Source organism: Sturnus vulgaris, unplaced genomic scaffold (genome assembly GCF_052056855.1).
Source record: "Sturnus vulgaris isolate bStuVul1 unplaced genomic scaffold, bStuVul1.hap1 Scaffold_194, whole genome shotgun sequence".
In the NCBI taxonomy this organism is placed as follows: Eukaryota; Metazoa; Chordata; class Aves; order Passeriformes; family Sturnidae; genus Sturnus; species Sturnus vulgaris.
The window spans coordinates 1,774,250-1,845,988 of NW_028276164.1; the positions used below are offsets into that span (position 1 = coordinate 1,774,250).

Consider the following 71,739-nt stretch of genomic DNA (forward strand, 5'->3'; position numbering starts at 1 on the left):
GGAACCGTGTGGACATTGGGACTTTGAGGGGACACGTGGGACTGTGGGGCCATTGTGACACTCAGGGGTCCCATGGAACCGTGGGGCCATGGTGGCACTCCAGTGTCTTGTGGAATCCAGAGGCCCCTGTGATTCTGCGGGGCCTCATGGGACCAAGAATCCTTTGTGATATTTTGGGGCTTCAGGGAAAGAAAGGGATCCTGTGACACTGTGGGGTCTCATGCAATCCAGAGGCCCCTATGGTTCTGCAGGGATTTTTGGAAACAAGGGGCCATTGTGATGCCTCAGGGCCTTATGGTGTCCAGAGATCATTGTGACATTGTGGGGTCTCCTGGAACGAAGGATCCATTTTGACTTTACAGGGCCTCATGGAGCCAAGGGTGACAACATGAGACCCCACAACAGAAGGGGGGGACCCTCTGTGCTGGGTTTGCACATTTGACATTTTGTGAGGAGTGAAGAAGCCAACCCCGGAAATGATTTTTTTGACAGGAGCTGCTAAGAGCTTCCTCCATGTCTGACAAAATCTAATCAGTGATTAGTGTTGAGAACTGACAACCTGTTAAACCACTGAAAAAGCTGTGCAGCCACAGCGGCCACACTGTTCTGGCTGGGCCCCTTAAAAATCCTGGCACAACCTCCCAGAATTCTCCACTGTAAACAGCTCTGGCCACCACAGCAGGGATCATATGATTATCTGCAGGCCTTGGAACAAGATATTATCTCTTTCACTGTACAGATGAGACTTGCAGACCTTCAATTCTCTCTCGAGTGAGACAACAGGACAGAGTGAAGACATGTAGAGGAACAACATGTGGACCCCAAGGTTAGAGAAGCAGAATTCAGGTCCCAGATGGGAGGGATTGAGGAGATGCCTCACTCTTGGGCTGAAATCCTCTTGTAAGTCTATGGGAAAGATAAAGTTGATATGTCAGACTCTATTTCCCTGTAACTTGTTGAAAAGCACATGAAGGATGAAATGTTTCAATTGTAGACATGAGCAAAAGCATCCATGCTGAACAAGCAGATATTGAAGTAGCTTGAACAGAGAGAGATGAGAGCGATGAAGACCCTTTATCCCAGGGAAGAAGAAGAGAAACTCTGTTCCCAGAGATGAAGATGATCTCAGAGACAGATGAAGAGAACCTTTGCTTCTGAACAGCTCATCCTTAAAAGTGTACCCCATTAGCCAAAGATTGAGCCCTCAAAAACAATTGTGGGGAAAGCTGTAGGTCGAGGGGAGAGACTTTTACAAAGTGATGAGATTTCCATTCTCCTGGGCAGCTGATGCACTGTGACTTTGAAGCCACGAGAGAATTGTCTCTTGTGGAGAAGTCTCCATAGCATGACAAAAGAGACTCCTCTCCCTAAGTGAACTGGGAAGACTATTTTAGAGATGGTAAACTGGCTGAATTGTTCCTGAACTCTGTCAGTAGGAAAGAAAAGAAGGTGTGGAGGGAGGAGAAGTGTTCTGAAGGTTTTATTCTGATTCTTATTATTCTTTTAGTTTTATTAATAAAGTTCTTTCTTTATACCCTTTAAGGTTTGAGCCTGCTTTGCCTTCCTCCTAATCCTATCTCACAGCAGGAAATGAGTAAATAATTCTAGTGGAAGATTTGGCCAGCACTAAACCTGTAGTAGCTAACAGCTGGCCTGGAGTTATAACTAATCCCAATTGTAATTTTATAATGTAAATAATTCTGTAACTACCGTAATGATATAACTTGAGCAGTCTGGGCTGTTGGGGAGCAGGTCTAGGCCATCTGGGACACGGGCAGCCATTGGCCAGTTAGCCAGGTGGCAACTAATTTAGCCAAGCAGAGCTAACTGTGCAGACTTCAAAGGCTATATAGGGAGAACAGCCCTCAATAAAAGTTGGTTTTTGTTGCACGAACAGGGAGGTTTTTGTCATCGCTTCTGTCTCAACTGCAATGAGTGGTGACCCCGATGTGATAGGCAATAGCCCGGCTGTGGGGATAGTGGTGGAGTTGGATCCCCAGTGGGGGAAGGTGACTGGGAAGAGCTGCCAGCAGTCGAGAGCTGTGGAGGTCCAGACCTTGTAAATAGAAGAACCTGCTGGGGCCCGTTGTAAATAGAAGATTCTTACAAAAAGAAGAAGCAGATGGAGATATAGGAATGTGATTTTCCAGAGAAGAAATAGAAGGGGATGAGAGCCATGGACTGGACACAGCTGCAAGAGCTGCAGCAGAGACACCATGGGCAACGCCCACCTGGGAAGTGGCTGGTCAAAATTGGATGTTTCTGCCATTCCTTCCCAGTCAGGCTCACCTCAGCCTCCAGCAGAGTCAATTCCTGCAATCCTCCCATCACCCTGGCAATGGAAACAGGATCTGTCCCCACGTGTCCCAATGGCATTAGGGTACACTGTGCACCAGGATCAACTAACACTCTATATTTCTGTGGCTCTGATGTGCCAGGACATCAGATCCACACCACTCAAAAGACCCAGTTTTCCTGTGCCTCTCCCTGGCTAGAGGCAAGGCCCCTCTAGCCCTGGTTATTATTTCCTTCCTGGGCATACATACGAGAGGTTCCGTCAAGCGGATCAGACAGATCATCCTCCCTTCTGTAATACCCAACACCTCGGTCATGGGAGGTTGAGGCTACCTTCACTTTAGTGGAGCTCTCTCAGTTAGTGTTTCCCTCCTTGAGTTGACACACCTGTGCTGCCAGGACAGAAGTGGGTTTCCCATCCCACCTTCTCATGTCTTCCCCATGGCCACGCAGAAAGAACTGCAGGCAGCTCATGGGGTGTATACTCTCTCTAGCTGGGGGATGTTGGGTTCTGACTTTGGGGCCTGTGACTTGCACAAGTGCCATATGGGAAACTGTTCCTCCTCACCTCTTCCCTCATCTCCTCTTGGAGGCTCTTAATCACAGCACAGACATGAGCCTGCATCAGGCCATTGATCATACTCTTGTAGTTCCTAAGCTTGTTGGTGACAGAATCCACTGTTTCTCGGCTGTTACCAGCATTAATTGTTGCAATGAAGGTGCTATATTTAAATGGCTCTAGGTTTGCCAGATCCCACAGCATCTGCCCTGTGCACCTGGCCTTGTCAGGGTCATTGTCATGCTGTCCATCCCTCCCAAAGAGCACCTCCAGCACTGCCACTTCTCTCAGCTCTTGGATCCCTTCCTCAAGGGTGCTCCAGCGCATTCTCTCTCTGTGGACAAACATCGCTCTTACACTCATTAAAAGTCGCTCCCAGAGGGAAAGGGATCTGAGTCCTGGGTCAAAGGTCCCAAATTCCTTGCCTCAGTACCATCCAGTTGCACACCTGCACCCATAGGGCCTCAGACCCAAAGTAACCAGGTTGTATAAGCCTCCCAACCTTCCCCTGTTCAGTTGTGTAGACTGTTAGTAGCAAGTTCTCAGATCTCGTTGTTCCTATTGCTTACTTTTCGCTGCAGGAATTATAGTATTGTTAATTGCTCTTTCCCATTGGATCTCTCCCTCAGACCCTGCCTTAATCCCTCCCTGCACCCCAGTGTATAAATATCCCTACCCTACCCTGGACCCTGCTTTTTTCCAGTTCATTCCCAGTACAGTGCACGCCTTCCTGTTTGTTGTTTTCACCTCATTAAAATTCTTTTTCCAAACAATTGGATCAAAACTGTCTCTCTCCATAAAAGTCGTTAGATCCATTTCCCGGGGAAACCATCGGTCAGACTGTACGGGCTTGGACCGGGGGGTTTCGAGCCGAGCAAAAACCCACGGTGCACAGAGAGAGCCGCGGAAAACCCGAGCAGCGAGGCTTCAAAACGCCCGCGGAATGAACAAGGAGCCTCTCCCCGCCCCGGCCCCGCACACATCCCCTCCCGGGCTGCCGGGGTTTAGATACAATAACCATTCTTTGGGCACAAAGCAGAGGATCATGGAATTACCATCACAAGAACTCACTGCAAGAGAATCGTGTATACAATAATCACATGTATTTATCTGTAAAAGCACGTACTTCACTGTGGATCTGATACCGAAATAATGAGAAAAAGGACTAATGTAGATATAGTAGTAGTCATGCTAAGGCTTAGAAAACTGCAGTTCTCAGACAGGCCCTGGGAACCAGCCCTGGGAATGAGCTGGGGACTGTGGAAACAATAATTAAAGATAATTAAAGAATTTAGTGGAGCATATAAGAACATCTAGAAACTTTCAGGATAAGGCTGAAGTATAATAATAAATAAAGGGTTCTGGTGATGGGAAAACATGCAAGGGGGAATTAAAGGGGGGTAGCCTATAGTTTTGAATAGACAAGCATGCAAAATTTATAACTTTTAGGAATGATATCTACAAGATTTATGTATCTGTATTGTCTTGAAGAATGTGTACCTCTGCACGTGGACTACTTTGTAAAAAGGTATAAAAAACTTGACGAAAAAGGGAACTGGGGGACCCTGACTTTGGACGCTAGTCCGCAGGTTCCCCGGGCCCTGAATAAAGCACTGCATAAACTGACACTCTGTTAGTTTGTGTTCTGTTTGGGGCATCGGGCAGCAAAGGGAAAGCTACTCTGAACGCCACTCCATGCAAACAGAAAATCCTGGATTTGGGAAAAACACTGGCTTAGGGCGTGCTTTGTTTTCCTCCTCCCTTTTGCCACCTCCTGCCTTTTTCTCTCTCTCTCTCAGTGAGCACTAATTTTTGCTGTACACTTTCCCTCAGATAATTGAACTGCTTACCATATCAAGTGTAACAGTTGTTCTCCACCCAAATTTAACACGAGCAGGTGCTACTTCTCTTTCAGGTTAAAATAAGAGCCTGAATGCAGTGATTTCAAAATGAATAAATTACCTTTCCCTCTTTCAGTCCAAAATGAGCTACTGCCACCTGCACTTGCCCTTCCCTTCCTCTCCTGAACCACCGAACAGCCCCACTGGGATGGCAGGAGCTGGGCCTGGGAACTGCTGCCTTTGGAGTTGCATCTCCTCCTCCCGTGGCCGCTGCTCAGAGCCCAGAAGTGCTCTGAGAACTTGAAGTTCTGGCAGCTGGGTTAGAGCCTACATGGGAGGAGGAGAAGGTTCACCAGAGCCCTTCTCCTGCCGTGCCAGCTCCAGGGCAAGGAGTGCAATGGAAGCCAGCCAATGTCCAAACCCCATCTGCTCTGCCAGTTCCTGTGGGAATGAGCTGCTGCAGAGGGGAAGATTTGGGTGGGAATGTGGTTCTCTAAGAAGGCCATAACTAAATGCTTGCATGGGGAGTTTGGCTTCTGGAGCAGTGGGGTAGGGCTGTTGTTGGTTCCTACCCCTCCATGCCATGATGATGTAAGGGGTGAGGGATGCCATGTGTGCTGTGCACTGGCAGTGATCCTCAAGAAATCCTTCTAATCCTCTCCTTCGAGCTAGTCAAGCTCAAGGGAAAGATGGGTCCAAAAAAAAAGTGTTCAGTTTTGTGCCCTCCTGCCCCTGTGGGGTGAGGGGCAGGAGGCAGAGATCCAGCTTGGTCTCTCTCTGACCTTTCCTTTGAGACAACACTGTCTGCTCCCACCACAAAGGCACAGAGGGTGCTCTTTGCCCCCACCAGTGGGAAGTGGCTCTGCTGACCCCACTAAGAGTGCTAGAAGATTAGTCTGTGAACGAAATAGTTGAATATTGCCTAGAGGGGGGTAGCAGGCAGTAGATGTGCCACCATTCTCTTTCCAGGAGCCCACTGGGAGTACTTGAACTATCGACGATGAGAGAGAGACGGGGACACTGAATGGTGATCAAAGTCCAATTTTTAATGAGCACTACATGTGCTTATATACCATTTACAGGAAGGCTGGCAATATTTTACTGCAATCACATAGACAAACCTTACATAGAAAACTCTCACATAGACAAACTTTACATTTGGACTTAGTAAAATCTTATTTCCCATAACCCAGACTTGATCCAGTCCTCTTGCAGTCAGGTCTCTGTTTGCTCTTGCCAGGCATCCTCGTTGTCAGGCTGCATTTGCTGATTAAATCTGCAGTACTATCAGGCTCATTTGCATTACCCATGTCCATATCTCCCCCGTTTCTTTTAACTAAAAATACACTCTTAAGCGATTTGTCTATTAAATTCTTAACACCCTGTAAAATACAAGGAATAACTACTACAATGCATAATATGATGCCTAATACATACAAACCTATTTGAACTAAATTCCTAACCCAGCCAGTGAGTCCCCAGTGCCCTAAGAGCCAGTTCAGCCAGTCGTACCCATTATCTACCCGAAGTTAATTCACACCTTCTTTCAGGGCTTGAATGCTGGCATAGATGGGCTGGGAGTGGTCAGAAAGGTTAAGGCAACACATCCCATCGAATTCCTCAGCCACAGCGGCGGCGGAGCTCGGAGGCGGCCCCAGCGCAGGTGGGAGCCGCGCTCGGTTGTGCGGGGGCTCGGGGCTCGCTGCGGGCCGAGGGGGCGGCAGGGGGCTCTGGCGGGTTGGTTGTGCCGGTGCCGGCCCGTGTTGGCGCTGGGCTGAGGGCGCTGCGGGAGCGGCTGCCCGCGGTCTCCTTCCCGCTGGGGCCTCGGCAGGAGCCGGTGCCGGAGCAGCGCTGGCTCGTCCCGGTTGCTGTGGGTGAGACAGAGGTGTCTGCCCTGTGCCCGGGGCTGTGCGGGAAAATTCCCGTGGCCAGAGGTTTGTGTGCCCGCAGGAGACAGAGGAGTCCTGTAAAAGTGACTTTATTGATGAACAAAGAGAGAGGCCATGCGGCATTTGCCATGCGGTCTCTAAAGCGCAGCCTCCTTTTTATCCTCATTTTCCCGTCTGCATCTCCCTCTCCCATTCCCCTCTGGCTGAGATACTTGGAAGGTTCAGACTTCCCGATCCACCTACTGCATGTCCCTCTTAATATGCACCCCTACTACGATATTAATCTTACTGCTTTAAATCCTTCCTTTTCTCATATTCTCAAGAATTGCCTTTACTAACTTTTAATTTCCATTGACTCAATTTTTTTTCCTGCATCCTCTTTGGTGCAAGGTGTCGTGCATGGTAAAAAGCTGAGAGTTGCTGCAGCACGTCAGAGGAGCAGCAGCATTCGTTTAAGCCGTGGTCTGCCAGAGAAACACGAAAATTTGTCCCATTCCCATCCTTTCTCCGGAATACGAGATATTTTCTTATTTCCTTTGTTATCTGTTTCACCACTTTTCGGTTATCATCTGTTTGCAAACAGCCGTTTGTGTCACTTAATTTTCCACAAACTCCTCCTTCTTCTGTAAGTAGATAATCTGATTCCATCCCATGGTGAAATGTCTCGTTCCTCATTTCAGCAGCTTGGTCAGCAGGAAGGTCAGGAGCTGGAGCTGTCTGCTTGGTTATTATTTCAAGGATACTTTTTAACCTAATTATGCCACTCAAATTATGGATGGGTTTTCTGTGTCCTGATATGAATTCGTTAGGGATCCCAGGGGCTGGTCCATGGTGTTGTAGCATTTGTTCTGGTGGCCGTTCATCTTTTTCCCTTTTTGGGGTGCTCCCTCCAGCCAGGTCTGCATCAATTGAACACTTTTATCTTATGAAATGATAAAATGTTTGGATTCTCAAGTGATTTCTCTGGACTAGCAAAAACACCTCATTGCTTTGGGGAGAGGGATGATCCCCCCCACACACACACTTTTTTTCATGAAATTTGCTCAATATTCTCCGTTTGCTGTTTCCCTTTGCAGCTTAACCAATTTCTGTTGCAGTCAGATATCCTCACTATGGGCTCTGCCTTTAGTTGTGCAAATTCCATCTGTGCAAGCAGGCAGAGCTGGGGGTGAGGGGCAGATGGACTCAGGGAAATTCCTCCCCCTGGCAAGAAGGCCCTGGGGCATTGTCCACACTTCTCCAGAGCAATGTTAATTTGCATTTCTAAAACTCCTCTCCTGGCTGCCTGGAACTAGGATTTTCTTCCAGAGCAGCCTTTAGGTGATTCACACGTCCACCCTCACAACCTGCTTTATTTTTCTTTATTATTTTTTTTAACGATTTTTTATTAACAGTTTATGCGTTAAAGCCTCACCATTTGTACTCTTCTAGGTTTGCAAAATGCAACTTAAAGGTGAGCTTCTAAAGATCCATTCCGAAATTCTGCCGTCATTAAGAGCCACCACAAATATATAGAAAAATATTCCAATGCAATCAAGTCTTTTCTGCCTCTTCTCCTAGGAGTAAAAATTGCTTGTCACACCCCTGGCCCAAACCTAACTGACAATCTAAAAGTAGGATTAATGTGAACAATTTTTCTCATGGTGTAATCTTGTCACTGAAACTGCAGGGACAATAAAAATCTCTCCAACAATATCTTTAGTGTTAGAGAGTTAAGGCATTACTTGATCCTGGTCAGGATGTGCAACAGAAGTAATTTCATCCACACATAGCCCGGGTGTGCAGAGAAAATCATTCCATGACATGTGAGTTTTACTAGATTTTCCCTTAACTTTTTACAGTCCGAACCCATTGAAATCCATTGGTTTTGTGTTCATTGCTTCCAGGTTGTGTAGTTCTTAGTGTTTGGTTTCCTATTGCACACGGATTTCTCCTCTTCTGATGTTAATTAGATCCACATTCCTGGATTTCCTTCTCAGTCTTTTCCAGACCAGGTGTCTCCATCTATGCCGGGGCAGTGTCTGGGGTGGGTGTTCCTTGATGTTTGCTGATGTTTCTTTGATGTTTTGTTGAATGTTGTTATCTTTCTGGGAATCTTTTGGGCTATTCCCAGTCTGTTGAGATGTTAAACTCATCTCTGTTGAGTGGTGCAACATCCCTTAAAAAAAACCTTTTAAAATTTCTTTCCTGAGAGAAAGGCAAGCCGAGCCTGACTAGTAAAATGAAATGTAAAAAAATTTAAATTTGGTATATTTTCCAGCAGTGGAATCGCAGGCAGCCCAGTGTGTGAGTGTAATTGAGAGGCAGAGTCCTGGGTGGATGCTGTGAACAGCAAAGTGCCAAGGCAGGCTCTGTGCCAGCCCAGCTTCCTGTGGCAGAGATTTCACAAGAGACAGGATTCTGGCCACAGACTGCTTGAAATACACATCCCTTATCTCCAGCCCGCACTAGGTGGAGAATTACCAGGGTAAGGAATTGCAAAGATCAATTCCAAGGGAGATAATTGAATATCTGCCCTGGCTCTGGCCAAAGGTTATAATGGCCGGATGCTTGGCCTTCAGCCAAGGGCACACACTGACTCAGAAAACACTTCCTAAATGCAGCAACATGTTGCATATTCATAGACCTTCATGCATTATTCACAATCATTCCCCTCCAACCTGTAAATCACTGTTTTTGCCTTCCCTGGGGTTCTGGTGTCCCATAATCCAGGAATGTGAAGAATTTCCTGATTTATCTTCTTTACCATTTTCCAAGTTTGTTACATGAACAAAAGATTTTTACGTTACACTCCAAGAAAAATATATTTATCACACAACTGTTTATAAGTTTTGTTAATTGCAGAACTAAAAGAAACTATATTCATACAGCAATGTTTTCCAGCATATAGGATTCATTTTAATATTTGCAAAGTCTCAATAATATAATGTACACTTATAACACACCTAGAATTCATTTTTCTTTTTCTCTGTCTGGAGGAGACATAGCTGGTGGTCCAGTCATTTTGTTGTTTTTCATTTTCTCAGGTTTTTTTCCTTTTCTCCTGTCCATACCACAATACTGAGGATATTTGGGTTTAAAAAGTCATAAAATGTTGTGGCTAGAGCAGAGAATCTTCAATCCAGGTCCTGCAATTTCCTATTAATCCTCAGAATTCTTGCACCTGCTTTTTAGTCCTGGATTACTTCTGAGATTCCCTGGTCCCTCTCTGGGTCAATACACCACAAACCCTCAGTCAAAATATGTCCCAAATATTTAACTCTTTTCTCCAAAATTTCCTCTTTTATTTCAAATACTCAAAGATGCTTTTTAGCCTGAACATTGAGTCATTTCACAGAGGCTTCTTCTGCCACTTCTTGTCCTCCTGATTGCAGCAAGTCATCCACATCCTGCATTAACCCAATCCCTGGGGGTGGGGTAAATTCCTGTGATATTTTCTGCAAGGCTTGTCCCAATAAGGCTGGTGCTTCCCTGCATCCCTGCAGAAGGACCGTCCATGTATTTTCCATTTTCCCTTCTATCTCTTATTCCCACTAAAAGGCAAATACTAGTTTTCCATACTGTGTACGTGGGCATCACCAGGAAGCATCTTTGCCATCAAGTACTGAATGGTGTCAGTGTGAGGAGGGCACCTGGTTCCAGATGGTGTAAGGATCTGAGACTGTTAGGTACCTGGGTTGGATAATCTCATTTATTTTCCTTAGGTCCTGCAGCATTCTATCGATTCCATCTGATATCTTGACCGGCAGGATAGGAGCATTACAGGGAGAGATCCCTGGCTTCAAAAGCCCTGCCTTTAGCAGGGACTCAATAAGAGGCTGAAAGCTCTGCCTTCCCTCTCTTGGAGCAGGGTACTGCTTTTAGACACCGCTTGTCCTGGTTGCTTCAAAGAGCTTTGGAGAGGCTCCATATCTCATTTTCCCTATTTTTCTGGAGCTGCCCAAACTTCTGAGTTCACATCAGCTTAGGCCTTGCCAAATATTTGACACAAAGGCAAAACAGAACTTGACTCTGTAACACCTTTTGCAATGTTAATTTGCATTCGAATTTAGCTATCAAATCTCTTCTCAGTACATTACAATCACAGTTAGGTGCAAATGAAAATTCTTGCATTTCAAACTCAGTCCCCTGGGTGCTGGAGCCCCCTTGGGCCCTGGGGTTCATCCCTCAGGGGCTGTAGAAACTCTGCCATGGCCTTTGCCTTCCCCTTGGCCTTTTCCTCCTCCCTTCTTGCATTCCCCTGCTGTGCCTTTGTGACCAAGTGCTCCAGGGGCTTCTTCTGCCCCTCCTGCAGCCCCCTCAGTGCCTGGGGGTGCTCATCCTCTGACAGCTGCTGAGCTTTCTGCTAAATCATTCCTTTCTGCAGTGACCCAAGGAAAATGCTTAAAAGCTCCTCTCGGTGCTTGCCCGTCCAATGCCCATTTCCCAGCTGTTCCTTCGTGCTGCTCCTTGTGCTGTGGCTGCCGTGGCCAGCCCGTATCCCAGAGCCGGTGCCTGTCCTGCCGCAGTGTCCAAACGCGGCCCCCCCGGCGGGCAGGGCCGGCAGCTCCACGGGGCCGGGCAGCGGCCGGGGCGTCCCGCAGCCTCCTGGGGGCCGGGGGCCACTGCCGGGCCTGCAATTGCCGGGGGGTGCTGGGCTCAGGCAGCGCCCGGCGCTGAGCCCCGGCTGCCCCACAGCCCCGGCCCGGCCCCGCAGCTCCCCACAGGCCCCCAGCCCGTGCTCCCGGTGCCGCCCCTCTGCGCCCGCTCCTGCCGCTGCCCAGCACAGAGAAACCCCCTGCAATCCTGACCTCCTTGTGTGCCTGTCCTGGCAACCGGGGATACAAAGGATCTGCAGCAGCTGGCAACTCTTGAGGATGAGAGCCTGCTGAAAAACATCCCCATCCTCAGTATTTTTCTCTTCCTCCTCTTTCCCTTCACCCTTTTTCTTCCCACATAGATTGCTCCTGCTGCTTCCTTGCTGAACCATATTCCTGCACACTCCCCTTCACCCAATCCCTTCCCAGCACACCAACACAATCCATTCCCTGTTGTCTAAATCCCTTCTGGACTTCCGTTATTGCCCTTCTGGGTGTCCATGTCCTTGATTACCTCTGGGAGAATGTGCAAACTTCATCAACATGCTCCCAAGGGACCCTTCAGAGATATTTTGAGATCATCATCCCTTCTGCCGAGAGCCCTTCCTGGCCTTCCCTTTCTACCCTCCATGGGTGCCCTGCCATGTTTAGTCCCCGCAGATGCCACTGTAGTCCCTGCTGAGATTTTCAGTGCTCTCTGGCTGCCGACTCTTCCCAGCCCCCCTGATCTGTCACTCGTCTGTCTCCTGGCCCCAGCGCCCCCCTGGAGGGGAATTTGGGGAGGTGGGAGGGGGGGAGCGCCAAGGCCGGGCCCCCCCGCGCTGTGGTGGCGGCAGCGGCTGCAGTGGGGAGCGAGTGCGGGCGGGAGCGGCCGAGAGCCCAGCGCTGCCCCAGCCCGAGCTGCTCCAGCTCCATCGCTGCCCCTGCGCTGGGATGCTGTGGGTTTGGGGGGAAGAGGGAGCCGGCAGTGGGTGCTGGGCCTGGGGGCAGCAGGAGAAGGGAAGGAGAAGTAGGCTTGAAGAACCAAGTGGTCAAATGATGCACGTGGGAGGAGAAGGTGGGATTGTGCAGCAAGTAGAGGAATAGTATGTGGAAGAGGAATGTGAGGAAGAGCAGGGACACAGGAGGAGGAGTAGAAACGGGAAGCACCACAAGATTCCAAACCACCATATATCTACAGCGTCCCTCCAGTCCCAGGGCGTTGGTCCCCCCCCCAACATTCAGCAGGTGACCGGAGAGGAGGATCCACGATTTTCAGAGTGGTGAATTTTGGTGTTTCTGAGCTTTTTTGGGCTAAAAGTTGGTTCTTTGTTTTTTTGCTTGGCCTGAATCCTTATATTTTTCAGGGGGTTTTGGCTGAGTCTTGATGTTTGGAGAGTTTTTGATCTTTGTCTTGATGTTTGTAGGATTTTGTGCTGAATCTTGATGTTTTGGAGGTTCTTACAGACACAAGATGCACAGTGACTTTGTGAGTTGCACTTGGGCAAGGAGGAACTCCCAGTCCAAGGTGCTATCTTGTCTTGTTCTTTCCCCAAACCAGGATTTTTCATTCCCATTGCGTGGGTAGATGGAGGAGGAAAAGCCCCGGAGATCCCTCACAAGGAGGGGCTGCAAACCCAGCCCAGGGAGCTGCGAGGAGGAAAGACCCTCCCTGAGCCGGGAAGGCGGCCGGAGATCCAGGCAGAGCTCAGAGCTGGTGGAGAAGCCTCCTGGAGGGGAGAAGCCCCACAAGTGCTTGGAATGTGGGAAGGGTTTCAGGCGGAGCTCCAACCTGATCCAGCACCAGAGGACCCATACTGGGGAGAAGCCCTATGAGTGTGGGGAATGTGGGAAAAGTTTCAGGGACAGGAACTACCTAATGCAGCACCAAGTGATCCACACAGGGGAACGGCCCTACACCTGCTTGGAATGTGGGAAGAGCTTTCAGTGGAGCTGCAACCTGAGAAGCCACCAGCGAATCCACACCGGGGAGAGGCCCTACGAGTGTCCCAAGTGTGGGAAGAGGTTTCACACCAGCTCCGATTGCCTCAAACATGAGCGGATTCACACAGAGGAGAGGCCCTTCCGCTGCCCCGACTGTGGGAAGGGCTTCAAACGCAACTCCCATCTCACTGTCCACCGGCGCATCCACACTGGGGAGAGGCCCTACGAGTGTCCTGAGTGTGGGAAGAGCTTCTCACAGAGCTCAACCTTGACCCGACACCAACGGAGTCACCACTAAGGGAAGCCCTGTGAGTGTCCCGAGTGTGGGAAGAGCTTCGTGCTCTGCTCCAGCTCCATCCCCCATGGGAGGATCGGTGTTGGATGATCCCCAGTGACCCCCGTTGGGCAGAGCCCTGGTGATCCCTGTTGGGAAGACACCTGGCTGGGGGGACTCTACATCTTCCTGGCTCCCTGTGGGCACCTGGATGAATGTAGGGGCAGGAAGGTCCATCAGGATCCAAACTGACATTGGGAATTCCTTGGGGAGAGCACATCTGTTGACTTTCAACCCCAGAAAATCTTCTTTATTCAATCCTATCTTCTGGTGGCATCCAGGAATACTGAATGGTCTTGGAGGTCCTTTCCAACATCAGTGATCTCAGAATTTTGATTTCCTATTACCCAGGGGTGTCTTCTGCAGCTAAATGGTGATTGACTGGGGCAAAGACCAAGATTTTGGAGACATTGAGGTGCAAACTCCTTCAGAAAAGGTTCTTCCCTCCCACCCAAGCACGTGGATCCTCAGCCAGCAGGGACACAGAAATCATTTTCTTTTGGCCTTGATTTGCTTTTCATTTCTCTTCATCCCTTTAAGACATCCAGCCTTAGGGTAAATATAAAGACACAGAACTGAGACATGGGTGGGGACATGGGGGGACAGTGACCTGGGGGGACACAGACATGGAGAGTGATATGGGGATGGGGACACATGGATGGTGACGCGGCCATTCGTGGGGACGTGGGGGGACACAGGCATGGATGGAGATGTGGGGGACAGTGACAGGGATGGAAACATGGTGGGGACACAGCCATGGGTGAGGACATGGTGGGACATGGCCAGTGACATGTGGGGACACGGCCACGGCCGGTGCCATGGGGGGAACTTGCAGGGGCTGTGGGGGATGCTGGCTTGGAGGGAGTTGAGGGTTCCTGGCAGGGACTTGGGGCTCGCTGAGGCCTTTGGGGACCCCAGGCCGAGCGGCTCCGGCTGCGCTGGGAGACCCTGGCGGAGGTTCTGGGGCAGCTGCTCAAGGACCCCCTGCCCTGGAGCCCCAGCCGGGCATTGGGCTCCTGGAAGGGAATGAACGTCCTTGTCCCCAGCAGGACAGATTTCTTATTTCTTGCAGGTGCAAATGGTTCTCTTACCAGAATAGCTTGTTGTGTTAATTCTTTTCATGCTTAAGATTGTTTTCACCTGGGAACAAGCAAGTAACTTAGCTGCACATAGAAGAAGTGACAGGCTAGCTATTAATTTAGCAGAGAGCAAGACCTGATTTTATGAGACCTTTCTTTTATAACTTGTCTACCTGACTGCAACATCTCACCCTTTTTCATTAATTCAAAGAAGGCTCATATGTTCTGATGATAAAATAGCTCTCTCTTGTGAGGGTGTTATCTCATTAAGGTTATCACTGGTTATCTCTTAGATATGGGATAAGATACACAAAAGACAGATTACAATCAACAAAACTTAGCAAATTCTATCATGTCATTGACACAGGGTTTCACAGCATGAGAAAACAAAAGAATAATGTCCAGTGTGTCCTAGGGAAATGGGAATAAATGACCATTGTTTTAAAGTCCAAATAGTCCATTAGCTGGAAATGTTGATCTTTGACATCACTGAATGTGCTCTTGGATCCTGGAACAGGGAATAACTGAAGAAGGTTAGTAGGAACTCTATACCATGATGATGACACAAGGCTTTTGTTGGCAGTTTGCCTGTAAATTTCCAGACACAGCCATGTCTTGGCAGTCCTACTTCTGGTTTTGTTATGGCCACGAAGGCTGCATGGTGATTAGGTTCTTTTTCTTCTCCCTGGGCTTCATTTTCTTGGAGGCAACTGATGTTTGGCTGAATAAACAGGTGACTGCTTTGAACTTGTTGATGACAAAAACACATGCATACCTTCTCCTTAAGTTCATGAATTAATTAGACTTTGTCATTGTACATTCAACTGAGGAGCCTTACATAGAAATATTTTACTTTTTTTTGGTATAAATACTGCAAAAAAAAATTATAAATATATAAATATTTAGAACTAATTCCCCCTTCTTTCTTTTAAAAACAGCATGCATGATTCTTGCCATTAAAGGAAGTTCAAAACAAAACAATACATGTAATAAAACCAAAAACTTACAGTAATTGGGAATAATTCTGATACAACAATACAAAACATTTCCTATAACAGATATAATTAATAACACTTGTGAAAATAGATGATTAACAAGCATTAAAACATTGTACCATCATCCCAGTGTCTGCAACACCTGATAAACCTCAAATCAGTGAAGAACTGGATGAGCGTCTGTTGCGGGTTGTTTTTTCCTTTCCTCTCTGCCTGTGGAATTTTTTTCCCATTGACATGCTAAGAAGCACTGATGGTTAGGTCCCAGCACCAGGGAGAGCCTCCCTGTTTTTTTTGGGAGTTTCTCTCAGAGGGTGGGGGGAGGGAAAGGGGGAACACGGTGAGATTGGAAGCAGGTAAAGGAGGGTGGGGGCAGTTGCTGGCTCTCGCTCGCTTTTGGCTCTCGGAGCAGAAAGGTCATTGCTACCCCCCCACCATCCCAACGCCGGGAGCTGCCTCTCTGTTTTGGACCCCGCAGCCCTGCTTGGACGCCCTCCTGCTTCAGCTTGCTGTTTTCCCAGCATCCTGCCTCTCCTCCATCCCTTCCCATCTGGGACACAGCTGCCATCACCCCAGTGCCCCTGCAGCCGCACGGGGATCGTCGCACCTGCCCATCAGGAGCCTGCCAGAGCTCACTGCCAGCTGTGACAGCAACTGCACCAAAGGGGAAAGTGCCCGTGGCCCAGAGACTGGAACTGGGCTCCTGTTCTGTTTGTTGTTAATTTCATAGTTGTTGTTATTCCTATCTCCATATCATTGCCTGAGAGCCTCTTAATTTCAAAATTATACTAATTCAAAGGGAATGGATTTATTTTCTCCATTTCAAGAGAGGGCCCTGCTTTCCCTAGCAGACTTTCAAACCAAGACACATCTCCTGAGCAGCAAGGGAGAGTTCTCCCTGCAGTTGATCACCCCAATATGGTATATTTTTGTCAGCTCTGAATTTCCCTTCTCCACCTTCAGGAGAAGAAAAAAGTCTGACTTTGTCTCTCGGGTTTCCTGATCATTCATAACTGAAAGCTGTTGAGGTCCTGAACTTGCTCCCATGGTGTTGGACCCATTGTGCCCCCCCAAATATCTTCCTTTAAACAACTGACAGAGATGGAAAGCACAGTAACAGGTCGAGTTGCAGGAATGTAACAACTACAAATCTGTGCCACCTTCTCTCTACTGCCCTGACCTGCCAAAATAGGGCTTGGGGAATTTTTTTTTATAAATGCACATGCTCTTTATTTTTTCTTATCTTTTATGAGAGCTGCCAACCATTTTGTACCCTGAATGTCTCTCCAGGTCTCTACCCAAAGGCCTGACCCGAGCTGTGATCCTTCCAGCCAGGACCCCACCGTGAGGGGGTGGCAAGAGCTCTGTGTGTCAGCCCGGCTCTGGAGGCTGAGCTGGGAGTGATAATTATCCCTTTTCTAATGTCCTGTGAGCGGTGACTGCCAATTCTCCAAAGGCCGTGACACATTTTCACCAGGAGTGTGATGTCCATTGTTACAAAGCTTCCATTTTTACAAAGGAAACATTTTCAGTTTCATTTTCTCCCTGTAGTGGAAGAAGAAAAGTCACGGCTACTATTGTAAATAAATCAAAAGCGTTTCAGGCAGATTTGTTAAATTGAAACAACTACTCCTCAGGGCACAGCCTCACCCTTTTTACAAGGCTTCCTTTGAATGAAATGTGGAATTTCCTTAAATAGGAACTGCTGGTTGATGCTTCCTGAGATGGATTTTTTCTCTTGGATGCAACTGTCTCCAAACTGGAGGATATTTAACAAACTAATAAGTAAATCAGTTTTGTCTCATTTAGGGTGTGGAATGCCAGAGCGATGCAAAGAACTGGTAGAAGGAGGATATGATGTTCGACTGCCAGACAAAGAAAATGTGACTCTTCTTCACTGGGCAGCGATAACAGAGAGGAGTGAAGTGAGCTGGGAGTCCCTGTAACAGTAACAGCAACAGCATATTCTGCCGCAGTTACCTATAATGACTTTGTTGCTTTTGAAGTTGAAGGCAAAGGAATGCACTGCTTGAGAAGAAAAGGGTAGAATTCAAATCTTAATGCACTTACCTTTGTGAAAATGTCCCTGAAATGGAAAGATAGCCCGGTTTCCTCATATGTGAAATCATGTAGTACATGAAATCATGAAATTTTCCCTGGTTTGGGTATTTTAGCAAATTCTCTTGTTTTACAAGGAAAGATGTCTGCTAAGGAAGGTGGGGTCCTTCCCGGAATGGAAAGAAGACCCATCCCTCCAAATCCTTATAACTTTCGAAATTATGGAGCTTCCAAGCAAAAATGCAGGAAAAGGAGCAACAATTCTTTAGTATTAAACATGTACAGATCAGAACAGAACAAACAGCACAAACACAGGAGTTTGCCCCTGCTGAGCGCTGTTTGCCCTTTGGTGCAGTTATGACCACACCCGGCAGGGGGCGCTGGGAGAGGCTGAGGGGCAGGGGCGGGGCCAGGGTCAGTCACGGCCAGCAGGGGGCGGGGCCAGGGTCAGGCACGGCCAGCAGGGGGCGGGGCCAGGGTCAGTCATGGCCGGCAGGGGGCGGGGCCAGGGTCAGTCACGGCCAGCAGGGGGCGGGGCCAGGGTCACTCAGGGCCAGCAGGGGGCGGGGCCAGGGTCACTCAGGGCCAGCAGGGGGCGGGGCCAGGGTCAGTCAGTCACGGCCAGCAGGGGGCGCTCCGGTGCTCGCTCGGGCCCTCACGGAGGGGCAGCGGCCGCTCGGACAAAAGGCAGCGAAGGCAGCGATTCCCCCGGGCACTCGGGTGACGGCGGACACTGCCCCGGCTCCAGGCGGCGCACCGCGCTCCGGCTCTGCATTCCCGAGCAGCAGGGAGGCAGGGAAAGCAGGCACATTGGATCCCGAAGCCGAATGCACAAAAGCTCCCGCAGCAACCATGCAACCGACTGCCCTGATCCACTGATGGAAGGGAAGCAGCCAGGGTTGCACCCCAGTCACTGAATTCCAGGATTAAACCAACATTCTTTTGCTCTAGGTAGGCGCAAAGGATAATTCCCAACCAGATATTCTCAAGAGGTTAAAAGCACACAGTTTACTAGCAAACTGGCAAAAACGTTTACAGGCAAACCAGAGAAAATTAAGGAACATTGTCAAAAGAGTAAACACAACACCACTTATCACAGCATAGACTTAGCTCACCAAACATAGAAAATCTTTACACTCATTTGATGTTACCTTCCGTGAGAGAGAAGAAAGAGGGGACCAGAAAGACAGGAAAGATCTAGAAAAACAGACATCTGTCTACAGAGTCCTGGGTCCCAGTGATGTAAAACTCCAAGATGAAGGTAGGGCTAAAGGATCATGTCCTTGCCTTATGGGGATCCTTCTTTCCTATGGTGGCCCCAAACCTTTTCAGCCCATCCTGGGCCTTCCTCCCAGGAGGGATTTCTGGTCTCTTGGCCACTTGGGTGCCTCCAGTGTGCCATTACTGACAGACATCGTGGAGCAGAGCACTACCTTCCCAGAGATCTGATCTACTCCTAGCACACATTCCCAGCCCCTCAGGATGTCTCACAAAAGATTACCTTTTCCAGACTCTGACAGGCAGGACCCACCCCCACAAAGTCTCGTGCAGAGCGTACACCTTTATCACAATGTGAAACTGCCTAGGCAGCCTTTAAAAACTCGTGCCCTAAAGCAAACCCCTCTATCCTACTCAAGGCTTCCTGGCTGTCAAATCCTAAAGACACAGCGACCATCTTTTTGGCACAAATGGTCATGGGACCGATACTTTATCACTAGGAATCCCTCCTAAGCCAGCATCCTTCCAGAGAGTTGGAGAGAAAGAGAGAAGGTCGTCCCTGAGCCTCCTTTCCTGCAGGCTGAGCCCCCATCTCCCTCAGCCGCTTCTCATCTGACTTGTGCTCCAAAGCCTGCCCCAGCTCAATTCTCTGCACACACTCGAGCACCTCAAAGTCTTTCTTGTAATGAGGAACCCAAAACTGACCCCAGGATTAAGGTGAGACCTCAGCAGTGCCCAGAACAGGGGGGCAGTCACTGTCCTGGTCATGCTGGCCACACTATTGCTGACACTGGCCAGGATGCCATTGTCCTTCTTGGCCACCTGGGCACACCTGGGCTCGTGTTCGGCAGCTCTGGGCCAGCACCTCGAGGTCTTTTTCTGTGGGATGATTGGAAACTGCGGGGAACGATCAGTGGAATGTGGACAGTTTAGTAACAATTCCAGGAGGCCCAGTCTGATTTCGGGACTCTTTGGCCGCTTTCGTAACAAGTCAAGTCAGCCCAGTTCCCCTTAAGGGCTCTGTGGCCGCCTGAAGTCACCAGCCCGTAGCCCTGCAGGGGGATGTTGTAACCCAAGTGCAGGTGTAAGCTATTTCTTTGGACACCCGTTCCCACTGTTCCAGAACGTTGGGGTTTATTTATGGATCCCTCGTGCCCGCTGGCCGAAGCGCCTCCTGCCCCCGCTGTTGTTGCTGTCGGAGCTCGCAGCGCAGCCCTGCAGGAACGGCCGCTGCGCGCGGGCCCCGCTCCGCCGCTGCCCCGGTGACGGCCGAACCCTGGGCGCGAGCACCGCCACGGGGGCGGGGCCTGCGCCCCTCGCGCTGCTCGGCCACCAATGGGGAGCCGTGGGACGGGCGGGGCGGGCGGGGATTGGCTGGGGCCGGTGGGCGGGGGCGGGGCCCGGAGGGGCCGGGCCCGGCTGAGGGGCCGCTGGTGCGGCTGAGTGGGAGCGGCGGCGGCCGGGGCGGCGTGGGGGAGCGGAGTGCGGTGGGGAAGGGACCGACCCCCGGTGGGAGAGAAAAAGGCCCCCGGCGAGGGAGGAACCGGCCCCGGGCGAGAGAGGGACCGGCACCTGTCGAGAGAGGGATCGGCCCCCAGCGAAGGAGTGAGCCCCGGTGAGTGGCCCATAACGACTGCCTCTCGCGTCGTGGTCTCGGGCCCGTGGATGCTGCGTTCCTTCCTGTGTGCGACCGGGCCTGGGAGGGAGCCAGCCGTGTCGGCAAAGAGGAACGACGAGCCACCTTCTCCTCTCATCACTTCTGAAAAGAAGCTTACATGGCTACGAGAGGAAGTGGCCATAAGATGAGATAGTGGACATTCGGATTACATATTAAAGTTTGATTTTTGCTGTTAGGGTGCTCAGGCGTTGGAACAGGTTGCCAGTGAAGGTGGTGGATGCAGAAGGTTTGTGGTAATGAGGCACATCAAACAGGGAAATCAGTCCATAGTTTCCAATTATAGGATGATGATCTTTACCATAAGAAGTGTTTGATCAGATTGAAAGAAACGTACAGAGCATGTTCCACATGGGGAATTAGGTGTTGCTGAGAAAGTAATTCTCCATTCCCATTGGTTTTTCACTTAGGTAGGATTATAAAATATTTTCTATGGTGTAGATTACATATATGGAGCAAGGACTCTGCTGCAAAAGCATCCAATTGACAAGGTCCAGTACAGGTTATGTTACTGCAGTAGCAATTTCTTGAATTCAGCGAGGCAGTTAAGTTATAGAAATTTATTTTCAAAGGTTTATGAGAACGTGGCGGAGCTTTTTTTCCCGTTTGCCTTTAAGTGTAAATAATAAGCCATATATTGACTATACATCCTCAAAGAAACTTCCAGTTAGCAAGAAGTTTAATGGATTACTATAATATCAGTCTTTTGTTTATGTTTTACTGAATGTAAGTTCATAGAAAATTTAGAAACCATTTCTGCTTCCTCTCCTCCACCCCCAAATTTCACGTGGTCTGAAGGCTATACAATTGATTTTAGTAACTTTTATTCATGATTCTCTTGTAGAGGCATAAGAATTACCAAGAACCAGCTGGAGTAATAGGATTCATGTTTTCTTTCCTAAAGGACATCATGGCAGCCCATCAGGAGAAAAACTTGCTGAAGAAAAAAACACTGAAACACCGAAGCCTCGGTGAGAGCTGCTGGACTGGAGAAGGAAGAAGCCCTTTGGACAGGACTGCCTGTACCCTCACATCCATGGGCATCTGTAAGGTAAGAAGGATTCACAGTGCCCAGCCTTAATAGAACTGGAAGCCTTTCTTCCAAATATACATAGATTTTTTAAATATTTTGGCTATCAGGTTAGAATAGCTTGAGCCTGGACAGCCAATAGTAGAAACGTTAAACTGTCTGCCAAGCAATAATATACATGATGGATTCCCTAGTAGCAACATTAGCTTTCATTTCCTATCACAATTGCTTGTAGAATAATTTCTTCTCCATATCATCTTATTTGTGCTATTTATTCCATTTTGGAAACTTGTTTGCATCTCTCCTGCCTTGACTGAGTAGTGTTCTTTGTTCTCTTACTCCAAATCTTCTTGGTTTTCTTTCCCCCAGGTATTGGTAGAACCTGCTCCTCCTTGAGCAAGCAGATCGGCCAGGAAAATGCAGAAAGCAGGAGTGGAGGCCAAGGCCATTGCAGAAGGGGTTTCTGGCAGGCAGCCACAGAGCAGCAATTTGCAGGAGCTGTGGCTTGCTAAATCACAGCTTTAAGGATGCTGTGGTGGTGCCAGAGGAGAAGACCCTTGGTGTTGTGCAGGAACAAGTTCCTCCAGAAGAAAAGGTGGCGTTCCTTTGTGCAGGGAACTCGTTGGTATCAGCAGTGGAGGAGCAGGGTGAGGAAGATCTCCAGCCTTGGGATATTTCTGCAAGAGCCTTCACCCCTGCCAGAGCCTGGGTGAGAGCTGCCAGAGTGCAGAGGGAGGCAGCCCTTTGGACAGGCGTCCCTGCTCCCTCAGAGCCACGGCTATGAGACAAACAGACTCATCCCTGAGGATGCAGATGGGCAGGAAAAGCCTGAAAGCAAAGCTGTGAAAACCTTTGAATCACTCGTCCATCTTGTGTCCATCTTGGGTAGAGCCACGGCCGGGCTCTTGTACTGCCCAAGGTGTATCCTTTGAAGGGCTTTTAGTAAACACCTCCTTGGTTCCTTTAAAACTCTTCAGCTGCCTCTGTTCCAGGCAGCCTCTCCTAGGCATCACACCGAGCAACACTGCAAAGTCCTTGAAGAGGGCAAGCCCTGCTCAGCAGAAAGCAAAGCACCCGCCGTGTTTGATCCACAGCATTCCCATGCAAACACAACACGTGCCAGCCACTGGCAAGAAAGAAACCATATGGCAATCAAAACCAGAGCAGTGGGAGCACCATGAGCGCTCCTTGGCAAATCCTGATTTATTTAGAGCACAGGCACTGCAGAAGTCATTGAGCTGCTAACAAAATCCTCTTTCTGCCTTCGACAGCCAGTTCAGGAGAGCTCCCCAGAGACAGAGGAACTTCAAGTCTCCTTTGTCTCTGGAGGATCTGCTCAGGTACAGAATGATCGGTGTTTCCAGTTGGGAATACTGCAGTGTCCTGGGAACTGTGGGCTTGACACTGCTGGCACCAGCACTCCTCCTCACATGCCATTGGCTCCAGGGAACGATTCATTGCAACGGGCTCAGCTCCCGTTCTTACTTCCAGCCTTCTTACTTCCAGGCTTTCTCTGGCCACGTGCATCTTCAGCCATGATCTGCTCTGCTGATCCCTGAGGTGTGCTGGGCTGTGATGGCACAAAGGGGCTGAGTGCTGGGTGAGGCTGGGCTGTGTTGTGCTGGCCACAGCGCTGTGACATCACTGTGCTGGCGCTATATAAGAGGGGCCAGCAGCCGCCACTGCCACTGCAGTCGCGACGGGATGCACCAGAGCCATGAGTGACAGTGACATGCCAGTGATTGTGCTTGTCCTGCTGCTGGCCACTGTGGCTGTCTGCTGGGCCATTGGCCACTGTTCCTTGGTGTGATCCTAGGAGAGGCTGCCTGGGAGAGCCTCAACCCTTGTAAGGACAGCACCCCAGCATACACCTGCCATCCTTGCAGGGACCTCAGGCTGTCAGAGAGCCTCCATCCTGGCAGGAGCCTCTGCAATCTCTGACAACCTCCATCCCTTGCAGAGGCGCAGTGAGACCTGTCTGCCTGCGGACGGTGCAGAGCCCGTGGACAGGTCTCCCAGCTCCCTGGGCGTCAAGAACCTGGGCACAACCCTGACCGTTGACGTGGCCAGGAAAGCCCAGAAGTCCAAATGGGAGCCCAGCCCGAGCCAGGGGAGCCTTCACAGGAGCAGTTGGCGGAGCAGCGAGCGTCCTGGAGCCAGCAGTTGCAGGCCCACAGCTGCCAGGATGCTGTGCCGGTTGTGCCAGACGGCAACAGCCCCAGCCTCGTGGTGGAGACGACCCTCGAGACACCAAGGGGGTTCCTCCATCTCCAGGAAGCTGCCCCAAGAGAGACTTCAACCACCACGAAGGCCTCTCTAATAGCAGGTGAGATGTGCCTAGGAGCTGTCTGAGGTTTCCCCGGGGCTCTTGAGGGGCATCCCCAGGCCGGGCCAGGGCCCCTGAAGACACCACGGCTACTTCCAGTGGCTGTGACGTCAAGGGCTTTAGAGGTTTCAAAAAGCCCTGTCTGCTTTGCAGCTGCTCCTGGGACCCCCCTGTGTGACGCCTCGGGCTGTAGCCCCGGCTGTTCTCAACATCACAGTGCAGCCCGTGACGCCGGGGACAACGACGGTGCCGCCCTGCCCCGCTGCACCGCGGCTCCTGCAGCCGCCTCCGTGCCCTGCCCTGCCCCAGCTGTGCCGCTCGCCAGCCCAACGGCTACCCCGCAGTGGCCGCAGCCCGGCGCGCAGCAGGAAGCAGGTGAGAGCAGCGTGGCCCGCGCTGGCCCGGCGCGCCTGACTGGTGGACATTTGAACAGGGGGCCCTGGGCTCGAGGCTGATGGCTCGCTCTTGGCCACAGGGCAAAAGAAGCAGCTGCAGGAGCTGTACCAGCTGGACCCGTAGCTGGGGACCGGTGGCTTTGGCACCATTTTCTCGGGTATCCGCCTCTCGGACGGGAGCCCGGTGAGTGGCCGCAACGGCCGGCGTGGGAGGAGGGGCAGGGCTTGAGCTCAGCCCCCCTCTCTCGATGGCTTGCAGGTGGCCATCAGACGCGTGGCCCGGGAGAGCGTACTGCAGTGGGACGAGCTGGTGCGTGAGCGCGGCCAGCGGGACAGAGCAAGGCAGAGCGGGGCGGGGTGGGCAGGGATAAGCCCGGGGCCCCGGCAGTGACAGGCAGGGGATGGCGGGGGGGAGCGGGGCGGGCGTGGGCTCAGCGTGCGAACTGGAGCATCGCGGGCCTGGGGATGCCAGAGACCGGTGCTGGGGCTGGGGCTGGGGCAGGGGCCACCTCGCAAGCATCCTCTGGGGCTTGGCAGGAAGCCCAAGCACCAGGGAGACTGCGGGGCATCCCAGGCAGGGGACAGCGCAGCTACACGGCGGCATCAGGCCTGCTGCAGGCATTGTCTCCTCCTCACAGCCCGACAGCACCCGTGCTCCCATGGAGATCGTGCTGATGGAGAAGGTGGGCTCTGGCTGCCACTCCATCATCCAGCTGCTCGACTGGTTTGAGCTGCCTGACAGCTTCCTCCTGGTGATGGAGCGTCCGGAGCCATCGTAGGATCTCCTGCAGTTCCTGTGAGAGCAGGGCTTCCTGAGCGAGGAGGTGGCGCGCTGGCTTTTCCGCCAGGTGCTGGAGGCCGTGTGCACCGCCTGCAGCGTCCTGCGCCGCAACATCAAGCCGGAGAACCTCCTCGTGGTCCTGGAGAGCAGCGACCTGAAGCTCATTAACTTCGGTTGCGGCACCTTCCTCCAGGAGCGGGCCTACACACGGTTTGCCGGTGACCCCCCAGCCCGGGCCCCGCTGCCAGGGCCAGGCACTGCACGGCCCCATTCCCTGCCGGGCCGCGGGCTGCGGCCTTCAGCCGGCTGCTGGCTGCCCTTTGGCACGGGGCAGATGCCGTTCCCCAGGAGCCGGCTGCCAGCCCTGCCCACAGAGAGGGGGCTGCAGAAGCCGGGGTCCGGCCCCTCGGCCTGCCTAGCCCGCAAGGGCATGGGCTGCTCCGCTGGCCTTCTTCGCCTTGCAGAATGGTTTCTTGGCTTTGGCCAGCTGGTTGGAGGACGTGCGGTGGCCTCCGGGGGAAGTCGGGGCCGCCGGCGCAGCCCCTGCCTCAGCCGGGAGGCCGGCGCCAGGCTCGGGAAGGCAGCGGCCTGCGCCTGCACAGCGCCGCCTGTCTCCCCTAGGAACACGCGCGTTCAGCCCGCCCGAGAGCATCGGCCTTGGCTGCCACCAGGGCCGCTCGGCCACCGTCTGGTCCCTGGACGTGCTGCTGTATGAAATGGTGTGCGGGAGCCTCCCCTTCTGGGACGACCGCGACATCGTGTCAGGGCAACTCTTCTTCGGGCTCCAGCTCTCTCCAGGTTGGTATCCGGCCTGAAGAAGGCAGGCTTTGGCAGATGGCGGCACTCAGCCCGGCGGGGCCCTCGCACAGCTGGGCAGGATGTCGCTGTGCCCTCAAGGGCCGGCCGCTGGAGGCGGCCCGTGCCCACGGGTTCCGTGCGGCACGCGTGGCTGAAGGCGGTGGCCGTGTCCCGCCGTGCTGCTCTCCCGCAAGTGACCAGCGCTTTCTGCCTTCTCTGCCCAGAGTGCGAACATCTGATCCGCTGGTGTTTGTCCAAGCACCCCGCGGACAGGCCAGAGCTGGAGCAGATCTTCTGGCACCCTTGGGTGTGGGCCGGGCATTTCTGATGCTTTTCAGGAGCTTCTGCAGCACCCAGTTCCCACGTCTCACACAGGACTCAAAAAATAAAACAACGACAAACAAACCCATTGAGGGGTGTCAAGTCTGCTCCTTGTCAGCAGCCGAAGCTTAAGAAACCTCCTGGCAAAAGGTGTAGTCCCGTAGGTGCTCCCTTCAGCCTTCTTCAAGCTTTCCATGCCTTTCCTTCTGCATGGGAACTTTGTGCCTTCCAGCACAGGCTGGAGCACAGGTAGGAGGGCCTTTAACAAGCCACGAAATGCAACACTGAAACAACAGCTGTCCTTTCAAGCTGAGGCCGCCACTTGGGTGTCTCCTGAAGTGAAAGGGAGGGTTCTGTGTGCATTCCAAGGGCCTGCGGGTGGTAGGGGCAGAGATGTTGCTCTGCTACCAAAGCTGGGAGAAGAGCCAGAAGCACCAAAACCTCATTTCACCCTGAGCCCTGATGAACTCTTTCTCTTTCCCTCCAACCACTGGCAGGCAAATGCAGGCCAGGCCTTGTGGCTCGTGGCAGAGCCTTCTTCCTCCCAGGGAGATTCCTCACAGCCACACACCATGGCCTTGGCCAGGTGTGGACCCTGAGAGAGGACAGAGGCTCTGTTTGTTCCTGCAAGGTGAGATCCAGCTGGAAACACGTACCACTCTGTGCCTGAGCAGACCCTCCAGAGACAAAGGGAGTTGAAGTTCCTCTGTCTCTGGGGAGCTCTCCTGAACTGGCTGTCGAAGGCAGAAAGAGGATTTTGTTAGCAGTTCATTGGCTTCTGCAGTGCCTCTGCTCTAAATAAATCAGGATTTGCCAAGGAGTGCTCGTGGTGCTCCCACTGCTCTGGTTTTGATTGCCATATGGTTTCTTTCTTGCCAGTGGCTGGCACGTGTTGTGTTTGCATGGGAATGCTGTGGATCAAACACGGCGGGTGCTTTGCTTTCTGCTGAGCAGGGTGTGATAAATGTGATTCGTGCTAATTAAGTTGTAACTATATTAACAAAATTGTATTTAGATCAATAGAAGACAATTGTTACAGAGTGAGAAGGGGGAGATGGGTGAGACAGGATAAAAGACATCTTCCAGATGTTGGGAGTCGAAGAAGGAGGTTAGAAGAAAGTCAGATAAGAATAGTAGAAGGACGGAGGTCTGATAAGCAGCATCTAGAAATACAGCTTCAACCTTGAAGCTGTCAAAAATGGAATGATCACAAGCATGGGACTTAATTAAAGTCATGTTATGGAAAACATCTGCTCAGTCACACAGGGCGCCTGCGCTACCTGCAGGTCACACCTCGGTCACTGATGAAGATGATGAGCCTTCACCGGAAATAAGACCCTTAAAAGGATAAGAGACCCCCTAACCCATTAGTAGAGCATGCGCCGTGCAGTATAGTTACGTAGATCTTAGGAATAGAAACTAGGAGGAGCTTTCTAGAAACTTCTGTAGCCTACAGTATATAAGTGGGATTGTTAGCCTGGATGCTTTGATACGTGAGGAATGGGAGCCACTCCCCGTATCCCCGGTCGGAGGGGGGCCCCTCCCCGGTCGGTTTTGCTTATGCTTTATACGAACCTCAATTATACTAAATTACTTACTGCCAAATTTTGTATATTCTTAAATATATGCACTTTGATTGTTTCATCTCCAATACTTTAATTGTCATCTCCAATACTTTGATTGTATTCATTTTGTTACTATTAAAATCTTACTATTAAATTTAATCTTGTTGCTTGATAAATTGAGAAAAATAGAACATCATTCATAACAAGGGCTTGCCCTCTTCAAGGACTTTGCAGTGTTCCCTGGTGTGATGCCTAGGAGAGGCTGCCTGGAACAGAGGCAGCTGGACAGTGTAAAAGGAATCCAGGAGAGGTTTATAAAAAGGCTTTCAAAGGATACACCTTGGGTAGTACAAGAGCACAGCGATGGATCTACCCAAGATGGATGCAAGATGGACGAGTGATTCAAAGGTTTTCACAGCTTTGCTTTCAGGCTTCTCCTGCCCATCTGCATCCTCAGGGATCAGGCTGTTTGTCTCATAGCTGTGCCTCTGAGGGAGCAGGGACGCCTGTCCAAAGGGCTGCCTCCCTCTGCACTCTGGCAGCTCTCACCCAGGCTCTGGCAGGGGTGAAGGCTGTCACAGTACAATCCGAAGGCTGGAGATCTTCCTCACCCTGTTCCTCCACTGATGATACCAACGAGTTCCCTGCACAAAGGAACGCCACCTTTTCTTCTGGAGGAACTTGTTCCTGCACAACACCAAGGGTCTTCTCCTCTGGCACCACCACAGCATCCTTAAAGCTGTGATTTAGCAAGCCACAGTTCCTGCAAATTGCTGCTTTGTGGCTGCCTGCCAGAAACCCCTTCAGCAATGGCCTTGGCCTCCACTCCTGCTTTCTGCATTTTCCTGGCCAATCTGCTTGCTCAAGGAGCAGCAGGTTCTGCCGATGCCTGGAGGGAAAGAAAACCAAGAGGATTTGGAATAAGAGAACAAAGAACACTACTCAGTCAAGGCAGGAGAGATGTAACAAAGTTTCCAAAATGGAGTAAGTAGCAGAAATAAGGTGGTATGGAGAAGAAATTATTCAGCAAGCAATTGTGATAGGAAATGAAAGCTGATGTTGCTACTAGGGAATCCATCATGTATATTATTGCTTAGCAGACAGTGGAACTTTTCTACTATTGGCTGTCCAGGCTCAAGCTATTCTAACCTGATAGCCAAAATATTAAAAAATCTATGTGCACTGTGAGGAAAGCTTTCCACTTCTACTAAGGCTGAGGACCATGAATCCTTCCTACCTTACAGATGCCCATGGATGTGAGGGTGCAGGCAGTCCTGTCCAAAGGGCTTCCTCCCTCTCCAGTCTGGCAGCTCTCACCAAGGCTCTTAAAGCTATGGAGTCTCTTGCAACAAGTATCCCAGTTTTGGAGGTCTTACTTATCCTGCTCTTGTACTGCTGATGGCAGGGACTTCACTGGAGATGGGATCACCTGCCTTTGCTCCTGGACCATCTTCTCCAGCACCATTCTGAGCATCTTCTCCTATGGCATTCTCACAGCATTGAGGCAGCCATGGACTGGTGACTGACAGTGCAGGACAGGTGGTTTTGGGACACACCTCTGGGAACAGCTTCTGTGAAAGGACTAGGCTCCTCTTTTTTCTTCTGGGCCTTTTGTGGCCATCTGCATCCTCAGGGTTGTGTCCTTGTTGGTCCTCTGGCCTCTTGTCCTGCATTTTTGGAGGCCTACTTTTTACATTCTCCTTCAAGATTAAAGGTTTCATACCTTGATTCTCTTCTTCTAGCTTTGAATACATCATCTCTTCTCTAACTCTTTACAGTGTACAAAAAGTTTAAGATCTTTCTCAAAACCTTTATAGTGACTATGCTTCATAACTGTTGCAAGTCTTATTATTTCATATCCTAGCTTATACACCATCTTTGTCCAGATTAGTATTTCACAATATACTATACAATTATTAATTTCCTCTATGTACATGATATAATTACACATATTTGTCAGATTTTTTTTTTGCAAAAAACAAGGGCTATTTTTTCTCTGTGTTATATTCTTGTGAACTCATCTGTTTCCTGTTTTCACTTCCTCTATTTAGAAGACATTTCCTATTACTTATTCTTGCAATGATTCTCCAATCCTTCCATACTACTTTATAGCTGTTGCAACATGTACTTATTAGATATTTTTTGTTGTTTTGATTTTTACTTTGGTATGATGATAAAACATGTATTTCACACTTCCGTGGACTGCACGAATTTTTTACATTTTTAAGGGAAAGTATATTTTTAAAAGTTTGCATGTCATAATTTTAAAAATTAGTTTTGTTACCTGTTAGGCAGCCATAAAGTAGATCTGTATCTATCATCTAAAAACAAAGCAAGCTTTTGATTTGACACACACATTTACACTTTTTCATCCTGCATGAAATAAAATAGAAAAAATATGCTATTATAATTTTATCTTCAACTGCACATCACTTTTAACGTTGAGTGAAGACTCTGCATTACTGAAGAGATCCAATTTAGGCAGTGCAGCCCTAGACACACAATCAGAACCTTAGACTGGTAATTAAAAGCAGAAAAGAGTTTGGCTGTCATCGTGAGGCAACAGCACATTCTCCTGTTGTCATTCCCACTGTCAGAGTAAAACTGGAACTGAGCAATCCCATTCCATCACAAATTACACTGCAAAGGTGGAGCCCTGGTCTCAGAAATGCCAGAGGTGGCAGAGGTTTTCCACGTGTGAAGGCAATCTCCCCTCCCAGAGGTATTGCAGGTTCCCCTCTCCCCACTCCATTTCACCCATAAATCGAACACTGACAATCCATAAAGGTGGTACACTACAACACTGGGGTGTATTTTGTTCCTTTGGTAGATCTAAAACAATCTGGAAGATTCTCATCCTCTTACGCCCCCTTCAAGTGAGAATTTGTAACTTTTCTTCCTACAATAACCCAACCAAACTACTTTGTTAACTGCTCCAAGTAATTACCAGATTACCAGATCATTTGGCTGTGTTTTCCCACTATGTTTTATTTAACCCAAGTTTTAAAATGTCCCATTTTGCAAATATTGACACTTTTATATTTGAAATTCCCAGCATACTACAGAGATTGAATGGGTGATTTTCAAACTTCATAGGTGATATTGACCACAGAGTATCAATTAATAGGAAATATCATGACAGAAGTTAATTCAATATACACCCCCAAATATACTCCACTTTTTTATTTTTCTTTTGGTATTCTGGAATAAACGAATTTAACAGCACTGCCATGCACACAACAAAGTGATCCAGGCATGAAGATGAGCAAGCTGATGGTCCTTCAGATTCCAGTTTTCAAGGGTGACATTAGTGGGACGCTGCTTGGAGCACTGCTTACACAGTGCTTATGTTAGGATGAAGCTCACAGACCAGACTAAAATGGGATTTTTATTAATCTTGAAGGGACAATTTCTTCCATAAAACATCCAACAGTTCTCAGGGAACAGAAGGGACCTCACTGTGCTGTGCAAGGCTACCCTGATTTAGGAGTCCAGATTATCTTGCAATATTTAAATCACCTTGGCTTTAACAGCAAAGGGGCAGTGCAATTTCCAAGGCTACATAAGAAAATGATGTGTGTAGATCCAGCTGCCAAACAAAGCTCAGCTCCAATATACACTTGTTTTCTAGGTTTGCAGAGAGCCTTTTTCTCCTGCCCAGACCATCCTCTCCAGGATGACTGCAACAAAACCAAAACACACACTCACCACCACAACTCATCCAATCCTGCCACGAAGAGCAGTGCATTCAGCTGCTTCTACAAAAACACTTTTCAACTTACACACTTTTCTACTTCCTCTAAAAACTAACAATATATTTATGTGCCATAATAAAAAAAAAAGTCTTTTTGCTTGAACATAACTACCAAACTTGTTATAAGCTGCATACTTCATACTATGATCCCTCTTTCTTTTTATTTGTTTCACCTTGGAAAACAGAATTCTAAGGAGCTCTTGAAATTAACCTTTCTCAAGAGGTCCTTTTATATCCCTTAGTTACTCTGAAAGATAACCATGTAACAGGAAAAGAAGTAGCTGAAGGGAAATTAGCAGTATTTTATTTGTCCTGAAACTAAGAATTTATAACCGTAAATTTTTGCAAACATGATTTTACACAAGTGATAGAGAATGAAGTTTTCCATTCTCCACGCTAAAGAAGTGGATGTGGCCTTCCCCACGGCTGCAGCACCTCCAAGGCTGTAACTGCTCTGCCAGGGGTTTATCCATGGCCATGGCTCTGAGGGGCTCCAGCACGACCCCATGCACAGGCACTGATGTTCCATGGGGCACCTGCTGAGCATGGCCCTATCCACAGCCACAGGGGCTTCAGGTTTATCCTTGGGCCACAATTCCTTCTTGGGCACGGCCACGGCCACAGCCACTGATGCTCTGAGAGGTTCCTGCTCTGCCATGGGCTTACTCCCAGCCACTGATGCCTGAGGGTGTCCTGGTCCCACGTGGGCTCACCCACAGGTCACAGTTCCCTCAACTGGAGCTCACACTGGAGTTCCAGCAGCACAGAAACAGCAGCGATGCCCTGGCCACCTGCCAGCCCGAGTGTGTCACCATGGCTGTCATCCAAGTGTCCCCAGGCACAGCACAGGAAGAGGAGAAGCACTAGAGCCAGCAGTGAAATCAAAATGGAACCCCTAAAGAGCCCCATGGCAAGTACAAGAGTCAGACAACTCAACAGCACCAACAGCTATAAATCCAATCCAGCACATTCCAGCCAAAGCTGCTGTTAACTCAAACCCTTTGAGCTCCATGTCAGGCACCAAAAAGGACTGTCATGGTTTAACCCCAGCTGGCAACTCAGCCCCACACAGCTGCTTGCTCACTCCCCCAGTGGGATGGGGGAGGGAATCAGGAAAAGGATAAAACTCACAGGTTGAGACAAACACAGTTTAACAAGTACAAGCACACAAACAAAGCAAAATAAGGAATCTATTCCCCACCTGTCACCTGCAGGCAGATGTTCAGCCATCTCCAGGAAAGCAGGGCTCCATCACAGGTAATGGTGACTTGGAATGACAAATACCATCACTCCTGACATCCTCCACTTCCTTTTTCCTCAAGCCTGATGTGCTGAGCATGATGCCATAGGGCCTGGGATATTCCTTGGCTCACCTGGGGTAAGCAGTGTCCCCTCCCAACTCCTTGTGCTCACCCAGCCACTCCCTGGAGGGTGGGGTGAGATGCAGAGAAGCCCTTGATGCTGTGTAAACACTGCTCAGCAACAGTGAAAACATCCCTGTGTTATCAACACTGTCTCAGCTCCAATCCAAAAGAATGCCCATACCAGCTACTACCCCAGGCCAACCTGCTCAGCTCAGTAGCTCCATAAAGTCTGGTTTCAGTATCAAAATAAAACTCAGTTGGTCATGTTCCATATTGTCAAGTGCTGAAAACGACACGAATTTATAACAGTTTTCACAAACTTTTGTTTAAGATCAGGTTCTGCAGTTCAGCATTTCCACCGTTCATCCCTTGACAAGCAACCAACAATCAAACCTCCTTTGTGGGAGGACCTGTGACACTGAGGCTGCAGCATGAGACACAGGGGATGGTGCTATTGAAGCAAAGAACCACTGCCATGCACTGGCCTAGCTCCCTGTGCCTCTGTCATTCCATTTATATACTCGAATTTTAGTTAGCAGTTTTAATCTCTGATACCAGTATTCTCTCACTACTAAAACTTACATACCAGTCTTTGGCACTGGCAGGGAAAAAGTAGCCTTTCATCATTGCAAACACGGCCACTGCAAATCACAAGATATTGGCACACCACAGGAGAGGAATCCAGTTGGCAAAAATGATGGTAGGTGAGAACAAGTGGCAGCAAGAAGCATTTCCAAACCAAAGCACACGGGCAGTGATCCAGGCCTGAAGTCAACTGATTTCAGATTTACTCATGACACCTGAAATATGAAGAAAAAACGGAGTGTTAGTGACCCTGCATTAATACAGCTTTTAATTAATATGGGGATGCACAGAACACACAGAAGCTCCATCAAGTGCTCATGAAATGACTTCTCTCTCCGTATCCTCACAATTATATACCCTGAGGCACTTTTCTGAATCTTCCTTTAGACTCTGCCAAACCCATCAGGCTTTGTTAGGCTGAGCTTTTCTCATCACAAAACTGAAATTAGACTCTCTCCCAAACCCTAGGAATTATAGGAACAAGTTAGTAACAACTGTAGTACTCTTTCTAACAGTTCACATCACACATTTTGTTCAAGTCCCTTGGGTTCATGGAGCTTGAGCAGGTAAAACTATCTTGTCAAATACCAGCAATAGTCCACTGACAATTTTAAGTTCCAAAATTATCAACCAGTACTTTTCCATTGATGATGTGGTGCCTACCAGATCAACAGTGTTACTAATTATAAGAAATACAAATGCTATAACTTATTCTAAAAGATGACATAGATTGCTTTCTGGTTTTGTTTGAACTGAACACGTGAGGAAGGTGAGAGCCTTTATGTCCACGTTTGCTCTGGCTACACAATGGTTATTAAATACTCTAAGAACAGACATAGTATAACTTCAGAGGATTGCATGGTGTGCATGTATTCCAAGGAAGACCTTCCCAGCAGGGGTGACAGCACCTTCTTGTACACCTCCCACATAGGCAGGGAGAAGTTTATGGCAGAAGTCAGGCATGGACACATACAAAACCACTGAGAAGAGAGAATGTATTCACAGTAAATGCATATAAGACAAAACCCCTCAAAACACTATCCCTTACATACATATACCAAATATTACTATTAAGTTTCTGTTAAGTATTGGGTAAGCCAATTCGGCAGTATACAGATGTAGTGATTCTAGACTACCAATACATCTAACCTGTTACACAGCTCTAAAAATGGATTGCATGTAAGGTTGTCACCCTTTTTTGGTGGGGAGGCAGCACAGTTGGTAATTAGATTCGGCTCCTTGTCCTTTAATTTTGATCTTGTGTATTAATTTAAAACAAATGGGTACTGTTGTATATAGTTGCTTTTTCTAAAAGAACTCATTAAGGAATACGTCACACAAGCAATATTTGACTACATTCCCTACATATTTAATATCTAAGTACATAAGCTTCATTTGGATTCCAAAATGCCTTGGAAAGTGTGAAACACCAAAGAGTAAATGCCAGTGCATCATCCACCACCTTTTGTGCAAAAGGATTCATTCAACAGCTGTGTGAGAAACCAGACACTGCATCCGGATCATAACTCAATAATGTACCTGGAAAGTGACACAAAGGGAAAAAATATATGCCAGCAGCCACGGAGGTCAGCATGGGAGTCCTGTTCCAGATGTCAAACAGATGCAAGTACAGATGTGGATCAGTCAGAGAGCGCTGGTACTGGGCACAGGACGCGAGACCACGCCGCGAGGGGCACTCGTTATGGGCCACTCACCGGGGCTCACTCCTTCGCCAGAGGCCACTCAGTTCCTCGCCGGGGGCCGGTCCCTCCCCCTTCGGGGATCGGTTTCTCTCCCACCGGGGGTCGGTCCCTTCCCCACCGCACTCCGCTCCCCCACGCCGCCCCGGCCGCCGCCGCTCCCACTCTGCCGCACCAACGGCCCCTCAGCCAGGCCCCGCCCCTCCGGGCCCCGCCCCCGCCCACCGGCCCCAGCCAATCCCCGCCCGCCCCGCCCGTCCCACGGCTCCCCATTGGTGGCCGAGCAGCGCGAGGGGCGCAGGCCCCGCCCCCGTGGCGGTGCTCGCGCCCAGGGTTCGGCCGTCACCGGGGCAGCGGCGGAGCGGGGCCCGCGCGCAGCGGCCGTTCCTGCAGGGCTGCGCTGCGAGCTCCGACAGCAACAACAGCGGGGGCAGGAGGCGCTTCGGCCAGCGGGCACGAGGGATCCATAAATAAACCCCAACGTTCTGCAAGAGTGGGAACGGGTGTCCAAAGAAATAGCTTACACCTGCACTTGGGTTACAACATCCCCCTGCAGGGCTACGGGCTGGTGACTTCAGGCGGCCACAGAGCTCTTAAGGGGAACTGGGCTGACTTGACTTGTTACCAAAGTGGCCAAAGAGTCCCGAAATCAGACTGGGCCCCTTGGAGTTGTTACTGAACTGTCCACATTCCACTGATCATTCCCTGCAATTTCCAAGCATCCCACAGAAAAAGACCTCGAGGTGCTGGCCCAGAGCTGCCGAATATGAGCCCAGGTGTGCCCAGGTGGCCAAGAAGGACAATGGCATCCTGGCCAGTGTCAGCAATAGTGTGGCCAGCATGACCAGGGCAGTGACGGTCCCCCTGTTCTGGCCACTGCTGAGGTCTCACCTTAATCCTGGGGTCAGCTTTGTATTCCTCACTACAAGAAAGACTTTGAGGTGCTCGAGTGCAGAGAATTGAGCTGGGGCGGGCTCTGGAGCACAAGTCAGATGAGAAGCGGCTGAGGGAGATGGGGGCTCAGCCTGCAGGAAAGGAGGCTCAGGGAGGACCTTCTCTCTTTCTCTACAACTCTCTGGAAGGATGCTGGCTTAGGAGGGATTCCTAGAGATAAAGTATCTGTCCCATGACCCTTTGTGCCAAAAAGATGGTCGCTGTGTCTTTAGGATTTGACAGCCAGGAAGCCTTGAGGAGGACAGAGGGGTTTGCTTTAGGGTATGTGTTTTTAAAGGCTGCCTAGGCAGTTTCACATTGTGCTAAAGGTGTACGCTCTACACGAGACTTTGTGGGGGTTGGGTCCTGCCTGTCAGAGTCTGGAAAAGGTAATCTTTTTTGAGACATCCTGAGGGGCTGGGAATGTGTGCTAGGAGTAGATCAGATCTCTGGGAAGGTAGTGCTCTGCTCCACGATGTCTGTCAGTCATGGCACACTGGAGGCACCCAAGTGGCCAAGAGACCAGAAATCCCTCCTGGGAGGAAGGCCCAGGATGGGCTGAAAAGGTTTGGGGCCACCATAGGAAAGAAGGATCCCCATAAGGCAAGCACATGATCCTTTAGCCCTACCTTCATCTTGGAGTTTTACATCACTGGAACCCAGGACTCCATAGACAGATGTCTGTTTTTCTATATCTTTCCTGTCTTTCTGGTTCCCTCTTTCTTCTCTCTCACGGAAGGTAACATCAAATGAGTGTAAAGATTTTCTATGTTTGGTGAGCTAAGTCTATGCTGTGATAAGTGGTGTTGTGTTTACTCTTTTGACAATGTTCCTTAATTTTCTCTGGTTTGCCTGTAAACGTTTTTGCCAGTTTGCTAGTAAACTGTGTGCTTTTAACCTCTTGAGAATATCTGGTTGGGAATTATCCTTTGCGCCTACCTAGAGCAAAAGAATGTTGGTTTAATCCTGGAATTCAGTGACTGGGGTGCAACCCTGGCTGCTTCCCTTCCATCAGTGGATCAGGGCAGTCGGTTGCATGGTTGCTGCGGGAGCTTTTGTGCATTCGGCTTCGGGACTTTGCTACGCTGCCATTCGGCAATGGGATCCAATGTGCCTGCTTTCCCTGCCTCCGTGCTGCTCGGGAATGCAGAGCCGGAGCGCGGTGCGCCGCCTGGAGCCGGGGCAGTGTCCGCCGTCACCCGAGTGCCCGGGGGAATCGCTGCCTTCGCTGCCTTTTGTCCGAGCGGCCGCTGCCCCTCCGTGAGGGCCCGAGCGAGCACCGGAGCGCCCCCTGCTGGCCGTGACTGACCCTGGCCCCGCCCCCTGCTGGCCGTGAATGACCCTGGCCCCGCCCCCTGCCGGGCGTGACTGACCCTGGCCCCGCCCCTGCCCCGCAGCCTCTCCCAGCGCCCCCTGCCGGGTGTGGTCATAACTGCACCAAAGGGCAAACAGCGCTCAGCAGGGGCAAACTCCTGCGTTTGTGCTGTTTGTTCTGTTCTGATCTGTACATGTTTCATACTAAAGAATTGTCACTCCTTTTCCTGCACTTTTACTTGGAAGCTCCATAACTTTAGAAGTTATAAGGATTTGGAGGGACGGGTCTTCTTTCCATTCCAGAAAGTTTCTCACCTTTCTTAGCAGACATCTTTCCTTTTAAAACAAGAGAGTTTGCTAAAATACCCAAACCTGGGAAAATGTAATGATTTCGTGTTCTTCATAAATTCACATACAAGGAAACTGGGCTATCTTTCCATTTCAGGGACATTTTCGCAAAGGTAAGTACATTAAGATTTGAATTCTACCCTTTTCTTCTCAAGCAGTGCATTCCTTCAAGTACAAAAGCAACAAAGTCATTGTAGGTAACAGTGGCAGAATATGCTGTCGCTGTTACTGTCACAGGGACTCCCAGCTCACTTCACCGGCTCCTCTCTGTTATCGCTGCCCAGTGAAGAAGAGTCACATTTTCTTTGTCTGGCAGTCGAACATCATATCCTGCTTCTACCAGTTCTTTGCATGGCTCTGGCATTCCACACCCTAAATGAGACAAAACTGATTTACTTATCATTTTGTTCAATATCCTCCAGTTTGGAGACAGTTGCATCCAACAGAAAAAATCCATCTCAGGAAGCATCACCCAGCAGTTCCTACTTAAGGAAATTCCACGTTGCATTCAAAGGAAGCCTTGTAAAAAGGGTGAGGCTGTGCCCTGAGGAGTCGATGTTTCAATTTAACAAACCTGCCTGAAATGCTTTTGATTTATTTACAATAGTAGCCGTGACTTTTCTTCTTCCACTACAGGGAGAAAATGAAACTGAAAATGTTTCCTTTGTAAAAATGGAAGCTTTGTAACAATGGACATCACACTTCTGGTGAAAATGTGTCGCTGCCCTTGGAGAATTGGCAGTCACCGCTCACAGGACATTAGAAAATGGATAATTATCACTCCCAGCTCAGCCTCCAGACCCGGGCTGACACACAGAGCTCTTGCCACCCCCTCACGGTGGGGTCCTGGCTGGAAGGATCACAGCTCGGGTCAGGCCTTTGGGTAGAGACTTGGAGAGCCATTCAGGGTACAGAAGGGTTGGCAGCTCTCATAAAAGAAAAGAAAAATTAAAGAGCATGTGCATTTATTTTAAAAAATAAAAAATCCCAAGCCCTGTTTTGGCAGGTCAGGGCAGTAGACAGAAGGTGGCACAGATTTGTAGTTGTTACATTCCTGCAACTAGAGCTGTTACTGTGCTTTCCATCGCTGTCAGTTGTTTATAGGGTAAAGGAAGATATTTGGGGGGGCACAATGGGTCCAACACCATGGGAGCAAGTTCAGGATCTCAACAGCGTTCAGTTATGAATGATCAGGAAACCCGAGAGACAAAGTCAGGGTTTTTTTCTTATCCTGAACGTGGAGAAGGGGAAATTCAGAGCTGACAAAAATATACCGTATTGGGGTGATCAACTGCAGGGAGAACTCTCCCTTGCTGGTCAGGAGGTGTGTCTTGGTTTGAAAGTCTGCTAGGGAAAGCAGGGCCCTCTCTTGAAATGGAGAAAATAAAACCATTCCCTTTGAATTAGTATAATTTTGAAATTAAGGGGCTCTCAGGCAAAGATATGGAGATAGGAATAACAACAACTCTGGAATTAACAACAAACAGAACAGGAGCCCAGTTCCAGTCTCTGGGCCACGGGCACTTTCCCCTTTGGTGCAGTTGCTGTCACAGCTGGCAGTGAGCTCTGGCAGGCTCCAGATGGGCAGGTGCCACGATCCCCGTGCGGCTGCAGGGGCACTGGGGTGATGGCAGCTGTGTCCCAGATGGGAAGGGATGGAGGAGAGGCAGGATGCTGGGAAAACAGCAAGCTGAAGCAGGAGGGCGTCCAAGCAGGGCTGCGGGCTCCAAAACAGAGAGGCAGCTCCCGGCGTTGGGATGGTGGGGGGGTAGCAATGACCTTTCTGCTCCGAGAGCCAAAAGCGAGCGAGAGCCAGCAACTGCCCCCCACCCTCCTTTACCTGCTTCTAATCTCACCGTGTTCCCCCTTTCCCTCCCCCCACCCTCCGAGAGAAACTCCCAAAAAAACAGGGAACCTCTCCCTGGTGCTGGGACCTAACCATCAGTGCTTCTTAGCATGTCAATGGGAAAAAAATTCCACAGGCAGAGAGGAAAGGAAAAAACAACCCCCAACAGACGCTCATCCAGTTCTTCACTGATTTGAGGTTTATCTGCTGTTGCAGACACTGGGATGATGGTACAATGTTTTAATGCTTGTTAATCATCTAATTTCACAAGTGTTATTAATTATATCTGTTATCGGAAATGTTTTGGATTGTTATATCAGAATTATTCCCAGTTACTGTAAGTTTTTGGCTTTACTACATGTATTGTTTTGTTTTGAACTTCCCTTCATGGCAAGAGTCATGCATGCTGTTTTTAAAACAAGGAAGGGAGAGTTAGCTCCTAAATATTTATATATTTGTAAAAAAAATTTGCAGTATTTATACAAAAAAAAATTAAAATATTTTTATGTAAGGCTCTTCAATTGAATGTACAATGAAAAAGTCTAATTAATTCATTAACTTAAGGAGAAGGTATGCATGTGTTTTTGTCATCAACAAGTTCAAAGCAGTCACCTGTTCATTCAGCCAAACATCAATTGCCTCCAAGAAAATGAAGCCCAGTGAGAAGAAAAAGAATCTAATCACCATGCAGCCTTCGTGGCCAGAATAAAACCAGAAGCAGGACTGCCAAGACATGGCTGTGTCTGGAAATTTACAGGCAAACTGCCAACAAAAGCCTTGTGTCATCATCATGGTATAGTGTTCCTACTAACCTTCTTCAGTTATTCCCTGTTCCAGGATCCAAGAGCACATTCAGTGATGTCAAAGATCAACATTTCCAGCTAATGGACTATTTGGACTTTAAAACAACGGTAATTTATTCCCATTTGCCTCCGACACACTGGACATTATTCTTTTGTTTTCTCTTGCTGTGAAACCCTGTGTCAATGACATGATAGAATTTGCTAAGTTTTGTTGATTGTAATCTGTCTTTTATGTATCTTATCCCATATCTAACAGATAACCAGTGATAAACTTAATGAGATAACACCCTCACAAGAGAGAGCTATTTTAACATCAGAACATATGAGCCTTTTTTGAATTAATGAAAAAGGGTGAGATATTGCAGTCAGGTAGACAAATTATAAAAGGCTTCATAAAATCAGGTCTTGCTCGCTGCTAAATTAATAGCTAGCCTGTCACTTCTTCTATGTGCAGCTAAGTTACTTGCTTGTTCCCATGTGAAAACAATCTTCAGCATAGCAACAATTAACACAACAAGCTATTCTGGTAAGAGAACCATTTGCACTTGCAAGAAATAAGAAATCTGTCCTGCTGGGGACAAGGACGTTCATTCCCTTCCAGGAGCCCAATGCCCGGCTGGGGCTCCAGGGCAGGGGGTCCTTGAGCAGCTGCCCCAGAACCTCCGCCAGGGTCTCCCAGCGCAGCCGGAGCCGCTCGGCCTGGGGTCCCCAAAGGCCTCAGCGAGCCCCAAGTCCCTGCCAGGAACCCTCAACTCCCTCCAAGCCAGCATCCCCCACAGCCCCTGCAAGTTCCCCCCATGGCACCGGCCGTGGCCGTGTCCCCACATGTCACTGGCCATGTCCCACCATGTCCTCACCCATGGCTGTGTCCCCACCATGTTTCCATCCCTGTCACTGTCCCCCACATCTCCATCCATGCCTGTGTCCCCCCATGTCCCCACGAATGGCCACGTCCCCCTCCATGTCCATGTGTCCCCATGTCACTCTCCATGTCTGTGTCCCACCATGTCATTGTCCCCCCATGTCCCCACCCATGTCTCAGTTCAGTGTCTTTATTTTTACCCCGTGTTGGATGTTTTAAAGGGATGAAGAGAAATGAAAAGCAAATCAAGGCCAAAATAAAAGAATTTCTGTGTCTGTGCCAGCTGAGGATCCACGTGCTTGGGAGGGAGGGAGGGAAGAACATTTTTGGAGGAGTTTCCTCCCCACTGTCTCCAAAATCTTGGTCTTTGCCCCTGTCCATCACCATTTGGCTGCAGAAGACACCCTAGAGTAATAGGAAATCAAAATCCTGGAATCACTGAGGTTAAATGTAGTAGTTTTGGTTTATTAATTTGAATTTTTTTGTTGTGAGAGAGGATTAAGAAGTAGACAAAAAACAGCTTTTACTTTAAATGGTATAAAGATAAATTTTATTACTAGAAACCATATGAAAAAAACCCTTAGAAGAAAACTTTAGTCTACTGCTTTTTCTTCCATACATTTTTTTTAATACTAAAAACGTACAAAAACAACTCAGTCTACCATCTCTAAAATAGTTTTTTACTCATTTACTTGAAAGAGGAGACTTTTTTTCAGTCTATGGAGATTCCTCCACAAGAAAACGAATTCTTTTTGTTTTGATGTGACAGTGATTAGCTTCCCAGGAGAATGGAAATCTGATTACTATCTAAAAATCCTTTATACAGACTAACAGTTTTTCTCATAACTTTTCTTGAGGACTATATTAACTTCTGATGCACAGTTTAAGGATTATAACAGTTGAAAAAAAACTTACTTTATTTTTTAAAATAGAGTTTTTTCCTTTTTCTTTTTTTGGGGGGGAGAGCAGGGGTTTTCTATTACTAAAACCTAGGAGATTACTGCAATTTTTACATTTGTTTACTTTAATATTAATGTTTTTCTTTATATGTACAGTTAGAACACTCATATTCACTTCAAAATACTTTTACATGTTTTAGAGGAAACAAGGGTTTTTTCTCCATAGTTTAAAAAGAGAGAAATGTTAGTTCATGACTTTTCTCCTTTCTTTATTTTGAATTTAACGTTTCTTTTTGTTTGATTTCAGTGTTTTTGTATTGTTTCTGTGTGTATCACTATTAGGGTGGGGTTTTTTTGTTTGTTTCATTGGGTTTTTTGTTTGTTTGTTTTCTTTTGATTTGTTGGGTTTATTTTTGTTTGTTTTTTGGGTTTTTCTGTTTGTTTCGGTTTTGTGTTTTTGGGTTTTTTTCGATCATCCAACACCGATCCTCCCATGGGGGATGGAGCTGGAGCAGAGCACGAAGCTCTTCCCACACTCGGGGCACTCACAGGGCTTCCCTTAGTGGTGCCTCCGTTGGTGTCGGGTCAAGTGAGAGCTCTGTGAGAAGCTCTTCCCACACTCAGGACACTCGTAGGGCCTCTCCCCAGTGTGGATGCGCCGGTGGACAGTGAGGGTGGAGTTGTGCTTGAATCCCTTCCCGCAGTCGGGGCAGCGGAAGGGCCTCTCCTCTGTGTGAATCCGCTCATGTCTGAGGACATGGGAGCTGGTCTGAAACCTCTTCCCACACTTGGGACACTCGTAGGGCCTCTCCCCGGTGTGGATGTGCTGGTGGCTTCTCAGGGCAGAGATCCACCCAAAGCTCTTCCCACATTCCAAGCAGGTGTAGGGCCGTTCCCCTGTGTGGATCACCTGGTGCTGCATCAGAGTTGAAATAGTGCTGAAGCTCTTCCTGCATTTCCCACACTCATAGGGCTTCTCCCCAGTGTGGATCATCTGGTGCTGGATCAGCCTGCACCTGTAGTTGAAACCCTTCCCACATTCCAAGCACTCGTGAGGCTTCTCCCCTCCAGGAGGCTTCTCCACCAGCTCTGAGCTCTGCCTGGATCTCCGGCCGCCTTCCCGGCTCAGGGAGGGTCTTTCCTCCTCGCAGCTCCCTGAGCTGGGTTTGCAGCCCCTCTTCCTGTGGGATCCCTGGGACTTTTCCTCCTCCTCCATCCACCCACGCCTTGGGAATGACAAATCCTGGTTTGGAGGAAAACACAAGAGAGCACCTTGGGCTTTCAAAGTGCAACACAAGAAGACATTGGGCATCTTGTGTCTATAAGAACCTCCAAAACACAACGATTCAGCACAAAAATTATCCAAACATCAAGACACAGATAAAAAACTCCCCAGAAAGTAAGTTTCAGGCAAAATTCCTTCCAAAAGATAAGGATTGAGCCCCTGCAAAAAATCAAAGCACCAACATTTAGGCCAATAAAGCTCACAAACACCAAGATTCAGTCATGTGAAAATCATGGATGGTCCTCTTCTGTGACCTGCTGCATGTTTGGGGGAGGAACGCTGCTGGGGTTGGGGCAGAGGCTGCAGATACAGGGACGAGTGGAACATTGTGCTGCTTCCCATTTCTGCTCCTCCTCTGGTGTCCCTACACTTCCTCACACTCCTCTTCCTCCCATTATTCCTCTTTCTCCTGCACAATCCCACCTGCTCCTCCCACGTGCAGCATTTGACCATTTTGTTCAACCCTGCTTCTCCTTCCCTTCTCCTGCTGCCCCCAGGCCCAGCACCCACTGCCGGCTCCCTCTTCCCCCCAAACCCACAGCATCCCAGCGCAGGGGCAGCGATGGAGCTGGGGCAGCTCGGGCTGGGGCAGCGCTGGGCTCTCGGCCGCTCCCGCCCGCACTCGCTCCCCACTGCAGCCGCTGCCGCCACCACAGCGCGGGGGGGCCCGGCCTTGGCGCTCCCCCCCTCCCACCTCCCCAAATTCCCCTGCCGGGGGGCGCTGGGGCCAGGAGACAGACGAGTGACAGATCAGGGGGGCTGGGAAGAGTCGGCAGCCAGAGAGCACTGAAAATCTCAGCAGTGACTACAGTGGCATCTTCGGGGACTAAACATGGCAGGGCACCCGTGAATGGTAGAAAGGGAAAGCAAGGAAGGGCTCCTGGCCAAAGGGATGATGATCCCAAAATATCTGTGAAGGGTCCCTTGGCAGCATGTTGAGGGAGTTTGCACATTCTCCCAGAGGTAATCACGGACATGGACACCCAGGGGGGCAATAAGGGAAGTCGAGAAGGGATTTAGACAACAGGGGATGGATGCTGTTGGTGTGCTGGGAAGGGATTGGGTGAAGAGAAGTGTGCAGGAATATGGTTCAGGCAAGATGCAGCAGGAGCACTCTATCTGGGAAAAAAAAAATGAAGGACGGTAAAGAGGAGGAAGAGAAAAATACTGAGGATGGGGATGTTTTTCAGCAGGCTCTTATCCTCAAAAGTTGCCAGCTGCTGCAGATCCTTTGTATCCCCGGTTGCCAGGACAGGCACACAAGGAGGTCAGGATTGCAGGGGGTTTCTCTGTGCTGGGCAGCGGCAGGAGCGGGCGCAGAGGGGCGGCACCGGGAGCACGGGCTGGGGGCCTGTGGGGAGCTGCGGGGCCGGGCCGGGGCTGTGGGGCAGCCGGGGCTCAGCGCCGGGCGCTGCCTGAGCCCAGCACCCCCCGGCAATTGCAGGCCCGGCAGTGGCCCCCGGCCCCCAGGAGGCTGCGGGACGCCCCGGCCGCTGCCCGGCCCCGTGGAGCTGCCGGCCCTGCCCGCCGGGGGGGCCGCGTTTGGACACTGCGGCAGGACAGGCACCGGCTCTGGGATACGGGCTGGCCACGGCAGCCACAGCACAAGGAGCAGCACGAAGGAACAGCTGGGAAATGGGCATTGGACGGGCAAGGATCGAGATTAGCTTTTAAGGAATTTCTTTGGGTCAGTGCAGAAAGGAATGATTTTGCAGAAAGCTCAGCAGCTGTCAGAGGATGAGCACCCCCAGGCACTGAGGGGGCTGCAGGAGGGGCAGAGGAAGCCCCTGGAGCAGTTGGTCACAAAGGCACAGCAGGGGAATGCAAGAAGGGATGAGGAAAAGGCCAAGGGGAAGGCAAAGGCCATGGCAGAGTTTCTACAGCCCCTGAGGGATGAACCCCAGGGCCCAATGGGGCCCCAGCACCCAGGGGACTGAGTTTGAAATGCAAGAATTTTTAATTTGCACCTAACTTTGATTATAATGTACTAAGAATGGATTTGATGGCCAAAATTCGAATGCAAATGAACATTGTAAAAGGTGGTACAGAGTCAAGTTCTGTTTTGCCTTTGTGTCAATTGTCTAGCAAGGCCTAAGCTGAAGTGAACTCAGAAGTTTGGGCAGCTCCAGAAAATAGGGAAAATTAGATATGGAGCCTCTCCAAAGCTCTTTGAAGCAACCAGGACAAGCAGTGTCTATAAGCAATACCCTATTCCAAGGGAGGGAAGGAAGGGCTTTCAGCCTCTTATTGAGTCCCTGCTAAAGGCAGGACTTTTGAAGCCAGGGATCTCTCCATGTAATGCTCCTATCCTGCCAGTCAAAAAATCAGATGGAATCGAAAGAATGGTGCAGGACATAAGAATAATAAATGAGATTATTCAACTTAGGCACTCCACAGTCTCAGATCCTAACACTACGTTGAACCTGGTTCCCTCCTCACACTGACACCATTCAGTCCTTGATGGCAAAGATGCTTTCTGGGGATGCCCACTTACACAGGATGGTAAACTGCATTTTGCCTTTGAGTGGGAACAAGAGGTAGAAGGGAAAATGGAAAAGACATGGACGGTCCTTCTGCAGGGATGCACGGAAGCACCGGCCTTATTGTGGCAAATCTTGCAGAAAATATCATAAGAATTTTTCCCTAGGATTTACTTAGGAATTGGGTTAATGCAGGATGTGGATGACTTTCCCCAATCAGGACGACAAGAAGTGGCAGAAGAAGCCTCTGTGAAATGGCTGAATGTTCAGGCTAAAAAGCATCTTTGAGTATTTGAAATAAAAGAGGAAATGGTGGAGAAAAGGGTTAAATATTTGGGACATATTTTGACTGAGTGTTTGTGTTGTATTGGCCCAGAGAGGGACCAGGGAATCTCAGAAGTAATCCAGGACTAAAAAGGAGCTGTAAGAATTCTGAGGATGAATAGGAAATTGCAGGACCTGGATTGAAGATTCTCTGCTCTAGCCACAACATTGTATGACTTTTTAAACTCAAATATCCTCAGTGTTGTGGTATGGACAGGAGAAAAGGAAAAAAACCTGAGAAAATGAAAAATAACAAAATGATTGGACCACCAGCTATGTCTCCTCCAGACTGAGAAAAAGAAATTTGAATTCTATGTGTGTTATAAGTGTACATTATATTATTGAGTTTTTGCAAATATTAAAATGAATGCCATATGCTGGAAAATACTGTTGTATGAACATAGTTTCTCTTAGTTCTGCAATTAACAAAACTTATAAATACAAATAAATATACATAAATAAACAAAAGTTATAATTAGTTGTGTGATAAATATATTTTTGTTCCAGTATAATGTCATAATCTTATGTTCATGTAACAAACTTGGAGAATGGCAAAACAGATAATCAGGAAATTCTTCACATTCTTGGAATTATGGGACACCAAAACCCCAGGAAAGGAAAAAATAATGATTTACAGGTTGGAGGGGAATGATTCTGAATAATGCATGAAGGTCTATGAATATGCAACATGTTGCTGCATTTAGGAAGTGTTTTCTGAGTCAGTGTGTGCCCTTGGCTGAAGGCCAAGCATCCGGCCATTATAACCTTTGGCCAGAGCCAGGGCAGATATTCAATTATCTCCCTTGGAATTGATCTTTGCAATTCCTTACCCTGGGAATTCTCCACCTAGTGCGGGCTGGAGATAAGGGATGTGTATTTCAAGCAGTCTGTGGCCAGAATCCTGTCTCTTGTGAAATCTCTGCCACAGGAAGCTGGGCTGGCACAGAGCCTGCCTTGGCACTTTGCTGTTCACAGCATCCACCCAGGACTCTGCCTCTCAATTACACTCACACACTGGGCTGCCTGCGATTCCACTGTTGGAAAGTATACCAAATTTAAAATGTTTTATATTCCATTTTACTAGTCAGGCTCGGTTTGCCTTTCTCTCAGGAAAGAAATTTTAAAACGCTTTTTTTAAGGGATGTTGCACCACTCAACAGAGATGAGTTTAACATCTCAATAGACTGGGAATAGCCAAAAAGATTCCCACAAAGATAACAACATTCAACAAAACATCAAGGAAACATCAGCAAACATCAAGGAACACCCACCCCAGACACTGCCCCGGCATAGATGGAGACACCTGGTCTGGAAAAGACTGAGAAAGAAATCCAGGAATGTGGATCTAATTAACATCAGAAGAGGAGAAATTCGTCTGCAATAGGAAACCAAACACTAAGAACTACACAACTTTGAAGCAATGAACACTAAACCAATGGATTTCTCCGGGTTCGGACAGTGAAAAGTTTAGGAAAAATCTAGTAAAATTCACATCTCATGGAATGTTTTCTCCGCACACTCGGGCTATGTGTGGATGAAATTATTTCTGTTGCACATCCTGACCACGATCAAGTAATGCCTTGACACTCTAGGATTAAGATATTGTTGGAGAGTTTTTGTTTTTCCTGCAGTTTCAGTGACAAGATTACACCATTAGAAAATTTTTTCATAGTAATCCTACTTTTATATTCTGAGTTGGGTTTCGACCAGGGGTGTGAGAATCAATTTTTACTCCTAGGAGAAGAAGTAGAAAAATCTAGATTGCATTGGAATTTCTTTGTGTGTATTTGTGGGTGGCTCTTAATGATGGCAGAATTTCAGAAAGGGTTTTTCGATGCTCACTTTTTGTTGCATTTTGCAAAACTAGAAGAGTATTAATGGTGAGGCTTTAACACATAAACAGTTAGTATAAAATTGTTTAAAAAAAGATAAAAGAAAAAAAAACCGGTTGTGGGGGTGCACTTGTGGATAACCTAATGGCTGCTCTGGAATAGAAGCATTGGATCCAGGCACAGCCAAGAGAGGACCTTTAGAAATGCAAATTAACACAGCTAGGGCAATGTGTGCACAATGAACCAGGATGATCTTCATGCCTGGGGGAGGAATTTCGGTGATTGCTTCTGTCCCTCACCCCAAGCTCAGCCTGCTTGCACAGATGGAATTTGCACAACTAAAGGCAGAGTCCATAGTGAGGATATCTGACTGCAACAGAAATTGGTTAAGCTGCAAAGGGAAACAACAAACGGAGAATGTTGGGAAAGCTTTACGAAAAAAAGCGGGGGGGAATCATCCCTCTCCCTGCTCCAACCTGTGCTGTCACTGTCCAGGTTATATAGGGTGTATTGGGGCACTGGGGTGTTTTTGCAGCCACAAGTTCAGGGAAATGAGATGGAAATCCAAGTATGTGGTGATTTAATTAGAGAAAAGTGGTCAATTGATGCAGCCCTGGATGGAGGGAGCACCCAAAAACGCAGAAAAGATGAACAGACACCAGAGCCAATCCTACAACACCATGGACCAGCCCCTGGGATCCCTAACGAATTCATATCAGGACACAGAAAATCCATGCATAATTTGATTGGCAGAATTAGGATAAAAAGCTTCCTCGAAATAATAACCAACCAGACAACTCCAGCCCCTGACCTTCCTGCTGACCAAGCCACTGAAATAAGGAAGGAGACATTTCACATGGGATAGGATCAGATTATCTATAAACAGAAAGAGGCGGAGTTTGTGGAAAATAACTCAAACTGCTGTTCGCAAATAGATGAAACTGAAAAGTGATGAAACAGATAAAAAAGGAAATAAGAAAATAGCTCGTATTCCAGAGAAAGGATGGGAATGGGACACGTTTTTCGGGGTTCCCTGCAGATCATGGCTTAAATGAATGCTGGTCTTCCTCTGACGTGCTCAACTTTTTACCATGCACGACACCTTGTTCCAAAGAGGATGCAGGAAAAGACATTGAGTCAGTGGAAATTAAAAGTTTGTAAAGGCAATTCTTGAGAAAATAAGAAAAGGAGGGATTGAAAGCAGTAAGATTAATATCGTAGTAGGGGTGCATATTAACGATGACATGCAGTAGGTGGATCGGGAACTCTGAACCTTCCAAGTACCTCAGCCAGTAGGGACAGAGATGGGGGCGGGAAAATGAGGATAAAAAGGAGGCGGCGCTTTAGAGACCGCATGGCAAATGCCGCATGGCCTCTCTCTTTGTTCACCAATAAAGTCACTTTTACAGGACTCCTCCGTCTCCTTTGGGCACACAAACCTCTGGCCACGGGAATTTTCCCGCACAGCCCCGGGCACAGGGCAGACACCTCTGTGCCACCCACAGCAACCGGGACGAGCCAGCGCTGCTCCGGCACCGGCTCCTGCCGAGGCCCCAGCGGGAAGGAGACCGCGGGCAGCCGCTCCCGCAGCGCCCTCAGCCCAGCGCCAACACGGGCCGGCACCGGCACAACCAACCCGCCAGAGCCCCCTGCCGCCCCCGAGGCCCGCAGCGAGCCCCGAGCCCCCGCACAACCGAGCGCGGCTCCCACCTGCGCTGGGGCCGCCTCCGAGCTCCGCCGCCGCCTCCCCGGGCTCCGGCCGCTGCCGCCGCTGCCGGGCCCCCACCAACTGTCCGACAATGGCGCCTTTGCTGCACCCGGCCCCAGGGGGCCGGGCTTGTCCACCCCGCCCAATCAGCGCGGAGAACCAAAAGTGACGGCAGAATCAACCAGTCGCAGCGAGGGGCGGGCTCTGCACACGGCCCAGCCTCGGCCCGCGCTCTCAGGGCTTCCCGCTGCGTCGGAGCCAGCGAACACGCGGGGCCGGCAAAGGCGTGCCGGGAGCTGCGGAGAACTTTGTGTTTTCAGGCGAATCCCGGCCCGGGCCCGTTCTAGGACTGTTCCTCATCTCCGCCTTTCCCCTCACACAGCCCAGGGGAGGCTCCCTAATGGGAGGAAAAGGAGTGTGAGGAAGAGTAGGGACACCGCAAGAGGGGTAGAAATGAGAAGCAGCACAATGTTCCACCCCTCCCTGTATCTGCAGCTTCTGCCCCAGCCCCAGGAGCGTTGCTCCCCCCACATGCAGCAGGTGACTGAAGAGGACCACGCATGATTTTCACAGGGGTGAATCTTGGTGTTTGTGAGCTTTATTGGGATAAATGTTGGTGCTTTTTGTTTTTTGCAGGGGCTGAATCTTTATATTTTGGAGGGGATTTGGGCTGAAACTTGCTTTTTGGGGAGTTTTTGATCTGTGTCTTGATGTTTCGATAATTTTTGTGAGGAAAAGCCTCAGAGATCCCTCATGAGAAGAGGCTGCAAACCCAGCCCAGGGAGCTGCGAGGAGGAAAGACCCTCCCTGAGCCGGGAAGGCGGCCGGAGATCCAGGCAGAGCTCAGAGCTGGTGGAGAAGCCTCCTGGAGGGGAGAAGCCCACAAGTGCTTGGAATGTGGGAAGGGTTTCAGGTGGAGCTCCTACCTGATCTGGCACCAGAGGATCCACACTGGGGAATGGCCCTATGAGTGTGGTGAATGTGGGAAGGGATTCAGAGACAGCTCCACACTGATCCAACACCAAGTGATCTACACAGGGGAACGGCCCTACACCTGCTTGGAATGTGGAAAGAGCTTTGGATGGATGTCCTACCTGAAGAAACACCGACACATCCACGCTGGGGACAGGCCCTACGAGTGTCCTGAGTGTGGGAAGAGGTTTCACAGCAGCTCCAATCTCCTCCTACATGAGCGGATTCACACAGAGGAGAGGCCCTTCTGCTGCCCCGACTGCGGGAAGGGCTTCAAACAAAACTCCACCCTCACTGTCCACCGGCACATCCACACTGGGGAGAGGCCCTACGAGTGTCCTGAGTGTGGGAAGAGCTTCTCAAAGAGCTCAACCTTGACCAAACACCAACGGAGTCACCACTAAGGGAAGCCCTGTGAGTGCCCCGAGTGTGGGAAGAGCTTTGTGCTCTGCTCCAGCTCCATCCCCCATGGGAGGATCGGTGTTGGATGATCCCCAGTGACCCCCATTGGGCACAGCCCTGGTGGTCTTTGGTCCTGGTGATCCGTGTTGGGAAGACACCTGGCTGGAGGGGGTCTGCATCATCCTGTCTCCCTGTGGGCACCTGGATGAACGCAGGGGCGGGAACGTCCATCAGGGCTCAAACTGACATTGGGAATTCCTTGAGGAGAGCAGATTTGTTGACTTTGATCCCCAGAAAATCTTCTGTGTTCAATCCTATCTCCTGCTGGCATCCAGGAATACTGAACAGTCTTGGAGATCTTTTCCAACCTCACTGATTCCAGGATTTTCATTTCTTATTGTCCAAGGTTGTCTTCCACAGCCAAATGGTGATGAACTGAGGCAAAGACCAAGATTTTGGAGACCGTGGTGCAGAAAGTCCTCCAAAAAATGTTTTTCCCTCCCACTCACACATAGGACCTCAGCTCACACAGACAAGGCAATCCTTTTCTTTTAGCCTTGATTTGCTTTTCATTTCTCTTCATCCTTTTAAAACAACCAACACGGGTGAAAATAAAGACACTGAACTGAGACATGGGTGTGGATACAGAGGGACAAAGACATGGTGGGGCACAGACATGGAGAGTTGAATCATGGTTTTAAAGAGTTAAGATTTTTGCTAAGGGTAGAAGGAGTTTCCATGGCCAAGATGTGAGTTAGGTAGGTAATTACTTGATGCTTAGGCAAGAGCTAATTGGTATAATGGTCTGCTATTATGAACTTAGGTATAGAAGAACATAAAATAATAAACCGTTAATCATGAAGCACGAGGCCTTGGATCGTGCCAGAGGATCACAGAGACCTGATGAAGACTCTCCTGACTTCATCCTTTGAGACCACTGACCCATTTCGAGACCACCGACCCAATTCAAGAGAAGAACTGTGCACACGTGAAGGACGAATGGGCTCATTTTAATATGGGATGGGGATGGGAGGTGCTGGGGTTATGCACATGTATTGTATGTAAGATCTTGGGCAATAAATAGAGGGCAAAGAACCTTGTTCGGGGCGGTCACGCCTTTGGGAGGTGACTCCCGTGCCGGTGAATAAACACACCACTTTGTAACTTTAATTAGTTACAGGGTCTCTGTCCGTGATTATTCCGGTTTTTAATGATTCACGGGGACAAACTGCAGTCACATGGGGACACTGCAGGGACGTCGTAGTGACCCAAAACAGGACAGGCGACCTCAGGGTGGCCCTGATGTCCCCAAGGCAAGGACACCAAGGTCTCTAGCGTCCCTCGGGGTGACAGGGCCATGCCCGTGTCCCTACACTATCCCTACCCCTGCCCCACCGCCACGTCCTGGGCCGCCTCCAGCTTTCGTGTCACCTTCTTGTGTCCCTCCAACATTGTCCCCAAGGCCACCATGATGTCCCCGAGGGCCTGGGCAGCTCTGGGAATCTCTTGTCGCCATGTCCCCCATGTTTCACCACCATGTCCTGGTTAACAGCGTCCACCAAGGTCCCCAGGTGCCATGTCACCGTCTCCAGCCGCCCCTGGACATCCGCAGTGACCTTGCTGGTGGCCGCGGGGGCCTCGGCGCTGGCCCTGGCGGTTGCCACCCGCTGGGCACAGTCACGCAGGCGCTGGGGCATGGCCCGGTGCTCATGGGCGGTGGTGGCCAGGTGTCACCACGATGTCGCCGAGGCCTGCAGGGCCACCTGGCAGGACATGGCCACCGTGCCCAGGGCCAGCAGCAGGTGACTGTCCTCGGCCACCCCCAGGGCAGAGCACACCGAGTCCAGGGACACTGCGGGGACATGGGGACACCGCACAGGTGGCACCAGGGACACAGCAGCAGGGCAACCAGCACAGTGGCACCTGAGCAGTGGCACCGAGGACACCCCAGAGCCACCAGCCCAGTGTCCCCAGGGCTGCCCCAGTGTCACCATCCCAGTGCCACCTGTTCAGTCTCAGTGTCACCAGCCCAGTGTCCCCAGTTCAATCCCATTGTCCCCAGTTCAACCCCAGCACCACCAGAGCTGCCCCAGTGTCCCCAGTCCTGTTCCAGTGTCACCAGCCCAGTGTCACCAACCCAGTGCCACCAAGCCACTCCCATCCCAGTGTCCCCAGTCCTGTCCCAGTGTCACCAGCTCGGTGTTCCCAGTTCCTTCCCAGTGCTTCCAGTGCCAGCCCAGTGTCACTGCCCCATTGCCACCATACCAATTTCACCATCCCAGTGTCCCCCGTGCCAGCCCAGTGCCACCAGACCAATGTCACCAATCCAGTTCCCTCCCAGTGCTCCCAGTGCCATCCCAGTGTCCCCCATCCTGTTCCAGTGTTCTTGTCCCAGTGCTCCCAGTGGTGTCCCAGTGCCACCAGCTCCCTCTCAGTATCACCATCCCAGTGCTCCCAGTCCCATCCCAGTGCCACCCCCCCATTGTCACCATACCAGTGTCACCAACCCAGTGCCACCAGTTCTATCTGTCACCACCCAAGTGCCACCAGCCTGGTATCACTAACCCACTTCCAGCCCAGGGTCCCCAGTCCTATCGCAGTGCCACCAGTCCTGTCCCAGTACCACATCCACAGTGTCCCCATACCAATGTCATCACCAGCCCAGTGACCCCAGTGCCATCCCAGTGTCCCCCATCCTGTCCCAGTGTTCTTGTCCCAGTTCTCCCAGTTGTGTCCCCGTGCCAGCCCAGTGCCACCCCGTCATTGACCCATACCAGTGTCACCAGCCCAGTGCCACCGGTCCTGTCCCAATGCCGCTAGCCCAGTGCTCCCAGTGCCAGCTCAGTGCTCCCAGTGCCAGCTCACTGTCACCAACCCAGTGTCCCCAGTTCCATCCCAGTGCCACCAGTTCTGTCCCAGTGTCACTAATCCAGTGTCACTGGTCCTGTCCCAGTGTCCCCAGTGCCATCTCAGCATCACCAGTGCCACCCATGGCACCACCCCAGTGTCCTCAGTTCAGTCTCAGTGTCCTCAGTCCTGTCCCAGTGTCACCAGCCCAGTGCTCCCAGTTCCATTCCAGTGTCCCTGTCCCATCCCAGTATCCCCCATCCTGTCCCAGTGTCCCTGTCCCATCCCAGTATCCCCCATCCTGTCCCAGTGTCCCTGTCCCAGTGCTCCCAGTTGTGTCCCAGTGCCACCAGTTCCATCCCAGTCCCATCCCATTGTCACCAACTCATTTTCCCCATACCAATGTCACCATCTCAATGTCACCAAACCAGTTCCCTCCCAGTGCTCCCAGTGCCAGCCCAGTGTCCCCATCCTGGGACAGGGGAAGGTCTCTACTGGTCCGTATTGGTCTGTACAGGTCTGTACTGGTCCATACTGGTCTCTACTGGTTTATACTCACACACAGCACCATCAGCCCCATGGCCAGCCTGTGCCCAGCCTGTAGCCATCTCTGGCACTGCCGTGCCTGTTCCTTCTCCCACTCCAGCGTCATCACTGCTGCCTCAGCCAGGACCCCTTTGAGAGGAATGTTGAATTTGTCTTTACAAATGAGCTGTGGATCAGCCTATAGATAAGGCTAGCACTGACAGATAAAAGAAACAATGGGATGGATTCCACTGATTGATGAATGGAAAGAGATATTTGCCTTTACAAACAAACCGTAGGGCTGCTGATAAATGAAATTGGATATCGAAAGATGAAAGAAGCAACGGGGGGGGGGGGGGGGGGGGGGGCAAACTATGAATTCTATAAAAATTAAAAATGAAAAGGGAGGGTTATACATTAGAGGGGAATTTCAGGTATCAGGTGTTCCGGGAAGTCTGTGCCTCTCAAGTACCTCAGCCAATGGGGAAAGAGAGAGGGAAATGCGGCCGGGGAAATAGGATAAAAAGGAGGCTGCGTCCTCCAAAAATTTGAGAGATCCCAGGGGAATGTCCCATGGCCTCTCCCTTTATTCGAATAAAGCAAAAAGGACTCCTCTGTCTCCTTTTTGGACATAAACCTCTGGTGTTTGTGGATTAATTTTCCTGACAATTTTGGGGGCTTGTCCGGGATCTTTCCACCATCCGGGGCGGCGAGTGGAGCTGAAGGCGCCTCACCCAGTTTGGGTGATCAGCTCCCCTTGGTGCCGGCCGGTACCGGGCGATCCATTGGGTTCCCGAGACTGTCCAGGAGACAGACGAGTGGCGGACCAGGGGGGTCCGTGAAGAGTCCGCAGGGAAGGACCACTGAAAATCTCACCAGTGAGTAAAATGGGATCTTCGGGGAGCAAACCTGGGAGGGCACCCATGGAGGGTAGCACAGGTACACCTGGGAGGGCACCCATGGAGGGTAGCACAGGTAAAACGGGGCACCCAGAGAGGGTTGGAAAGGTGAAGCCATGAAAGGGCCCCCAGCAAAAGGGATGATGATCCCATAATACCCCCGGAGAGTCCCTTGGGGAGAATGCTGAGGTCTTGGGACAGATTGTATATTCACCCAGAAGTAACTATGGAAATGATGGTAAAATATTGTTATTTTGTGTGGCCAGAGTATAAGTTGGCAAGGGGACTTATATGGCCACCTTATGGAACAGATAAAATTCATTTGTGTCGAATTTTGTGGAGGTATTTAAAGAAATTTATATGTTAAGAAAAAAAAAAAAAGGAGAAGAGGAAAGTGGTGAGGATTGGGATGTTTTTCAGCACCTTCCCCCGTCTTGTCCTCCAGTGTTGCTAGCTAACCCAGGGCCAGCTGCAGGTCGTCTGTATCCTCAACTTCCAGAGCAAAGGGATCAGGAGAATGTTATTCCTACAGCCCCACCTGAGAAGGATAATGGTGTAGGGGGATGGGAGCAGCATGTTGTATCACCCCCCAGAACTAGAAGAGGAACTCAGTTTAAGGCATCAGAAGCCCCCCAAGAGACAGGGGTACAGCGGATGCCACTCTGTCAAGTTCCTTTGGGGGGTCAAGGGGGAGGATTTGGGTTTGCAATTGTACCACTCACTACCCAGGATATAAGAGGGTTAAAAAAAATATTTGGATGATCCCATAGGGGGAGGGGAAAAGATAGAGAAATATTTGGGAAATGCAGATTATACGTGAAAGGATTGGGATTTTCTTTTGGGAATTTTGTTTGGGTCATCAGAGAAACGAATGATTTTGCAGAAAGCTCGGCAGCTGTGGGAGGATGAACACCCACAAGCAGCAGGGAGGGCTGGACCCAATGCACCTACGGTGGGTGATGCCATCCCCCAGGCAGACCCCCAGTGGGACCCAAATAACCAGGCCAGTCTGGCTCACCGTGATTGCCGTGCTTATTTGATCAGGGCAATCAAGTCAGCGGCTCCCAGAACGAACAACATAGCTAAGGCTCTGTCGTTAGAACAGGAGAAACAGGAAAGCCCTCATTGGTTGGAGAGGATTAGGGATGCCTTGAGGAAGCACGGGGGGATGGATCCTGAAGGGCCAGCCTTCAACATATTGCTTAAGGTACAATTTGTTACTAAGGCCTGGCCTGATATAAGGAAAGGAGTACAGAAAGATGAAGAGTGGCAGAATAAGCCTCTAGAGGAATTGGTTAGAAAAACACAGCAGATATATGTAAGAAGGGATGAGGAAAAGGCAAAAGCTAAAGCAAAGATGATGGCAGAGTTTTTGCAGCCCTGGAGGAATAAACCGCAGGGTCCAAGGGGTCCCCAGGGACAGAGGGGACGGGTCGCCCACAAGGAAGTGGCAGAGGGATTCCCTCCTCGGCAGGGGACAGCCGACCCAAACAGCGGCTGGGGAAGAACCAGTGTGCTCTCTGCAGGGCAGAAGGGCATTGGAAAAACGAGTGTCCGCAAAAACAACTGGACCCTCAGGAGGAGGAAGTCCAGAGGATAATGGAAATGGATTGTTAGGGGTGTCAGGGGCTCCTATTATACCAAGGACCCACCACTCAGGAGCCCTTGATAACTTTTAAGGTGGGTCTGGATCGAGAGGAGTTGTGTTTTTGGTAGACACGGGGGCCTCTCGGTCCACCTTAAATTTTATACCTAAGGGGGGGAAATTGTCAAAAAGATCCTTGGTTATTCAAGGAGTAAGCGGGAAGGATGAGCGAGTGCATTTTATTCAACCGCTGTTAATAGATGTGGGGGACAGATTTGAACTGCGTGAATTCTTGTTTGTTCCTAATTGTGATTGTAATTTACTGGGAAGAGATTTGATGGCTAGAATGGGAATGCAAATTAGTATTGTACGAAGTGACACGGAGTCCGAAACTGTGATATCTTTGTGTAAAATGTCTGAAAAGGCTTATGCTAAAATAAATCCGGAAGTATGGGCAGCTCCAGGGAAATATGGGAAACTGGACATAGAGCCTCTCCAAATTACTTTGAAGCAACCAGGACAAGTGGTGTCTAAAAAGCAATACCCTCTTTCAAGGGAGGGAAAGAAGGGGTTACAGCCTGTTATTGAGTCCCTGCTAAAAGCAGGTCTTTTAGAGCCGTGTATGTCTCCCTATAACACTCCTATCCTGCCGGTTAAGAAACCAGATGGAACCTACAGAATGGTGCAGGATTTAAGAATGATAAATGAGATTGTCAAACCAAGGCATCCCACAGTGCCAGATCCATACACAATCCTGAATCAAATCCCTTCTTCACATCAGTATTATTCTGTACTGGATTTGAAGGATGCTTTCTGGGGGTGTCCAATCACAGAAGATAGTAAACAGTATTTTGCTTTTGAGTGGGAACAGGAGGAAGGAGGGAAAATGATAAAACAACAATTGACATGGACAGTACTCCCTCAAGGATATACAGAGTCACCAGTTCTGTTTGGGCAAGCTTTGCAGAAAATATTAAGAGAGTTTACTCCACCCTTAGGAGTCAAGTTGTTGCAGTATGTAGATGATTTGCTCTTATCAGGGGAACAGGAAAAGGTGGTTGAAGAGGCTACTGTAAAGCTGCTTAATTTTCTTGCAAAAAAGGGACTTAGAGTATCCAAAAAGAAAGCACAGTTGGTAGAAAAGAAGGTCAAATATTTGGGACACATTCTGTCTGAAGGGTTACGGTGTATTGATCCAGAAAGGATACAAGGGATTTTACAGGTATCATTACCCCAGACTAAAAAGGAGTTACAGCGGTTTTTAGGGTTGGTGGGGTACTGTAGAGCATGGATCGAGGATTTTTCTGTGGTGGCCAGACCTTTATATAACTTTTTAACTCAAAACAGTCCTAATGTCGTGGTATGGACACCAGAAGGAGAGAAGAGCTTTAAGAAATTAAAAGACAAATTGGTTAAGGCCCCAGTCTTGGCTCTTCCAGATGCAGAAAAAGAATTTCAGCTATATGTGGATGTCAAACAGGGTCATGCTAAAGGAATTTTGGTGCAAGAGCATGGGGGAACACGGAGGCCTGGTGCCTGTTTTTCTAAGTTGTTAGACCCGGTGGCCAGAGGCGGCCCCATTGTCTGCAGAACTGTGCAGCCACAGCTCTGATGGTGGCTGAGGCCCGAAAGCTGACAAGGGGAGGGGATCTCATTGTTAAAGTCCCACATCAGATTAAAGCTTTGTTAACTGAGAGAGCCTCTAAGTGGATGACGAGTGCTCGATTATTACAGTAGGAATCTTGTTTAATGGAACAGGAGGATTTAAAATTCAACAGTGGAGAAGATTTTAATCCAGCCTCTTATTTAAATGACCCTGGAGAAAAGGGGGGCCAGGAAGAAATCCATGATGGTATCCAGGTTATAGACCTCCAGACACGGGCTAGGGAAGATCTACGGGATATTCCCTGGCCTGAGGGAGAGAATGTGTTCATTGATGGGTCCTCCAAGGTGGTAGAAGGGAAACGATTTACAGGATACTCTATCGTGAATGGGAAGCAATTAAAGGAAGGGGGGAGGTTACCACACACCTGGTCAGCTCAGACAGCAGAGCTGTACGGGCTTGTGAGAGCCTGTGAATTATACCAGGACAAGACAGTAAATATCTTTACGGATTCTAAATATGCATATGGGGTAATACATGCATTTGGAAAACTATGGAAAGAAAGAGGTTTATTAAGCTGCAGAGGAAAGACATTAGCTCACGAGAACTTAATCTCTCGCCTATTGGAGGCAGTGAATTTACCAAAAAAGGTGGCGATAATCCACATTAAGGGGCATCAGGCAGGATGGTCGGAGGAGGCAATAGGAAACCGACTGGCTGATGAAGAAGCTCGGAAAGCTGCATTGTTGCCAGAAGTCTCTAAGATCCTGCCTTTGCTCCCAGTAACTGCACCGCTGCCAGAGAAACTCTCTTTTCCACCAGAGGAACTTGAGATAATTAAAAAGAGTGGGGCAGAGAAAAGAGAAAATAATTGGTTTACAAGGGATGGTAAGCAGTGGATACCAAAAGCTCTAGCCTTACAATTGTTAAAACAACTTCATGAAGGGAGTCATTGGGGCTCCCGAGGACTGGCAGAAGCCTTCCTCAAAATGAACGCTGCTGTTGGTCTCTTTAGCCTGGCAAAGCGAGCCACTGAAGGCTGTTTGACTTGTGCTAAAACCAACAACAAAGTTACAAAGAAACTGGCCAGGGGAGGGAGGCGTTGGGCAGTACGTCCCTTCCAGAGATGCCAGGTGGATTTTACTGAAATGCCTCGAGTGACAAGAATTAAATATCTTCTGGTAATAGTATGTCAATTAACCGGGTGGCCAGAAGCATTTCCAACTGTGTCAGCAACAGGATCAGTTGTTAAAGTATTTTTGGAACAAATAATTCCAAGATATGGGATGGTGGAAGCAATAGATTCAAATAGGGGAACTCATTTTACAGGAAAAATTCTTCAAGGAGTTATGACTGCTTTAGGGATACAGTGGAACCTCCATACCCCCTGGCACCCACAGAGTTCGGGTCAGGTTGAGAGGATGAATGGAGAAATAAAGAAACATCTCCTGGAGCTGGTGATAGAAACTAAAATGCCATGGGTATGGCTCCTGCCCCTGGCTTTAGCAAGAATAAGAGCCAGACCCAGGGGAGATATTCAATTATCTCCCTTTCAATTGATGTTTGGAATTCTTCAGCCTTGTAATTCTCAGCCTAGTGGGGGGATAGAGATAAGTGATGTGTATTTAAAACAATATGTGGCTCGGATAGTGTCTCTTGTGAAATCTCTTCGACAGGAAGCTCAGCTGGCACAGACCCTGCCTTTGGACTTTGCTGTTCACAACATCCAACCGGGACACTGGGTCCTGGTTAAGGAGTGGGAAGAAGCACCACTGGTGGCCAAGTGGCGTGGACCTTTCCAGGTGTTGCTGAGCACAGACACAGCCGTCAAGACAGCTGAACACGGCTGGACCCATCACACTCGGGCCAAGGTCTCTGCAGCCCCAGAGATTTGGACATCTCAGCTGCAGGAGAAGGACGGGAAGCCGCGACTGACACTCGGCAGGAGGGGACTGGAGCAGCAGCCAGGGCGTCGACATCGGGGGAAGCCTCGTGTGCCCACCCACAGAGTGCCTGCTGAAATAGTCTGTGTGGGCATCCCTCCTCTCAGATCTCCAGGCACTGGGGGCCAACCCTTGCTGTCATTGTTTTCTTTATGTTAAGCTGTTTCTGTGCCTTCACTCGCCACAGGTGGTGTGGAAGACAACGTGAAAGTAAAAATTAAGTTAGGAGATTAGATTACACAATCAGAATGTTTCTCTTAATAATGTTCCCTTTATATTATCAGTTAGGTTGGGGCCAAGAATGGGAAAATAATTTTTTGACCTTAGGAGAAGAAGTAGCAAAAACCTTTAACCTTAGCAATTGTTGGGTCTGTGGAGGTCCAGGAGAATCTGAAAACGGGCCATGGGTGGCCAGCCCAGTTGAACCTAAATGGTGGATTAGCACCCTGAGTGAGGTCCGTAATGGAACAGGAGTTTGGGATGAAGAAGGAAGTCCATGGCTGCTTCATTCTTCTGAAAGAGGCACTTAGGACAAGAAGCATATACATGGGAAAAAGCGTTTGTGACTGGACTTTATCTTTGGGTTTAGATTGTTGGACCCCCAACTGCCTTCCTTATGATTGTTCCAGATATCAAGGCAGATGGAATCAAACACATGTTAAGGTCACAAATGGTAGCTGGGTAAAGTGCTCCTACCATAATTACCAGAAAGATTTAGAAGGCTGTAAAGCAGTGGGGAAGGATAAGTTTTTTGATCCCTTATTTTTAAGCTGCCCCCGAGATAATTCCACAAGTAGGACACATGTTATCCGTGACTACCAGTGGAAATGGCAACATCAAAATGGAACTCGAACCCTTTTTAATAGGTTCTGGTCCAAATCTAACAAAACAGATCTGGGATGTAACTGCAGGTGGAAACCTCATGTGGGAGCTTGGAAATGCAACTACTGTGATTCTTATGGTGGGGCAACCATTGTTGGGGGACCACTGGGCCCAGGGAGTAAGCTGTATTTTGACTCTTCAATTGACCATGAAAATGGGGAAGGTCCCTTTGCCAATGGGACCTGGGCTTTAAAGGGGCATTACTGATTTGTGGCCAACATGCACATCGCAGGTTACCCCCAAACTGGTCAGGAATATGTTATGTGGGGTATATCAGACCACTGCTCTTTCTGCTACCACATATTCAGGGAAATCACGTAGGAATCAAGGTACATGATGATCTAATTAGAGAAAAGCGGTCAATTGATGTATCCCTGGCTGGAGGGAGCACCCAAAGATGGGGTGATGATGAATGGCCACCTGAACGAATCATACAACACTACGGACCAGCCACTTGGAATCCTAATGAATTCATATCAGGTGCCAGAGAACCCATTTATAATCTAAACCGGATAATTAGGTTACAAGCTGTCTTTGAAATAGTAAGTAACCAGACAGCTACAGCTCTTGACCTTCTTGCTGACCAGGCTACTCAGATGAGAACTGCAATATTTCAACACTGGATGGTATTAGACTATTTATTAGCAGAAGAAGGGGGAGTGTGTGGCAAATTTAATGACTCAAACTGCTGTTTGCAAATAGATGACAATGGAAAGGTGGTGAAACAAATAGCAAAAGGAATAAGAAAATTAGCTCATGTGCCAGTCCAAACATGGAAAGGATGGGAATGGGATATGTTTTCTTGGCTACCTGGTGGACTATGGGTTAAAAAACTACTTTTTTTCCTCTTATGTGCTGTAGCAACTCTAATCTTTTTACCATGCATGATCCCTTGCTTAGTACAACTTATTCAACATGTGATCAAAGGGATGCAGGTAATAGCCACGCCTACAGATCCAGAGATGGTTACAAAAGGACAGAAATTGATGTCACTCCAAATAATTACAAAACCAAAAAGGACTCAGGAACAAAAAAAAATTAAGTCAATGATAGTTAAAGTTTGTAAAGACAATTATTGAAAAAATAAAAGAGGGGGGATTGCGAGTAATGTTGAATTTGTCTTTCCAAATGAGCTGTGGATCATCCTGTAGATAAGGCTAGCACTGAGAGATAAAAGAAACAATGGGATGGATTCCACTGATTGATGAATGGAAAAAGATATTTGCCTTTACAAACAAACTGTAGGGCTGCTGATAAATGAAATTGGATATCGAAAGATGAAAGAAGCAACGGGGGGAAAACTATGAATTCTGTAAGAATTAAAAATGAAAAGGGAGGGTTATACATTAGAGGGGAATTTCAGGTATCAGGCGTTCCGGGAAGTCTGTGCCTCTCAAGTACCTCAGCCAATGGGGAAAGAGAGAGGGAAATGCGGCCGGGAAAATAGGATAAAAAGGAGGCTGCGTCCTCCAAAAATTTGAGAGATCCCAGGGGAATGTCCCATGGCCTCTCCCTTTATTTGAATAAAGCAAAAAGGACTCCTCTGTCTCCTTTTTGGACATAAACCTCTGGTGTTTGTGGATTAATTTTCCTGACATAGGTGACCCGGGAGAGGGACCTCGCCCCCAATATCTTGGGCGGTCCTGGCAGGGGTTTTTTGAAAGGGGGAGGGATATTTGGAGCTCACCCGAAGTATCTTTGGTTCTTCCTGTTTGTGTATTTCGGGAGGCGGCGGGCGGAGCGATGTTTGCATCTCGCAGGGCTCCAAAGCTGTCCCGAAATCCCCTTTTGGGGGATCCTGCGGGGTCCCCGGGTGGTTTTTTGGGGATGTCTGGGTGGTGGCTGCAGACAGAGCCCCGGCGGTGGGTGGGGGATGGAGGTCCCCGGAGCCCCGTGGCGATCGCCCGGGACTGGCAGGGCGAGAGGAGCAGCCTTGAGGGGGGGAAAGCGAAAAGGGGAGAGCCCCGGGAGTGCCAGAGCCTGAAATGGGGGCCTGGAGAGGGGGGACCCCGAGAGCCGGGAGTGAGGGGAGCCTGGAGAAGGGGAACCCCTGGGACACCAACGTGGGGACCCCAAAGCCTCCCTGGGCTCTGGCCACGCCAGGGGCTACAGGGACACGAGGCCGGGGCTGCTCCGGGCCGCTTCCAGGCTGTCCCTCTGGGTGCCGGGGGTGGCCCTTTGTGACACGGGCGTGTGTCAGGGCCCTCGGTGATGCGGGACATTGTGGTGCTGTCATGAATGAGAGCGTTTGAGATCGCTTAAAAATCGGTGACAAGGACATGAACAAAAGTCAGATTTAATATTAAGCAACAAAGTACAATAAGTTTGTTGGCAAGATTCACTCCACTGCCTACAGGACAGGTGAGGCACAACAAGGCAAGAACAACACCAAATAAAATCCATGCAATCAGAACAGAAATTAACTGGGAACTCTCTAGGGGAGTGTGGGTGGGTGTGTGCTGTGTTTAGGTGCATGCAGGGATTAAAAGGAACACGGCCTAAAAACATTTGAACTTCTACCTTAATTTGTAACTTAACTTATACCTTAGGCCTAGCAATTCAACAGAGGAACAACACCAAACTTATACCTAACTTAACTTAGAACTTAACATTAACAATTCCACAGAGCAATAACAATTAACAGCATTTAACCTAACTTATAGCTATAACTTCTGAGTTGTATTTAGCAACTTAATACAAAATCAACACTTATGATTACATTTAAGAACTTATCAAAACACTTAGCATTTAACAGCATTTAAGTATGTTCATAACTATAACTGAACCTTGCTTACAGGCCTAACTTAGATATCCAAGGTACTTCCACATCTAGGAAAGCTGTATTTCTCCCAGATGTGCTATAGCATATGTGCAGGGGCACACACACAGACAGGAACAGTCAGTGCAAATAATTCCCCCCAGAGCTCAGTGAAATCCTCCCTTCAGATGTTTTTGCCTCTCCCACTGGCCAAAGGATGGGGCCTTGAGCAGTGAGGGTATGGGCCCAGGACACGTCATGTTTCAGCGATCCTCCAGGCACAGCAAAGCCGAGGGTTTGCTGGCTCTGAGAGGCCCCTCAGAGGGAGACTGCTGGTCACAGCCCACGGTGGCCCAGGAGAGCTCAAAGGTCTCCTTTTGGATTTCTGCTGACAGGGTCACAAGAGAGTGGGCTCCAGTCATAACCATGTTTCATCCTGGCCTCAGTTTGGGTTGGCACTTTCTCTAGGAGTGGGGGAATGCATCACCACACTGGGATCTCAGGGGTGCCCATGGCCTGAGTGATGCTGGCCCGATGCCAGGCACCCACCAAAGCCACTGACCCTGCCTCTCCAGCTGCAACAGTGGGGAGAAAGTTTAACCCAGAGTTCCTGGGTTGGTGTAAAAAGGAGAAACATCCCGTACCAAACAGCAAAATGTGCATCACAGACCCAGCCTGGGCACAGAGAGGAAATTTATTACCAACCAAATCACAGCAGGACAAGAAGAAGGGAAAGAAATCTCTCAAACCCCTTCACCCTCACCAAATGGGGATCACTGGGGATCATTCAACACCGATCCTCCCATGGGGGATGGAGCTGGAGCAGAGCACGAAGCTCTTCCCACACTTGGGCACTCACAGGGCTTCCCTTAGTGGAGCCTCCGTTGGTGTTTGGTCAAGTGAGAGCTCTGTGAGAAGCTCTTCCCACACTCAGGACACTCGTAAGGCCTCTCCCCAGTGTGGATGCGCCGGTGGACAGTGAGGGTGGAGTTTTGTTTGAATCCCTTCCCGCAGTCGGGGCAGCGGAAGGGCCTCTCCTCTGTGTGAATCCGCTCGTGTAGAAGGAGATTGGAGCTGGTCTGAAACCTTTTCCCACACTTGGGACACTCGTAGGGCCTCTCTCCGGTGTGGATGCGCTGGTGTTTTCTCAGGTTGGAGCTCCATCCAAAGCTCTTCCCACATTCCAAGCAGGTGTAGGGCCGTTCCCCTGTGTGGATCACCTGGTGCCGCATCAGGTAGTTGCTGTCCCTAAAACTCTTCCCACATTCCCCACACTCATAGGGCTTTTCCCCAATGTGGATCCTCCGGTGCCGGATCAGCCTGGATCTCTGGCTGAAACCCTTCCCACATTCCAAGCACTTGTGGGGCTTCTCCCCTCCAGGAGGCTTCTCCACCAGCTCTGAGCTCTGCCTGGATCTCCAGCCGCCTTCCCGGCTCAGGGAGGGTCTTTCCTCCTCACAGCTCCCTGGGCTGGGTTTGCAGCCCCTCCTCGAGAGGGATCTACAGGGCTTTTCTGCCTCCTCCATCTGCGTACACCTGGGGAATGAAAATTCCCGGTTTAGGGGGAAATAACAAGAAAAGAGCTCCATAAACTGGGTGTTCTTCCTCACCCAAGTTCATCTCTGGAAGTCATTGAGCATCTTGTGTCTGTAATAACCTCCCAAACACCAACATTCCTACCCAGAATCCTCCAAAGTTTAAGACACAGATCAAAACCTCCCCAAATATCAAGATTCAGCCAAAATCCACTCCAAAATTGTGCTGGTTTGAAAGCAAAACCTGTGAGAGAAGCAGTCAGAAATACAAATTCATAGGAAAAACATAAGAGGAAAAAATACATGCAATAGTACAAAAGAAAACAACTGACAGAATCAGAATACAACCTGACACCCCGCTAGTTAGGGTGGTGGTAGCAGTCCCGATGAAGTGGTCTTGTTGTAGTAGTGATGCTGTAGAAAGGTCTGGTAGCTCTTGTCCTCTGGAAACCAGTGGGTAAGGGCTGCCTTGGTGTTCCAAATCTCAGATTTTATCTAGGTAGGAAAGGCTTGGCTCCTCCCCCTGGCTGGAGCATCTCCCAATGGGATGATGGAATTTTATCAGTCATGCAGTGGCACTCAATGGCCCATTAACAGAAGATATCTTCCTGGAGGAAGGATGGGTTGTGGAAAAGATAAAGAACACTGCCCTACCTGGTTTTAACAGATGGCCCATTAGCAGAGGATATCTCCCACACACATAAGGATCACTGTTCCACCTGTTTTTTTCCACTACTCTTTGTTCTTTTGTTTCTTCCTGGGACCTCTGACTGGTTACTTCATGTTTGCTGCTGATTTCTTCTCCCTTTTGAAGATGACAATGGTAAAAGTGTCTTTGACCTGCCTTGCTGGATATTGTGAAGAGGAACAGTCATCTACTGCAAGTGGAAGTGTCACAGGTGGAGCAGAGTTCTGTGAGTGCTGTATCAAACCAGACCTCGTCAGACCTGCCAGAACAACTGGTCCATGCTGCCCTTCACTGCTCTGCCTGTTCCCCACTGTTTCATGCCAGAGTAATTTAACTGCTGTTAATTGGGTGTGTGTTTCACTCGAGCCAGTCCAGCAGAACCAGCAGAAAGCAGCCCCAGAATGAATGGGGCTCTGCAGAGGAGCCCCAGACTATTCATCAGCCTGCCCGCAGAACTGGCTCCAACTCTGAACCCTTGTGACCACACTCTGAAGAAGACACACTTCTGATATTTCTGAGGCACTTATGACTGAGGCACTGCACGTGCTTGTGCAGGTAAGAATCCCAAAGTTCTTTCTGTCAGGAAAATTAATCCTCAAACACCTGAGTTTTATGTCCAAAAAGGAGACTTTATTGGAATAAAGGGAGAGGCCATGGGACATTCTCCTGGGATCTCTCAAATTTTTGGAGGACGCAGCCTCCTTTTTATCCTATTTTCCTGGCCTCATTTCCCTCTCTATTTTCCCCATTGGCTGAGGTACTTGAGAGGCACAGACTTCCCGGAACGCCTGATACCTGAAATTCCCCTCTAATGTATAACCCTCCCTTTTCATTTTTAATTCTTACAGAATTCATAGTTTTCTCCCCCCTTGCTTCTTTCATCTTTCAATATCCAATTTCATTTATCAGCAGCCCTACAGTTTGTTTGTAAAGGCAAATATCTTTTTCCTTTCATCAATCAATGGAATCCATCCCATTGTTTCTTTTATCTCTCAGTGCTAGCCTTATCTACAAGCAGATCCACAGCTCATTTGTAAAGACAAATTCAACATTCCTCTCAATGTGGTTCTCTAAGAAGGCCATAACTAAATGCTTGCATGGGGATTTTGGCTTCTGGAGCAGTGGGGTAGGGCTGTTGTTGGTTCCTACCCCTCCATCCCAGGATGATGCAAGGGGTGAGGGATGCCATGTGTGCTGTGCACTGGCAGTGATCCTCAAGAAATCCTTCTAATCCTCTCCTTCGAGCTAGTCAAGCTCCTGGAAATGACAGGACAGAAAAAAATTTTAAAAGTGCTCAGTTTTGTGCCCTCCTGCCCTTGTGGGGTGAGGGACAGGAGGCAGAGGTCCAGCTTGGTCTCTCTCTGACCTTTCCTTTGAGACAACACTGTCTGCTCCCACCACAAAGGCACAGAGGGTGCTCTTTGTCCCCACCAGTGGGAAGTGGCTCTGCTGACCCCACTAAGAGTGCTAGAAGATGAGTCTGTGAACTAAACAGTTGAATATTGCCTAGAGGGGGGTAGCAGGCAGTAGATGTGCCACCATTCTCTTTCCAGGATCCCACGGGGAGTACTTGAACTATCGACGATGAGAGAGAGACGGGGACACTGAATGGTGATCAAAATCCAGTTTTTACTGAGCACTACATGTGCTTATATACCATTTACAGGAAGGCTGGTAATATTTTACTGCAATCACATAGAGAAACTTTACATAGACAAACTCTCACATAGACAAACTTTACATTTGGACTCAGTAAAATCTTATTTCCCATAACCCAGACTTGATCCAGTCCTCTTGCAGTCAGATCTCTGTTTGCTCTTGCCAGGCTTCCTCGTTGTCAGGCTGCATTTGCTGATTCAATCTGCAGTACTATCAGTCTCATTTGCATTACCCATATCCACATCTCCCCCGTTTCTTTTAACTAAAAATACACTCTTAAGCGATTTGTCGATTAAATTCTTAACACACTGTAAAATACAAGGAATAACTACTACAATGCATAATATGATGCCTAATACATACAAACCTATTTGAACTAAATTCCTAACCCAGCCAGTGAGTCCCCAGTGCCCTAAGAGCCAGTTCAGCCAGTCGTACCCATGATCTACCCGAAGTTTATTCACACCTTCTTTCAGGGCTTGAATGCTGGCATAGATGGGCTGGGAGTGGTCAGAAAGGTTAAGGCAACACATCCCATCGAATTCCTCAGCCACAGGCGGCGGCGGAGCTCGGAGGCGACCCCAGCGCAGGTGGGAGCCGCGCTCGGTTGTGCGGGGGCTCGGGGCTCGCTGCGGGCCGAGGGGGCGGCAGGGGGCTCTGGCGGGTTGGTTGTGCCGGTGCCGGCCCGTGTTGGCGCTGGGCTGAGGGCGCTGCGGGAGCGGCTGCCCGCGGTCTCCTTCCCGCTGGGGCCTCGGCAGGAGCCGGTGCCGGAGCAGCGCTGGCTCGTCCCGGTTGCTGTGGGTGGCACAGAGGTGTCTGCCCTGTGCCCGGGGCTGTGCGGGAAAATTCCCGTGGCCAGAGGTTTGTGTGCCCGCAGGAGACAGAGGAGTCCTGTAAAAGTGACTTTATTGATGAACAAAGAGAGAGGCCATGCGGCATTTGCCATGCGGTCTCTAAAACGCCGCCTCCTTTTTATCCTCATTTTCCCGTCTGCATCTCCCTCTCCCATTCCCCACTGGCTGAAGAACTTGGCAGGTTCAGACTTCGTGATCCACCTACTGCATGTCCCTCTTAATATGCACTCCTACTACGATATTAATCTTACTGCTTTCAATTCCTCATTTTCTTATTTTCTCAAGAATTGCCTTTACGAACTTTTAATTTCTATTGACTCAATCTATTTTCCTGCATCCTCTTTGGTGCAAGATGTCTTGCGTGGTAAAAAGCTGAGAGTTACTGCAGCACGTCAGAGGAAGAGCAGCATTCGTTTAAGCCATGGTCTGCCAGGGAACCACGAAAACGTGTCCCATTCCCATCCTTTCCCTGTTTGGACTGGTACATGAGCTACTTTCTTATTTCCTTTGTTATCTGTTTCACCACTTTTCGGTTATCATCTATTTGCAAACAGCAATTTGAATGATTTAATTTTCACAAACTCCTTCTCTTTCTGTGAATAGATAATCTGATCCCATCCCATGGTGAAATGTCTCTTCCTCATTTCAGTGGATTGTTTGGCAGGAAGGTCAGGAGCTGGAGATGTCTGCTTGGTTATTATTTCAAGGACACTTTTTAACGTAATAATGACACTGAAATTATGGATGGATTTTCTGTGTCCTGACATGAATTCGTTAGGGATCCCAGGGGCTGGTCCATGGTGTTGTAGCATTTGTTCTGGTGGCCGTTCATCATTTTCCCTTTTTTGGGTGCTCCCTCCTGCCACGGCTGCATCAATTGACCACTTTTATCTTATGAAATGATAAAATGATTCCCAACTGATTTCTCTGGACTAGCAAAAACACCTCATTGCTCTGGGGAGAGGGATGATTCCCCCCCCTACACTGTTTTTCATTAACCTTCCACAACATTCTGCGTTTGCTGTTTCCCTTTGCAGTTTAACCAATTTCTGTTGCAGTCAGATATCCTCACTATGGGCTCTGCCTTTAGTTGTGCAAATTCCATCTGTGCAAGCAGGCAGAGCTTGGGGTGAGGGGCAGAGAGAATCAGCCCAATTCCTCCCCCAGGTAAGAAGATCCTGGGGCATTGTCCACACTTTGCTTCAGGTAATTTGCATTTCTAAAGCTCCCCTCCAGAGCTGCCATTAGGTGATTCACATGTGCACCCCCACAACCTGCTTGTTTTGCTTTTTTTTTTTAACGATTTTGTATTAACTGGTTATGCATTAAAGTCTCACCATTAATACTCTTCTAGTTTTGCCAAATGCAACCTAAAGATGCGCATCCAAAAATCCATTCTGACATTCTGCCATCATTAAGAGCCTCCTGCAAATATGTACAAAAATATTCCAGTGCAATCAAGTTTTTTCTGCTTTTCTTAGGAGTAAAAATTATCACTATCCTGGCCCAATCCTAACTGATAATATAAATGTAGGATTAATATGAAAATTTTTTCTGAGGGTGTAATCTTGTCACTTAAACTGCAGGAAAAACAAAACTCTCCAATAATATCTTTAGTGTTAGAGAGTCAAGGTTTTACTTGATTCTGGTCGGGGTGTGCAACAGAAATCATTTCATCCACACATAGCCCGGATGTGCAAAGAAAATCATTCAATGACACGTGAGTTTTACTAGATTTTCATAAAGTTTTTACAGCCTGAACCCATAGATATCCACTCGTCTATTCCTCATTGCTTCAAAGTTGTGTGGTTCTTAGTATTCTGTTTCTTAGCAGACTCGGATTTCTCCTCTTGTGATGTTAATTAGGTCCGAACTCCTGGATTTCCTTCTCAGCCTTTTCCAGACCAGGTGTCTCCATCTATGCTCTATGCCGGGGGCAGTGTCTGGGTGGGTGTTCTTTGATATTTGCTGATGTTTCGTTGAGGTTTTGTTGATGGGCATTCTCTTTGTGGGTGTCTTTTGGGCTCTTCCCAGTCTGTTGACATGTTAAACTCATCCCTATTTTTTTTGGTGTAACACCCCTTAAAAAGTTCTTTAAAATTTCTTTCCCCAGTGCAAAGGCAAAACAAGCCTGAGTTGAGAAATAACTTTTAAAAATTTAAACAAGGTATATTTTCCAACAGTGGAATCCCGGGCAGGCCAGTGTGTGAGTGTAACTGAGAGGCAGAGTGGAATTCTGCCATTGTCTTCCCCAGGAGCTGTGGGAGTGCAGGCACTCTTTTGGTTATCAAAGCTTTAATTTGGTGCAAGAGTTGACCAACAGGAGATCCTCCTTCCAGCACTTTTTGGGCCTCAGGTCCCATTAAAGCTGTGGCTGCACAATTCTGCAGACAATGAGGCCACTCTGGCCACTGGGTTAAATATTTTAGCATGAGAATTCCTTTGGCATGGCCCTGTTTAGCATTCTCATACAATTCAAATTCTTTTTCCCTTTGTGGTAGGGCCAGGGCAGGAGGCTCAGTTAATCTACTTTTTAACACTTGAAAATTCTGCTTTCCTCCTGGTGTCCATCCCTCCAGTTTCTTGACTGGCAAGACAGGAATGTCTTAGGAAGAAATCCCTGGCTCCAAAAGCCCTGCCTTTAGCAGGGACTCAATAGGAGGCTGTAAGCCCTTCCTTCCCTCCCTTGGAATAGGGTATTGCTTTCAGACTCCACTTGTCCTGGTTACTTCAAAGAGCTTTGGAGAGGCTCCATATCTAATTTCCCTATTTTCCTGGAGCTGCCCACACTTCTGGTTTCACTTCAGCATAGGCCTTGCCAGACATTTGACACAAAGGCACAACAGAACTAGCCTCTGTATCACCTTTTCCAATATCAATTTGCATTCCCA

General features: G+C 49.1%; 1 long non-coding RNA gene and 1 pseudogene across 1 annotated transcript; both read left to right on the plus strand.

The window, feature by feature from the left end:
- The first annotated feature begins 20,256 nt into the window (after positions 1 to 20,256).
- On the plus strand, positions 20,257 to 22,685 carry LOC148218180 (uncharacterized). Its single transcript, XR_015800556.1, has 3 exons — positions 20,257 to 20,383; positions 21,348 to 21,494; positions 21,843 to 22,685. It is a non-coding gene; the product is annotated as an uncharacterized LOC148218180 (long non-coding RNA).
- Positions 22,686 to 23,561: 876 nt separating this feature from the next.
- Positions 23,562 to 26,814, plus strand: LOC148218181 (serine/threonine-protein kinase pim-1-like; annotated as a pseudogene).
- Positions 26,815 to 71,739: the final 44,925 nt, after the last annotated feature.